Raw genomic sequence first — 60,948 nt, 5'->3', positions numbered from 1 at the left:
CGTGTGTATCTGTGTGTGTCTGTGTGTGTGCTTGACAGTGTAAATGTGGAGGTTGGAGGGCAACTTCGGAGAATCATTTCTCTCCATCCACTGTGGGGGTCTTGGGGATAAATTCAACTCCTAAGGTTTGTCACTTTACCAAGGATGCCAGCCAGACCTTGCCTCATTTATTTGTTTGTTTGTTTGTTCGTTCGTTTATTTATTTATTTATTGTGTGTGTGTGTGTGTTTTCTTTTTTTCCTCTGAGTAACATCTCTGGCCGTCCTGGAACTCACTCACTCTGTAGACTAGGCTGACCTTGAACTCACAGAGATCCGCCTGCCTCTGCCTCTAGAGTGTTGGGATTAAAGGCGTGCGCCACCATCGCCTGGGTGCCCTTCATATAGTATTCAAGGGAAAAGACACTTTGGGAATCTATGGATAAAACTGAGTGCGACTGTCAATTCTTCTTTGTGCATGCATAACTTTTCAGGGTAATGAAATGGGACAATTTTCTCAAAATGAGCGATCTCGTTAACAAGTCAAGGTTGAACCTGTCTGCGATTTAACGTTCCCACCTTCCTCTAAAGCAAGCAATGGTTGTCTCAGCTTGGGGTGGGGGCGTGGAAGAGGGAGGAAGTGTGTGGCTATCACACGTGCTTACCTTTCTTGCAGTTTCCGGAGTTTCTCGGGGTCTGTCTTTAGCTCTGTGGCCCCCTTTTCGTCCATGACATCAGAGACTCTAAAGGTGGCCTCATGATCATTTTGATTCGGAAAATCAGACACCGCAAAGAAAGTAAACGGTATGTTCTCTTGCAGGGACCCAGGCGTGTAGAAGTGGCCTTGTAAGTGTCTTCTTGCAGAAGAGCTGGGAGAATTCCCCAAGGTCACGCCGCTTTGAGGGTTTGATAGCTCTCCTGCCAATAGTGGAGACTCCTGAGCTTGGCTTGTTGAAGCCGTCTCCTCTGCTCCGCCGATGTCATCACTGTGGTTTTCAGCAGTGGCCAGTGGATTCCTATTTCTGATCGGTGAGAGTGGCCGGCGTACGTTGAACCTTAGGTTTTCCTCCATATCTGAACTGGGGACTAGAAGAGACGACATGGACAAGCTTGCTGGGATATCATTTATGAGAGCAGAATGCAGCAGTGACCCGTGAGTGTTGTAAGACGTACTCACGGATGGTCTGGGAACTGTGGGTCTCCCAGAGAGTAAGCAGTCGAATGAATTCCTAGAACCACTTAAGTAATTTTGCCAGTCTCTCTCATAATGGGGAACCGTAGGCCTATCTTCCATAGGACAGTCACTGGATCCATCTTCGGCGCTGTCTCGGATGACGTCATTAGATTTGGCGTCCCCTAAAGGAGTAGTCAGGGCGTCTTCCTGGTCTCCACTGGGGTTCTCTTCCTCCAACTCCCCACGTAGCCTGCTAGCTTGAAGCATCCTTTGCTCAGCAGAAGGCGGCTTTGCTGTTAGCTCCGTGGTTCTGCTTTTTCCTGGAGATCCAGGAATGGTCTCTCCCCATTTCGCAAAATTTCCCCTGAGATTTTCAGCGTTTTCCTCAACATTTCTATTTTGAGTGGCTGATGTCCCAAGAAATCGGCTTCTCTTATGGCTGGGCGGAGACCGCATCCGAACCAGCAGAAGCTCCTCTTCCATGCGGGTTTCTTCTTCCGTGTCATAGTTTTCTTGTTCATTGTTTAGTGATAAAGCCGAGTAGAAATCTTCATCGTGGAACCTGAATGGCACCCTTCTTGGTCCCCCCACGGTGGTGGGTAGGAGTGGAGGTCCCAAGGGCTCATTCGGCACTTGGGAACCATTCATGGGCTGGAAGGTCTGTGAGAGGACAGCGTGGGGCTCGTTCTGAGGTCGCACACTTGGGTCTCCTTTTCTCTGTCTCTCGAGGGACCTCCCAGCTGTTCTCACAAGCTCTGAGGACGAGGCTAAGTTTCTGCTCTCTCGAGATGGCCTCTTTAGCTTGGTCTCATTTGCATGCATCAGGTTGTCGTGTTGGACGATTGGATCTGTGTTGAGAAGAGACAAATTCTGTTAAAGGTATATAGAAGTATGTAGACTATGCCAAGCATGATCATCTACCAACGGCAACCACAACAGGAAAAGCCCTGGAAAAATCTGTGCAGAGCCAGGGCAGGAGGTACAGAAGCCTGGGAGGAAAACTTTGTGGTAGGTTTCTCTTTACTGTCCTGGGTTTTCCTTTCTGAGGCTCATACCTGCAGTACTTATACTGTGAGTTCATGTGGGTGTGGATTCACACTTGTGCGTTCACGTGTGTGTGGGTTCGCACCTGCGGCACTCACACCTGTGAGTTCATGTGTGTGTGTGAGTTCGCACCTGTGGCACTCATGCCTGTGAGTTCACGTGTGAGTTTGCACCTGCGGCACTCACACCTGTGAGTTCACGTGTGTGGGGGTTTACATCTGTGGCACGCAGAATGTGGTTCAGGAGAAGAGGTAACCATGAAGCCACAGATTGTGCAGGAGCTTCAGGAAGACTGGTCCAGCTCCAGCCAGCTCAGCCCAGGGGAGCTGACCTCTGTATTTAACAAAAAGGAAAACCAGCAGTGTGGGAGTGACTTACATAAATCCCACTGGTCCTTCCTCATCCAAATCAACCCCACAAATAATATTATGACATCCCCATTTCACACTTTTCAAACACTCTGGGAGACAGGGAAGAAGGCTCTCAAAGCTAGTGCCTGGGTATGCGATGACTGTGATCAAGTTCACTATTTAGTGTAAAAAAAAGTTATAAATCTCCCAAGAAATTAGTATCTCTTCTTTGCCATTAGCCTCTAGAACATCTGACTGCCAGAGAATCCCTACCTTCGGATTTCAGGGTGTGACAAGATGGAGAAAGAAGGGATTGGTGAAGGAAGGGTCCAGCAAGTCCGTTTCTATGGGTGAGATGCTGACTCACACTTAGCTCTGGCTGTGGAACACTTGCCTCATGAGCATGAGACCCGAGATGGATCACAAGAACTCAAGTAGAATTGCCAGGGGCGGTGGCACTCACTTGTAATCCCAGCATTGGGGGTGGGATGAATTTGCTGGGAGAGAGACAGGAGGGTCCCTGGGACTCACTGGTCAACCAGACTAGCCTAACTGGTGAGCTCCAGGCCCTTGAGAGACTCTGTGTCTCAAGGGAGTTGGGTCATGTTCCCAACAATGGCACCTAATGTTGTCCTCTGGCCTACACACACACACACACACACACACACACACACACACACACACACACACACAGACCCTCCTCCACATACCTCTGCATACAGGCAAACACACACCCATTAATCGCTTTGTTTAATACTTGTTATTATTTAATAAGTGCTTCTCACCAAGTGGGCTGACTAATCAAACCATGCAGCCAATCTGCTCAGGAGAGAGACAGATACTGCAAGCACACCATGTTCCAACAGAGGGTACTAAGGTTAGGGGGAGGTCACATGACTTGCCCAAGTGCCGTGATATAGGTAGTGAGCATTTGAACCAAGGCCCGCTAGGGCTGCATTCTTTACCACTATCCTGGCCAATACCCTAAAAACCTTCCCCAGGCTTTGCAATTTACACACACACACACACACACACACACACACGCACGCACGCACTCACGCACGCACGCACGCACACACACACACACACACACACACACACACACACACAAACCGAGGACCAATGGGATCTATTGGGATACTTGCATGTGGTTAAGGGTTTTCCACCCCATGTGGGTAAAACATTGAAAGTGCTTTTGAGATTCCACTTCTTCTTACGCCCTGCTGGCACAGCTAACCCTCTGTGTCCCTCTCTGCTCCTCGGCAGATCTGATGAAGCTCTACTGTCCTTATCGCTTACTTCGCTGTTGAGTGGCCAGAATGCCACGGGGTCCCAAAGGTTCTTGATAACAGCTCTGCTGGGGAAAATGCAAATCCGCTGAGCAGCCGGCTTGGCTGAGGCCAAGTCAATACTGCTTTAATTGAGGGGCCTCGCAGGGAGCCGCAGCTCGCCTCTCTAATGTCCTGATACTCTGTAAGCTTCTTTTATTGTTAGCTGCGTGGGACACTCAGCGACACAGTGCGAATCTTTACTCATCAGCCCTTCCAGAAATCAGTTAAACTGTCCTACTGGGTCCCTCGTGGGGTTTATAAACCCCAGCAAGAGATGTGTCAACAATTCAAGGATGCTCTAAGTATTTGGCTGTGTCTGAACAGAAGAAGAGCTTGGATACCCAATCTACTAGGCACTGGGCTGATCCTGTTTGGGGAACTAATGCTGTCTACAGTACAGCCAACTGAATTCTGGTGCAAGCATGTGTGCTTGTGTGTGCTTGTATGTGCGCACGCGTGCATGGAGGCTAGCGGACAGCTTTAGGTGTTGTCTATATTTTTTTTGTTTTTGTTTTTGTGGGTTTTTTTTTTTTGTTTTTTGTTTTTTGAGGCAGAGTCTCTCACTTGCCTTGGAGTTCACCAGGTAGGTTAAGTGGTCAGTGAGCTCCAGGGATCAGTGGATCCCGACTTCCCCAGCCCCGGGGTTAACAGTGTATGCCACCACACCTTCCCCCCACCCCATGTGTTCTTGGGATTGAACTCAGGTCATATAGTTGCATATAGTGGCAAACGCTTTCCAAATTACACCCCCACGTCCTGTTTCTTAAAGAAGAAAAGAAAAGCAAAGCCAAGGCGTGGGATCCGATTGGTCATTTCACATTTTGAATTTGAGAAGGACCTCCAAAATTAGCAAGCAGTGCTGTGCCCGAGCCTCCTCTCTCTCAATATGCCCATCTCTAAGATGGCGAGGATTTGCCCTGGAGCCAAGAGCCGACTGAGCTCAGTCTTGCGATGGGGGAGAAATCAGCTGGGCCGCTGGAAACTCACAGAAACCCTGAGATCATTTCACGGACGCTGCTGAGCTGTCATGGTGTGACACAGGTCCCTGGGACACAAGTCTCAGCCCAGACACTCCTCCTCGTCACAGTCTCCCTCATCTTTGAAATTCAACCAGAGCTGCACATAAGTGTGCGCATGTGTGTACGTGTGTGTGTGCATGTGTGTGCGTGTGTGTACATGCCTGTGTGTTTTCCCTAAAGGTGTCAGACTGTGCCATTCTATATTTATACTATTTTAACCCTTTTGTGTGTGTGTGTGTGTGTGTGTGTGTGCGTGCGCGTGTTCGTGTGTCTGAATGTGTATATATCAAAGAGGGAGTAGACTTCAGTAGCTGTGGGCCGAGAATACTCAATTGGTATGCCACGGATGTGCTATTCATAGCCCTGGCCTCAGCCTCCTAGCTGCTGGATGCTTCTCAGAGGTCCTGCCTTGGCTCCAGCTGTGAACTGAGTGCCTGCTGCCTCCAGGAGGTCCAGGTTCATTGAAGTGAGACTGGAGGGTGTGTTTGGCCTAGGACTCTGCCTTTGGTCTTAAACTTCCCTGTGGGCGGCACCAGTGCTGCCCTGAATTCTAACGATATGCCTTTTACTTTTTCCTTTCCCCTTTGGGTTATAAATGTGGTCCTTGCCTATTGGAGAAAACCCTGGAACTACAGAAGATCAAGTGGTCCAAGGCTCCCATAACTCAGGTGCTGGACTTTGGGGGATGGGCTGCAAACGCCCCAGGTTACTCACCCCCCCCCCACACACACACAGTCACCCTGCGGCTCAGGGTTTGGACATGGAGTAAAGTACTTGAGATGGAAACACGTGTGTTGTGGTTTACCGCAGGCCTCAAAACTCATTTTGTATTTCTCCTCCCATCCCCACCAGCTTCCTGAAGACGTGAACTTGTAACCCTTATCTGGAGGCACTGTAAAAATAGCAAAGGTGGCTCATTGTTGAAAATCAAGTGTATGTCCTACTTTCTTTCCTTAAACATCTTGTTGTTGCTAGTTTTCAAGAATACTATCATAATTACAGGGGAAGGGTACACTGCATGAATATGTCATAATGCCTTCAACTTTTCTTCTGCTGTGCGTATATGCATATGCTGGATGTGTGTGTGTGTGTTATATGTGGACATATATGTATTGTGGTAGTTTGAATGTATTTGGCCCCCATACTCTTATATGGAGTGGAACTATTAGGAGGTGTGGCTTTGTTGGCATGGGTATGAGCTTGTGGGAGGACATGTGTCACTGTGGGGTGGGCTTTGAGGCTTCATGTACTCAGGATACTGCCCAGTGTGTCAGATGATTTCCTGTTGCCTGCAAGACTCTCAGCTCCAGCACCACCTCTGTCTGCATGCTGTCATGTTCCCTGCCATGATGATAATTGTCTGAACCTCTGAAACTGTAAGCGAGCCCCCTCAATTAAATGCGTCTTTATAAGAATTGCCATGGTCATGGTGTCTCTTCACAGCAATAGTAAACCCTAAGACACACATATATTTGGACATATATGGATATATGTAAATCTGTGGTAATATATGCACATCTATCTATCTATCTATCTATCTATCTATCTATCTATCTATCTTTGTGTGTATGTGTGTGCGCACATGTGCACGAGCGTGCATGTGTGTGGAACCCAGAGGTCGATGTCCCGTATCTTCCTCAATTGGCTCTCAGCCTTATTTATTAAAAACAGGGTCTCTGGTGGTTAAATGAGAATGGCCTCCGTAGGCTCGCATATCTGAATGTTTGGTCCCCAGTTGCTGGACTGTTTAGGAAAGACTAGGAGGTGTGGCCTTGTCGGAGAGGTGTGTCCCTCCAGGCCCAGTCTCTCTTTTTCTGCCCTGTGCTGCTGGATAAGATGCAAGCTCTCAGCCCCTGTGCCAGCACCATGCCTACCTGCCTGCTGCCACGCTCCCCACCGTGATGGTCATGGACTCACCCTCCAAAACTGTAAGCAAGGCCCTGAGTAAATGCTTTTTTATTCACTGAGCCATCTCTCCAGTCCCTGAATGCTTTCTTTTATAAGTTTCCATGCTCATGGTGTCTCATCACAGAAAAGAACAGTAACTGGGATCTCATTGATTCAGCTAGACTAGGTGGCCAGGAACCTGATTTCTGCCATCCCCCACCCCCAGCACTGAGATCACAGATTGATGCCTCTACACCTAGATTTTTATGTGGGTTCTGAGGGATAGAACTCAGGTCTTCAAGTTTGCAAAAATGAGCACTTTACCATATTCTCACACGCACACACACACACACACACACACACACACACACACATTTTCTTTGCTTGTTTTGAGACTTTGTACCACAGATCAGATCACACTGTGGTGAACAATCTTGCTCACTAATTATGGACAACATGTCTATTATTATTATTATTATTATTATTATTATTATTATTATTATTATTATTATTAATGACATGAGAATAGAATTGCCAGGTTGGAAGGTATGAACCTTCCAGAGGCTTTTGACACTTGTTGCCAAATTCCTTTGCAGACAGTTTACTCCACACTGCCCTGCATCTCTGTCATAGCAGGGTAACAAGCCATCTGGTTCACCAGCATCTGTGCCCAGGAAGGCTTAGTATTGCTTACCTGCCAGTATCAACTATTATTCTAGGACCCTAGCCAGTCTGGTAGGCTGCATTTAACCCACAGGTGAACTTATTTATTGAGGCTGCACTTACATGTAGTTTATAGTGAACCCATGTGAAACTGTCTGCTATGCCCTTCCCCCTTTTCATTATGTGTTCACATGGGGATTTTTTTTTTAAAACTTGATTTCTCAGGGCTTCTTCTATGTAGCATCTTGATCACTCCTGTCCCAAACCTTGCCCCAAGATGGCTCAAGTTACTGGCTCAAACTCCAGTTTATGTAAGAATATGAGAAAAGGAACTAGGGAGGCACCATAACTGAGGATTGATAAGGAGCCTTGCTATAATAGAAAGCTGGAACAAATCCCCTGTGGACCCCACATAAAGGAAGACACACCCTGGGTATTGGCGGAGGTTTGTATAAACTCTATGCTTCATGCACAGAGAACCGTATGTTTCAAATCATATCTCAAGTTCGCTGACATTGACAATGGCCATGGGGAGAGGGCAGGTAGAGCTAGCGGTCACTTTCTGCCCTCTAGATGCCACATCCACCACCAACCCCCCCCCCCCCCGGTGTTCGACACTTGTCTGTTTTATTTCACATTGTCACTCTAACAATGCAGTAAAGTAGGCTTTGTCACCCTGATTTTAAGATGAGAGAGCGGGAGTTTGGAGGGGCTATGTGACCACCCAGGACCCCAGTGTTAGGAGGACGGGGGTGAGGTGGGGTGAGGGGGGAGTTAGAGTTTTAGACTGGCCGTCTGCTCTAGGGCATATGCCCCTCCCTCCTGGAGGCCCTGTCACTGGGTCCCTGGGGATGTGTCACCTTTCCAGGCTCATCTATACTCTGGCTGCTCCTAGTACCAAGTCATCCAAGCATCCCTAGGTTCTTCTGTAAGTGTTCATCACTATGTTTAAACGCATCTCATTTAAATAGGAAGGCTGCTGTATTTGGTCAATAACAAGGTGTAATGCTCATGATTTTTCTCATGGAAGGGGGCACTGCTGCAGGAGAGGATGGCAGGGTCAGTTGACTGCATGGTATGGGCCTTTGATGCCAGCTCAGGCCTGAAATTCGGAGAGGAAGGCTCCACTCAGCTACTGCTTTGAAATGAAGCCGACTTTCATTTTGAAGTTATTTCTTTCACATTAAAAGATCTGGCTGCGGTGGTTGCCCTGGATCATAAGCGGAAAGCTCCTCGAGGAAGGTGACCAGCCTGCCACCCACGGACATCAGTCTTCGCCTCCCAATGGATGCGTGGGCACGATAGCCAGGTAGGACCTCCCCAGAACTGCGGACTGGGTGTGCGCCTCCCCCCAGCCCTGAGTCCACTCAAAACCATGCTGTCTTTCTCATGGCGTAATGGGAAAAATAAATAAATAAAAGATCGACTCCTCCCACTCCTTTTCCTACCGGCATCTCTCGGAGAAAATAATTAGGTGCTATTTTATTAGACAGTAGTTTACTTTTTAAACCTTTCAAGGATTTCACTTAAAGGCAGCTCTCTAGCAGAGAGGGCTGAAAGTCACGGAAATCCACAGCAGCCACAGGCCTTACCTGCTCCCAGGAGTGCCGGCGCCTTTGCTGACAGGTGCGGCTTCTGTCTGCTCCTCTCCCCAGATGTTCTCGGGCTGTGCATTTCCGGGCTGACCGTCAGTCTCCCCAGGTTTGGCCTCCTCTTCCTGGACAAAATCTTTGGTGCCTGTGCCGCTGAAAGGTGCAAAAGCTGTTCAATAATTGTGTCTATGTTTTCAATAGGAAAACACTTTCTGTATAAAAATAGTCATCAAGGAAGACAGAAGGTGGTGTGTATGTGGGGGTGGGGGTGGGGAGTTAAAAGCAGTGCGAGCCAAGAGGCCAGAGAAGAGAGGGGCTTGAACTCTAGCTTGACCCCTTTGTACCCATGAAGGGTGGGCACATCTCTCCAAGCCTCAGTTTTCCTACCCACAAGATGGAGATGGTATGACTACTTCGCAAGGCTTCATAAGCACCTCGATTCCTGGGGGCGAGGGTGGGATAGGAGTGGGGGTGGGGCGGGGCAAGGGATCTTTCACCGTTAAAAACATATGTACGAGTACGTGCTTTTGTGGCACCCATGGAGGCCAGAAGAAGGTGTCAGATGCCCTGGAATGGGTGGTTGTGATGTGGCTGCTGGGAACCGAACTTGTGTCTTCTGGGAGATCATCAAGTGCCCTTAAAGCTGAGCCGTCTCTCTGGCCCCACTTGCCTTTTGCTGTAATTCCTCCCTCCGTATCCATAGGTGATGCTGCTGCTAAGTAGGCTCTTGGGGTACACAATGTGATTCTCCCCCAGTACTCATAGAGTATGAATCATAACATATTTTGTACCTGTGCACCTCTATCCATGGGTTGTCTATTAGCAGCAAACGGCCTGTAAGAAGGTCCCAAGGACCTGGAAACGTCTTTTTCCTTGCACATGGCCACCCACCGCCATGGAAGACACTAATCACCGTGCACCAAGTTCCCAGCGAGCCCTTTCTCATAATTCTCGTTTGGAACCAGGCTTCTAATTGGCATGGATAGTGTCGAGTTTCTTCGCATGTATCCGGCATCAGTGCCCGCGGATGTGGGGAGAGTTTCTTATTTTCCAAGCATCTCTACAAGTTCTTGGGTTCGCATGGCAGTTAAATCACATCGACGCTACACCCCAAGAGAACCATTCAGGCTCATCCCATCCCCCTTTGGAAGATTCAGACATTCCATGTAGTCAACACAGGGCTGAGGCTGGGACAAACCCCTGCCTAGTGTGCAAGAGCCCAGGCTTTCTTGGCACGTGAAGAAAACTGGCTTTACGTTCCTGAGTATAGTCTGTGGTTATGTGAATAGTTTCCACCCAGACTCAAGAAGACATGGAGTTCTCTCTGGCATCCTGTGAAACTCGGTTTAATCCAGCAAGCAAGCTCACTTGCTTCTTACCGGCCCCAGGAAAAGGTGGCAGTGGGTCCTGGGCTTTAGGACAGAGGGCCGTGCCCCTTGGGGAACTCACTGGAAGAAGAGCTGATGGTGGCACAGGTCAGCTTAGGGTAAATTGAGGCTGTGGCTGGAGCTAGAGCAGGGGAGTAGAAGCTCTCTAGAAATGAGTGTGTCCCTTGAAGAGCGTGGGGTGTGTTGAGACATGATTTTCCTGAGGGGGGCAGGGGAAGGTGGCAGGAGGGAGAATCTGTGCCTGTGGTAAAGTTTCTCTGCATCCAGAGTTGCGTTGGTCGAAGCCAGAGGATTCTGTCACCAGAGGCCTCGTCTCTCATCTCAGTCTTCAGAGACCACCTCCCAGCTCATACAGGCAGGAACTGTATTTTTTTAAACTGTATTTATTATTGTGTGTGAGTACATGTGTGCGTGTGAGAGAGAGGGGTGTATGTGTGCAGTGGGGATGTGGAGGTCAGAGGGCAGCTTCATGCAATCAGTCCTCTCCTTCTCCTTCTGCCTTTACGTGGGTTTTGGGCTCACACTGTCAGGTTCCAACGCAAGCGTTTTACCCACCGAGCCATCTCTCCAGACCGAGGAAGAGACAGAAATGAAAGAAGGGGAAGGCCTGGGGCTCACGCCAAGTCCAGTAAGTTAGGACTTGGTCCAATGCTCTTAGAGAGATTTCACTCTGATAGTCAGCAGGAGAGTCAGCCCTCTGCCACAAGCCAGGAGGTAGAATGTCACAGCCCTGACACCCACTCTGCCCCCGTCCACATGGATACAGGGAGAGAGTGTCCTCCCACAGGGCCTTTGCTCCCCAGGAAGCACCAACCTGATAATCCCAGGTCTGGTTCTATGTCCACAGGCGCTTCCGCTCCAGAGCCCTTAAATAAGTCATCTCTAATATTTAAATATTGCAGACTTCCTTAATTTTCTCTTCTCTCTCAATAGACTGTAAATTCCTTAAGGAAGCCAGTCTCTTAGCCAGCCTGCGTGCTTCACACTGCTGACCAAGACTAATGATAATTGCCTAGAAGGATTGGCAGGGCTTAAGATGACTCAGCCCAAAACTACGGGGAACTTTAAATTTAGAATTCATTTTAAAACTAAAGCACTCATGCGATCTAAAAGTCCTTCTTGGTGTTCGGAAATCTGCTTTCTTTATTCAAGGCTCCAGGTCGTGTATGTGGTTTCCCAAGCTATTACTATTTTTCCTCGAATTCCCAGTAAACTAAAGTAAAGAAGCTGAGCATCTGGGGCTGGAGAGATGGCTCAGTGGTTAAGGGTACTGATTGCTCTTGCAGAGGACCCAGGTCTGGCTTCCAGCACCTTCTCCACCCTGGCCTCCACCACAGAACCTCACAACCATGTCTAACTCCAGTTCCAGGGATCAACACCTGTAGAAGGAACGGCGGGGCTGTGTCCCGCCACCCGGCTAGCTTTATCCAAAATAATTATACAGAAACTGTATTCTTTTAAAACACTGCCTGGCCCATAGTTTCAGCCTCTTATTGGCTAATTTTCATATCTTGCTTTAACCCATATTTAGTAATCTGTGTAGCACCACGAGGTGTGGCTTACCAGGAGAGATCTTAACCTGCGTCCATCTCGGAGAGGAGAAGCATGGAGACTCACTATGGCGACTGCCTGAAGCGTCTCCCCAACTCTTTCCCAGAATTCTGTTCTGTCTACTCCGCCTACCTAATTTTCTGTTCTCTTAAAGGGCCAAGGCAGTTTTCTTTATTAATTAACCAATGAAAGTAACATAGACAGATAACTCTCCTCCATCAAACACCCTCTTCCAACCCTTGTGGGTACATGCACACAGATGATGTCAGGAACTCTGACACACGTGCACATGTGCATGCATGTACACACACATGCACACAGAACTGAGCATCTAGAGATTATTTTACTAGGCCTATTGGTGGAAAACCCACCACTGTTTGTAGAGTCAGAACCCACCCACCCCCTTTGGCAATTTGACCCTCAGGTTCTGCAGCTGTAAAATGGGATTCATCTTCTTTTGTTAGGTTACTGTAACAATTAGCAATACTATACATACATGGGCTGATCAGGTATCTGGTGCCTATTGGCTATTGAAAATGGCAGGTGCTTCATTCACAGAGCATATAGTACCACTAATAGTGGAAGACTGGGAGTCATTGCCGCAAGAACGCTGAAACTCTTGGCTACTGAGCTTTAGCGTGTGAATAATTTATTCAGCAGCTCATGTTCCTTGTTCTTGTTCCTCTTGTTGGTTCTTTCCCACAAGGCTTCTTTTAAAAAAAATAAAAATCCAAAAGGCAAACAGAAACTCCTTTTATTATAATTTGTTCAACAAATACCTCTGCGTCTCGGCTATAGGATAATTTGAGGGTTCACAAGGATGAGTAAGACATTCCAGTCACGAGCTTCGTGGCTATGATCTAATATGGCTGCACCCTAGACCTCTGCCTTGCAGTGCCCTTGAGATTCAGAAGAAAGCAAATTCATGGGAGATATTTTCTCTGCCACATGTACAGTCAGTCACAAAGGAGGTGACCTCAACGACACTGTTTATAGACATAGATGTAAGAGTTCCAGGTGCCATGTAGACCGGGTTCTTAAACCTTTCATCTGTTTGAACAGTCTTCTGGGGTCTTTCTATGATGGGACCTTAGCATGGCAGAGTCATATATTAATCATGAAGGACATCTAAGCCATAGCTCTCCTGGGAGACAGGCCCTTCACCTGGCGGCAAAGAGGAGAGTTTGTTTTCCAGGTAACTAAAAAGCTAGTCTGCCAGTGGATCTAGGAAACACATAGCTTGTTCTGGACAGCACACCGCCCATGCCTTCTTCCAGTATCTGAGCATCCAGAAGCCCAGAAACCAAGCAGCTGTTTTGATAAAAGGCATCTGCCTCCGTTCTTTTGATACAGCCATGGAACTGTCATTGGTAACAGTTCAAAATTAGATCAGGAAAGGTTAAAAAAAAAAAGCGGAAATCTCATAGTTATACAGGACGTTGACAACTGAGAACCAAGTCCACTCAGCTGTCAGTGTCGGGTTCATGCGCATTATAGCTGCCCCGTTCCTCATGTCACCCGCTATATATACAGACACAGTGCTTGACAGGCACATGGAATATGCAAACAGAGAGGAAAATATATCCCTGAGCCGCTCTCTCCCAACTACTACCTTGACTACTATCCCTGGTGCACGAGAGAGGCCAGGATTCCACCATGAGATGCCTCTCTGGAAGCTTCTTTTTCCCTTTGGGCCATGGGAAGAATTACAGCTTTGCTGCAAGAGCCAGCGTTGCCTGGGTTTAATAGGCAGCTTTCTATACAGCATAAATAATAGGTCGCGTCTATTTGCTTGTTTGAGTGTGTTAGAAGTGTATGTTGTCTCATATACCCAGAGGAGATCTTAATTAAAGCCTAATTATGCACCATAAATATGTTTTATTTTGGAAGTCAGGAGGTGGGAGTTTTCGATTTTAGGAAATGCAAAGCCTAATAAGTAGGCAGGAGAGGGAACTGCAAATACCAACTGCGCCCTCTAATCTGTCCCTCCTCGCCCACGTGGTCCTGGCTGGATCTCTCTGTCTCAGGGTGTGTGCTTTCAGAACCACCGGCCTGGTGTCACCCTTGTCACCGGCCAAGGCTATGGCCAGACCCAGAAGAGCCTGCCGGGTTTGTGATGGTGATGTCCCAAGTAGTGTACGACACAAGAGTTCAGAAATCAGAGGCATCTCCAGAGATGACGGGATTTTATTGGTCATTCGCTCCTTTATGGCTAGGAGACGCTCATCTCCGGGGGAAGGGGTGCCAGTCCTGTCTCCTCTTCCTGTTCCCTGACAGCTTCTGGTGTTGCTCTGGCCCTGCTCCTGTCCTCCTGCTTTCTGCTGTCCCCCTTTTCCCTGACTCTTCTGTGCTGTGTGCCTTGCCAGGGGTGACTTACCACATGAGGTAAATTTTACTGGGCCTTCTGGGGCCCGGTAGGCACAGCACAGGGGTCTCAGCTGGAGTCGGTTGGGAGACCGGGAAATAGCAGAGGGATGCCGGAGACCCAGGCAAGGGGCTCGGCGAGGCTGATGGCAGGCTGGTAAAGGTGGGGAAGACGGCAGGTGGGAGGGCAGGAGAAGGGCCCTGGGCCCCTTGGGAGACAGGCGGAACTAGCGGCAGGAGGAGGCAGCAGTAGCTGGCATTGGGCTGCAGGACGGGGGAGAAAGCAAATACGGAGCAGTAAGGGGAATATTCAACACAGAACAGGGGGTGCTCGCTGCTGTCACCTGCACAAAAGAGAAAGAGCAATCAGGAAGCAGCCTTCACGGGGAGAGGACATTTAAAAAAGTCTGTGAATGAATAAAAACTCCCCCAAAAAAGGTTCTTTGGAGGATGGGAGTGTTGTGTCTGGGTGCCGCAGGTGTGAGTGGACTTGGCTCCTGCCCAGGAGGCATCTTGCTCAGGTCTGAGTCAACAGCAGTGAGCTACTCAAAGTGGCATCACCTTCAAACTGTCTTCCAGGCAATAGCTTCATGCAGCCCTGGCAGATGCAGGGAAGTGCTTCCCAGGCCAGCGCCTCAGAACGTCCTGAGGTAGCCGCGTGGAAGCTTCGGCTGTGTTCTTATCGCCCACAGCCAGCCTAACGAGCTGTTCTGGCAGCCACAGATGGTGGTCTGCAGGGTCTCCCTTCCAGTAAGTTCTCTCCCTCCGGTTTTCCAGCTGCCCCCCTGGTAGGAGGCTGCAGATATGCCCTAACCTGGCCTTTCTACTGCGGAGGGTAAGCCGGGGAAAGGAGAAAGAAACAGAGAGATCCTGGTGGGCTCAAGGGGACGGAGAGGAACCCAGAGCATGGGGGGAAGGCAGGTGGGCCAGAGAGGCGTTCAAGGGAAATTAATGACTTGTTGATGAACCTTCCATTCTCACTGCCAACCTCCCCGGAGCAGAGTATGCATGCCTGATGGAGTCGGCAGGCATTCGGAGTGACTCCCTCACGCCTGCCACCAGCCAGCTAGGTCACCTTGAATCCATGGCTTAGAGTCTCTGAACCTGTTTCCTCATCTATAGTCTGAGGCAGATGGTTTCCGAGATCTGTAGCCTTGCTCCTCTCTAGACCAGGACTTAGAAACACAGTCGCAGCTTACCCAAACCCATGGGATCAGAAGCTGTAAGTTTTGGCATTTGGAAAGTAAGCCTGGGGGGGAGGATGCCTAAACCTTGGCCCTGAGACACCTTTGTGCACACTGCTCAGAACAGTACTGAACCTCACTCCCCAGATTCCAGTGCTGCTAGGGTTTGGATTGGAGCTCCTACAGGTTTAGAGTTTAGGATGGTGCTCCTGGGAGGCAGAGCCTTGTGGGAGGTCCTTTAGGTCATTGGGAATATGTTCTCAAAGGGAGACCATAGGACCTTGTCCCCTCCTCTTTTGCTTCCTGACCATGAGGCAGCCCTTTGTCCCCCAACAGCTACTCCTGCTGTGATACGTGACTTCACTGAAGGCCCCAAAGCAGGTCATATAATCTTGGGCTGGAACCTCTAAAACTAAGAGACAAATGAATTTTACAAACTTAAAAAAAAATCTATTTAGTGTGAGTCGGGGGGGGGAGAATGCGTGTGTGTGTGTGTGTGTGTGTGTGTGTGTGTGTGTGTGTGTGTGTGATTGAACTCAGGTCATCAGGCTTGGTGACAAGTGCTCTTACCCCACTGAGCCATCTCACAAGTAAATATTTTCAAAGTCAGCTGCCTCACAATGATGGGAAGCTAAGAGTTGGGACCTGGGAGAAGCATCTCCCCAGTGACCTAGAGCCCGACAGTGCTGTGAAATGCCGCAGCTAAGATCAGTTCCGATTCTAAACTGAACGGTGAAAACTGCAGCCATCTGACAGAAAACATTACCTACGGGGGGTGGGGGGCTCAATCCAGAGGACACTCAAGAGTGTCCTGCTAGACAGGATCCATGTACACACTGCCTATCCTAAAGGTCTGATGGAGCAGTTTGTAATTCTCTCGGTTTTCTCTACGTGTGGTTATTTTCTAGTCTTCTTTAGCTGTCCTCTGTCACTGCTGTTATTGCAAATTTCAATACCACTTGCTCCCCGAAGGTCCTTGGGGTCCTTCTGGCAGTGGACAGCGCTCTCATTACACGCAGACATCCAGAGGCTTCCTGGCCTTTCCACTGGCCTGTCCAATGTTTCCCTGAGGGGTAGCTAGCACCCAGGGACTTAACCCCCCTCTCTTTGCTAAAGTAGGCAATACTGCAACTCCATCTTACGGATGAGGATACTGAGTTCAGGGAGGTTGTCAGCTTAACATTTGTAAGGCTCCAAAGCAGAGCTGGCATTTTGAGCCATGACGTCATATAATCACCAATAATGGGCTGAAAATTATGATGCTCTCTATAAAGCCAGGAGGATTCATTTATATTGTTTTTGTTTTTTCTGGCTGGGATAGACAGCTTGGAAAGTCATCGGGCGTCAGCTGGACTTGCTGAGAAACCCATTAACCGTGGCCTTTCTGAGAAAATCTTCAAGTGCGTTTACTTGCAAGGCAAATGATGAAGATTTAGGATTTGCCCTGAGACTCGTCCTCCACACTGCTCTTTGAATAAACATTTCCTAATCCAAAAGCAACCACAGCTATTTCGGACTTTTATCTTTTAAAACCTGAATTCACTGCTTTCGCTGAGTTTTACAAGAACGGGCCTTTGAGATAAGCCGTGATAAGGCCACCGGGGTCTTGCTCCTCCTACCAATCTGAGCCTGGTAATAACTACACATCGAACTTAATAATAAGTGAGGAGCATTTCCGAACACTTGGCTTTGTTGTAAAGGGCAGGATTTTGGAAGCAGGCTCCCAGGACTGTATCCAGATCCATTTTCCTGGAACCTAACTGGAGGCGGCTCTGCTTGAGCGCCAGGTGAAAGCGGCAGGAGAGGGCTGGGAGGCTGCCTAAGGCCTGGCTCTGGGGTAGAGAGCCGCAGGACTCCAGGCGCCGTGACCCTCATCACAGTGACCTCTGGATGCCTTTCTGTGTCCTGGGAAGGAGACTCAACTCCTTTCCCAGCCAGGAGCAAACAGGTCTTGGAAACCCCAGTGTCCGCATGGAGCCTGCACCCTGTGCTTCCCACTGGGGTCTGCTGATTGCTCCGGGTCTCATGGAATTCCAAACCGCTATGCAACCCTGCCAGGTTTATTTCCCATTCTACGCCAGAGTTCACCTTGAAGATCTTTTGAATCCATTGTATGTCAGACCTGGCTGTGTCTTGACATGCTGCCTAAACTTTTCATGTCTTCTGAGAGATAGTCGCTATCTCTGGCTGGGGAAGCAATGTCTGATTAGCTGGCTTTTCCTATTGGTGTTCAGAATGCAGTACAGGTGTACATGAGAGATTAACGTTTTTCTTTCAGACTTACCTATTTTTATGTGTATGCGTGTTTTGCCTGCATGTACATATGTGCACCGTGCTCATGCCTGCTGCCTAGAGAGGCCAGCAGGCGGCCCTGGCGCTCTGGGACTGGAGAGTTATGGATGGTTGTGAGCACAGCATAGGCACTGGCTTTGGAACTCAGGTCTTCTGCAAGAGTAACATGTGCTTTAACCACCGAGCCCCCTCTACAGTCCCCTGTGAGTGTCTGAGCACACATCTCCAATTTTTGTGAAGAAAATAAGTGTGTATCACTGAGTCTACATTTTTATCCAGCAGACAGATCCTGTTGTCATCTCTGTCCCTCCATTTCACAGGTGACAAAACTGAGGAACAGAGCAATTCCAAAAAGACACAAATGGGGCCCTGGTGAGAGTCCAAGCGTTGGGTCTGCAAAGCACTGTCCCATAAGCTGCAGTTGCCACCATCCTGAGAGGGCTGAAGAGGAACACTGGGGTCAGCTTGTCCACAAACAGCTGTGGAGCACAGAGCTCAACCCTGCACCCTCCCCAGGACAGACAGACTGTGCGGAGCAGTGGGAGCATCTTCCCAGAGAGGGCCTAGGTTCTCGATCGCCGTGCCCGGGTTTCCAGGCGCAGATGACACCCAGCGAGACTCTGTGATACAGGCTGTCTGCCCACAGAGTTAGGGTAAAGCAAGTCCCGCTCTCAAGCATGTTTTTCACCTGGGAAAGGCTGGTGTAACACGACATTGAAGGAAGGCTAACCTGGGAGGCAGATGTCCCAAAGGGGGTTCACCCTGTCCCCAGCTTCTGTGTTGCTTAAGTCTCATGTGGAAGTTAGTTTCAGTGACATAATGTCAATTTTGGTTCACCCCCGAATCTTGAGAAATATGAAGCAAGACACTGGATGCTGCTTGCGAATTAGATCAGAGTCCAGATAATTCAGGTACCAAATCCTCTTTTCTGTCATAGCAAGTATTTATCTGAATTAAACTGTGTTCTGTGACCATCCTCAGCTCCCAAGCTTTCCTCAGCCAACTCAGTTTAAATCTGAAGGCTTTCACTTTGCTAATCAGGCTAATTCAGCCTCCTGAGTTCTGAGGTTACAGATGTGTTTGCTGCAGCCGGTCTTAGCTTCTTTCTCCACTGCTGTTCCTCCCTTCTAACCTGGGGCCTCGGGTATGGTAGGCAAGCACTGTGCCGCTGGGGCTATACTCAGCTTGCTGTGCCCTCTCAGCCTCTACAGCACTGATATCAACCTCCAGGACCACTGTGCTGACTGGGCAGCCGGCCCCATCCAGCTCCTAGCTCTATGGGTCTTGAGTGCTACCTGGAACATAACAGGATGATAGAGATAGTGGCTGGAAAACGTGTTTTGCTACAAATCCCATCTCCCGTGTGCTGAAAAAGCCACCCTTCTGCCAACATGGATCTCTTGCCTAAACCTTGGTGCTCTTCAACGTGATAATTCTTCAAGTTTGATGTTTTATAGAATGGAAAGTGAATTCATTCCCTGTTTGTCATTGTTTCGAGTTCCTCACGGAGCTTGCTCAGTCTGAAAAACATCTGTATTGCTAGTCAGACAAACTGAGCCGCGGAGTGGACCTCAGAGGTTCATTTTGAGGACTCTTCTCCATGGCAGACAGGACATCAGCTACCAGGTTTCAGTGAGAAGGCTAAATATCACATCGAAAGGACGGAGTTGCGTGATTTGTGCTTAGCCTTAGCGCAGAGTGATCAAAACCCAGCCTCAACTCAACACAGTGCTTGCTGGGTGACCTCATCTATTCTATACTGGCCTTAACGTAGTTGGATTACAAGCCTAATCCCTACTAGAAGTCTTTCAAACACTCCCCCACCCCCTGCCACCATGATGAAAGGAGGAGCAGAAGCTGGCGCTTTGCCCGAGAGGACAACAGTTTAGAAGTCAATTTGGTCTTGACTTCATTAAAACAAGAAAATGTGGGTGGTTCATCTGAGTGAAAGGTGCCGTTTTCTGAAAATGCATTCCGATTTAAGCAGACAGTGGCTGCATGACAGCGGCTATTTAGGGTTAGGGAGAAACTGCGATTGGGGTTTCAACAAATCACATGGTGCTTGCTGTTTACGAATTCTTCAGCAGTCAGTCTGGCTCCTTTCCCAGGAGGCAGACCTTCCCGCCTAGCTACCCCAATGTATGTGTGGTTCCCAGAGGACACGGGTTTGTGCCACAGATGTGGGCTTTGATGGGACGGGCCGAGCCTGAGGCATTCTAAACTTTCCATCAATGTTAGCTTCTTGCTGGATACTATGAATCTCTCCTGCTCAAGAAGAAGCCTGTCTTAGCTTCAAAGGCAGCCTGAGAGTGAGTTATTTACCAAATCACACAAAAGGGGGATTTATCAAGTTCTCCCTGAGAGGACTTCCCGGGACTGGAGGACTTTATTACTCTCGCTCTCAGCTGTAAATTATGTCACTCAGATGCTTTTGAAAGCTCCTCTTGGCCGAGTCATAAAACTTGATACCTGGGGCCAAACGCCTTTATCTACCCCTCCTCAGAACTGTGACCAAGATGAAAAGGAGGCATTTGTTAGGAGTGGCACAGGAAGTGGAGAATTGGGCCTGAAGATATGGAGGCATATTATACTGTGAGATTCATTTTGTCGTTTGCACAGGGCCATTGGCCTTCCAGACCTAAACTGGCCACTTGGCAAGCCCTAGGGTCAGTCAATTAATTCCACCTGCCCGCAGTGAACATTAAGGCTGGGATGCTGGATGTGGATTTCAATAAGGAAGCCACTCACCTGGGGAGGGTTTGCTGGGGCTCGCTTTCTCTGGCTTCTTTGGAGTCATGGTACTTTTGTGTTTCTGCTTGACTGAAATTTGGTCGATGGCTGGAAGTCTGGGCTCGCACTTAGCCGTAGGTAGTTTGGTAGATGATCTGGGTTCACTTAGACAATCCTCCTCACTGGAACTCTGTGGAAAATGGAAGATGTGTGAGTCTCAGAGGCTGGGGCGTCACCTTCGCTAAGCACAGAGGCAGGAGAGGCAGGAGAGGCAGTGGGGCCTCCAGCAGCAAGCAGCTCAGAGCCTCTTGTTGGGTTTTATCACTCAGCGCCATCTGTGGTCAGGGAAGTTTCGATGGGCAGGGAGGACCAGCTTTGACAAAACAGCAACATATTGAAGAGACTGCACTTCTGAGTCTGCTGTGGGGCATCTATGACAGAATACGTTTCTGACCCTTAAGTAATTTGATGACCATTAAATAGCTCATGCTTAAAGCCATAGAGAAAGGAGGCACTTTTAAAGTGTTTGCTCTTTGAGATTTGAACTGTTTGGAGGACGGGTGAAGGAAAATGTCCCTTATGCTAATTCATGTGCTTGACAATGAAAAGGAAATTTAGATTATGTAGTTCATACTGATTGAGTCAGATCTCAGTTTCAATATTCTAAATTATTGCACAAGAGGGATGAATCTCCTAAGAAGTTCCTTCCTCTCTGTCTTCTAAAAAAGCAGACAGTATAAATCCACATGAGGACAAGTCACAATTCCTACAGTGTCAAAGCATCTCAACCCAGGCGTACAGATGCGATAAAAATTATCCAAGCATTCAACAGTTTTACACTTTGCCACACTTTTCCCTATCAAAGAAATGATGCAAACAATATAAATGCTAGTCAAGACCCTGCCTCCAAGTGTGATTTAAGTACAGCCTTGTGGCTTCAGGTCCTGGCTCTGGCATGTTTTGCGAGGCCATTCCTTTTGCCACAAGCAAAATCCTAAGGGCTTTTCCCACCTTTGGGTCTCGGGAGGGTCTCCTGCATGGCACATTAGCCCAGCATGAGAAACCTCTCTGAAAATGTGGTCTTTTACAGGGAGGCAATGCCAAATTAACACCCCTGGCACCTCCCCAACTGTCGCAATTGGTATTGATCTTGCTCCTCGGTCTTGCTGACAGTTGTGGCATTTTCATTTTAGTGGCTCCTGACTCAGGAAAATACGCTGAATAGCTCTGAATTATTGGGTGCAACGTAAGACAAATGGAACTCTTAAAAAAATAAAAGATCTCCACTTGACAGTCTTCCGGGCAGAAGTCTATATATCCACAGGTGGACAAACCATTATTTTCCATGAGGACAAATCTTATTTTTAAATTTAGGTTTTGGCTACAGCTTTCAAACAAATAATTATTGTCGCTCCATCCGTTTTCAGAAAACAGACCACCCTCAGATAAAGGGACAGCCAGAGGAGGAGACAATGGATCTGCTCTTCTCCTCTCCACTCTCAGTTCTGGGACTTAATAGAAATCTTTGAAAAGGATTCTTGAAATGTCAAAGATGAATCATGAGGTCATTTCTGAGCATGAGATGAGCTCTCTATTCTCAGCAAAGTGGGTGTTTGGCAAACTTGAATTCTGATGTTGGAGGCTGTGGTTATGATTGGGTGATGGAAGCCGGAGTCATGGGTTTAGATTCCCACAAGAGTAGCAGGGAGCCAGGGACAGATTTTTCTTCCCCAGACAGCCTGTGAGCTGAGTAGTCCCCTCACAGGGGGCCTTATACTTTAGCCCACACATCTCCAGCCTGCAGCAAAGCACCCACTGCTCCAGCTAAGACACCCTCAGCCAGGCTGCACTGCCTTGCTTGCCCCAGGCACAGGGACTGGGAGGACATGGTAAAGGCTCTTTATGGGGTGGCTGTTCCGCTTGTTTAACCACCGTTCTTTAGAAGCACTGACCAAGTTTGACCAATTAACCTGTCAAAGAGGACTGAGCCCCTGGGAGCGGAGTGCATCCTTCTCTGGCTTCTGGTCATCTTTACTACCAGGTGGACATCGTTCTCAGCAGTCCAGAAACCAGCGCCTTGGGAGGGGGGGGTGTTGTTTGAAAACAGAAGGGTCCAATAGCAGGCCTGCGGTACTCCTGGGCATGACGACAGGCCTTTCCCTCGCGTCTCAATGAGCAATCTCAAACCTGTCACTTCAGCATTTAAATATTTATTTTTTAATCTTTTTGGTCTTTGCTATGTTCCCTCAGACCCTTAACTACTCTCACCTGGCTCCTGTCATGAAAATCCAATTGCCGTCAGGAGGGCAAGGATCATCCTTCCAGAGAGAGTGTGAGAGTCTATAGGAACTCATTCTGGCACTAATGTATGGCATTTAAAACGCCCAACATGAGGCTTGTGGGCGGCGGGTCTGGTTCTGACGGTTAGTAACCACCGACACGGGGCAGGTCTATTGTAGCTTGTTGGTTATTATTATTCTCTCATTCTTCAGACGTCCTCCTCTGTGACCACCACCTACACTCGGTGTTTCCTCATGACCCATGGGATGAGACGCAATGCATACACCACTTACGATGACACTGCATTCCCGTCCCTGCGTCCTGTGTCAGCTCTTATGCTTTGTCATTCACTTTCTGCCACTTTCAAAATTAGCGACTGGACCTTTGTTACCCAGTGAAACCGAAGCCAAACATCCCAGTGCAAGCAATCCTATTGGACGGATGCCTCTCAATCTGGGACGTGTGAACAGAGGGCGGGGGTCGTCTTCTGCGGTACTCTGGTGTCGTCTACAGACCATAGAATATATGATTGTCATGCTAGCCAGCCGAGAGTCATGCAGCCTTAAGAAAATATGGCCTAAGTTTTTTTCCAGATAGCAAAGCTCTAATGGCAAATATTTAGCAATGTCTGGAGATTCATCAAATCAACCCTAACGATTTTTTTTTTAATGTCAAGTGGAGTTCAGAACTGTCTTTTCCTGTTATAATCTTGAAATTTACAGTTTCCATTTCTTCTCCATATGCTCCGAAGTTGAAATGTCACATGACAGTGGAAGCAGCTGTATTCTTTGGGAAGCAGAAAACCAGCTCTGTCTTTCAAAGCCAAAGTCCCAACAGTGAAGAGGCGAAACAACAAGCAAGCAAGCAACAAACAAACAAACAAACAAACAAACAAACGCAGCCTCTATGAGCGCAATCTAATATAAGAAACTTGATATGGGTCCTAATGAAGCTGTGTTAACTCAAACTGATTGACAAGACTATTTTTTTATGAAGTATTATTAATTGTGGATTTCAGGTTTTCCAAAGACTCCCCAATTTGTTCTTCTGGCATCATGCATAATAAAGTAGACTGTAGAAGATCACACCAGTACACGCTAAACTCCAGAGCAGTGGTTCTAAACCCGTGAGTCGTGAGCCCTTGGGGTCACACATTAGCTATCCTGCACATCGGATATTTACATTATGATTCACAACAGCAGTAAAATTACAGCTATGATGTCACAATGAAAATAATTTTAGGGTTGGGGTCACCACAACATGAGGAACTATGAGGAACTATATTAAAGGGTCACAGCGTTAGGAAGGTTGAGAACCACTGGTCCAGAGAAAGGCTCTCAAGGGGACTTGGTTAATTAGGGAAGGTTAGCGCCAGGCAATGGGGAACAACTTAGTAACATAACAGTTTGTTTGGTTTTAAATCTTTCCCTCCCTTCTCTTTCCCCCTCCCTCCTTTCCTCCCTCCCTTCCCCATGCTGGGAATTGAACCCAGGGCCTCTGTGTACTGGTCAGGAAGCTCTACCACTGAGCCACACCCCTAGTCTTAACTTGACAATGTTTTGAAGGCTTCAAGTCAGAGCTCCTGGAGAGTGGAGACACTGGACAGGCGAAGAACGGGAAGTCATCTCCCACAGAACGTAAGAGGGACTAAAATCCCGGACCTCGCGTTACTGGATGTGAACAGCTGACAACAGAGGAGCCCAGAAGACACGCAGACTCAAGCAGCCAGGGACCGAAAAGCCTTATTTTCCAACTCTTGCCTGATGGTTCCTTTCCAAGACCCAGGAACTCGGTTTTCACTTGTCCACCCCCTCCTCCCTCCCTGGAGTGTGGGGCTGAAGGCTGATGGGTGCTCACCGAGCCAGATTTTGCCATGTGTTGAGCTAAGTGGCTCTTCTAACACAGCAGAGATGGGGCAGGAGGGAAGAGGCAGAGGACTGACAGGCTGGTGCCAGAGAGAGAGTGACTGGGGCTCTATTATGTTGGGAATAAATTTAGTCTCAGGAGATTATAAAAAGCCGCGGTCAAGGCAATGAACCTTGACAGTCAACAGGGACAACACACACGGAGGTTGGCGAGGAAACTCTGTGCACAAATGAGTGTCTTCAGAGTGCTTGTCCCCAAGGTCTACATCAAATTGTGCCTCGTGCATAAAAGCCATGCCTGGGAACGGAGGGTCGCTTTGGATAAGCAGGGATGCGATGTAAACAGATGCATACAAGTCAGTACAAAGCGTGTTCTAGCCGGAAGCTCTTACCATTCAAGGCAGGCTAACCTTTCTCTTGTGCAGAGCGAAGGAGCCTACGACCAGCAAGTCTTTACCATGCATTCAGGACATTTTGAGGCCATCAAGTGAAGTCTTTAGAAAATTGAACAACAGTAAGGAATGCGGACTGATGGTCTTTTGGAGATTTCTTCGGGAATGGGTATCACATACCCAACTCACACTGCCCCTTCAATTCATTCGTCCCTCACTTAAAGACATGGCTGCCAGCGGTGCCAAGATGAGATCAGCGCGAGGAGACACTGATCTGCGAGTCAGCTCCGAGGTGCTTTCGGGAGTCGGCAGGGGCTGTTGTATGCATGGCCATCACGGCCTCTGTCCCTAGCCCTGGCTCTGAGGACAGGGCTTTCCTGCCTGCAGCCTGCCCTCAGATGGTCACACCTCCAGGCTGGGAGGATCCCGTCCAAGGCTCTGGTCCAAGCGAGAGCAACAATGTCCTTAGTGAGTCAGGTCTTCATGACATTTGACCACTATTGGTCGGAAGTTGGATAGGGAGGTGAGTTTCAAGATTTGCTTTGAGATGATTATCCATTCCACTGTGGAACAGACTCAGGGGAAAGTCCAGAGGGAGAGCTACTGAAATTGTCAACTGACTATATTTTTGACACATGCTATACATACATAATTATTTTTCTTTCTTCCTTTCTTCTCTCTTTCCTTTATCTTTTGTTTCTTCTTTCTTCCTTCTTTTTTCCTTTCCTTTGTCCTCTCTCCTCTCTCTCTCTCCCTCTCTCTCTCTCTCTCTCTCTCTCTCTCTCTCCATCCTTGTTTCTTTCTTTAACTCCTTTCCATCCTTGTTTCTTTATTTGAGACAGGATTTTACTGTGTAGTCCTGACTGTCTTGATATTGACTGTGCAGAGCAGTCTGGCTTTGAACTTACAGAGATCTGCCTGACTCTCCCTCCTAAGTTCTGACATTAAAGGCCTGTGTTATCACATCCAGCCAGATTTCTTTAAAAATTTTTATTTTTGTGTGTGTTTGTGTATATGTGTGTGTGAGAGATGTGTGTGCAAGATGCATATGTATGGGCCCACATGCAACAGTGTTCATAGAGAGGTCAGAGGACAACTTTGTGGGATTGGTTTTCCCCTCCACCTTTCTGTGGGCTCTGAGAATCAAACTCAGGTCACCAGGTATGTGTGATAAATGCCCTTGCCAACTGAGCCAGCTCTCGACCCCTAGCTAGTTCTTAGAGCAGAGGTTTGGGAGTCACTGCAATAGAATGTGGTCCTGCAGGCCATTTCCAAGTAGAGAACAATGCTGAAATTTATTCTGTGTGTGCGCAATATAAATATTAGCTTTTCTAAAATTTGTTTTTGAGACAGGGTCTCACTATATGGCTCTGGTTGTTCTGGAACTCACTCTGTAGACCAGGCTGCCCTCAAACTCAGAGATCCACCTGCCTCTGCATCCTGAGTGCTGGGATTAAAGGTGTGCGCCACCACCTCTGCCTTAACAGCTGTTATCTCTGTGTCAAGTTGCTGAGTTTCTCTCTTCTATTCTTCCCATCACCACCTCCACTGTTGTGAGGTGGCTGGCGGTGTGCGTGCCACAGTATGGACATGGAAGCCAGAGAGAACCTTGTGCTGCTGCTTCGTTCCTTCCACGGTCGGTTCCAGGAACAGAACTCAGATTTTCCAGGCATTCACGCAAGTGCTTTTGCCCACTAAGCCATCTCCTTAGCATTCAATGTTCTGTTTCTGAATAGTTTCAAATTGGCCAGACTTCAAGGCGCTTTACCCACGGACACTTCAGAGTGCACTTCCTGTTAAAAGGCATTTCCACTAAGCCACAACACTACTTCTCTAACCTAAAAGAAAAAAATAATACTAATAGTTCCATAATATTAATCAGATATAAAGAGCATATTCAAACCTACATGTGCCCACGCTGTTTTTTCAGCTACTTGTTGGGACTGATGGGCTTGCATGGCGAGTTGTGTCCCTTTAGTTTCTTGGACCTTTTTTTGCTTTTTTACACTCTGGACTATTTTGAAGAGACAGAGTCTCACACGGTATTTTCTGGGTGCTTCCTCATAAGCAAATCCAATTCCATCTTTGGAGTATAAATATTTATGGGGATGTGATGTCCATCTCTGTAACGCCAGACCAGCGCTCACATGGCTACGGCGTCCTCATACAGTCAGCCATGCTTGATGCCCAGCAAGCGCTGGACCACCAGAGCTCGCCAAGGGAAAGGCCCATGTTTCTGCCTTAGTAATTTGTGGTCGACTGTGGAATGATTCTTTGACACTTGTTGAATAGCTGAGCCTGTTCCTGAACTACATCTCTTCCACGATTTTGGCCCCTTTTGATGTATTTGCCTAAATTTATACTTACGTTAAGGTTGTACAATGACTTCATAATTTTACATTTCTTCCCCAATTTTAATTACCTTTCCTTTTTTTTTAAAAAAAAAAGTATTTTCTGGGGGCTGTGGAATGGATCAGATGACTAAGAGCTTGCTATGCAAATATGAGGACTTAAATTCAAATTCAAAATGAATTGAAATCCCAGCAACCACATAAAAAGCTATGTGTAATAGTATACTGTGCATCCCAAGAGCTGGGGCTGGGTGCAAAGAGAATCAGCTCCCCAGAATTTGCAGGCTAAGAAGCCTAGGCCATCAGTGAATCCAGGAACAGTGAGAGACTGTGACTGTAAACATGACTCTAAACATAATGGCGGGTAACCGATGAAGATGCTGGGCACTGATTTTTGGCTTCCAGACACAGTCACCCCTGAGCCACCAACAGACACATGGCCCCTACACACCCCCACTCCAGACACACCCACATACCCACACATCCAGACACACCCACAGACAAGGCACTCTCTGGGGGCTGAGGAGACAGCTTTGTCAATAAAGTGTGTGTTATGCCGGGCAGTGGTGGCACACGCCTTTAATTCCAGCACTTGGGAGACCGAGGCAGGCGAATCTCTGTGAGTTCAAGGCCAGCCTGGTCTACAAGAGCTAGTTCTAGGACTGGCTCCATAGCTACTAAGAAACCCTGTGTTGAATACCAAATAAAAAAAAAGAAAAAAAAGTGTGTGTTAAACAAGCATGAGGACCTGAGTTCAGATCTCCTGTACCTATTAAAAAGCAAGGCAGGGCCCATGCTGGGGAGCTGGAGATAGGGGATCCCTGGGGTGTGCTGGCCATCCATACTAGTCAATCTTTGAACTCCAGGTGCAGCAAAAGACTCAAAAGATAGTGTGGAGAAACAAGGAAGACAGTTGCTGTGACCTCTGGGCTCCACATCCATGAGCATACATGTGCATGTGCACACATAGCCTTCCTTTCCTCGTGTCTATTTGCTTACTTACAATGTGATCTTTATGTCACAATCAATTCTCTCGAAATTCTGATACTTAAATTTGTATCTAAAATGGAAAGTGAGTCCAGCAGATGACTCTTTGGGTAAGGGCACCAAGCCTGATGACCCGAGTTCATTCCCTGACACCCACATGGTGGAAGCAGAGAACCAAAGTGTCCTCTGACCTCCTCATGGGTACTTTGGCACACCTCCAACCACAAAATAAAACAATAAAATTGAAAATGGTGAAAATCCACTGAAGCTGTGTTTTAGTCTTTGACTAAAACATATAAAACTAAGCATATTCTATTGCTTTCTAGTACAATAAAACATTCCAGTCCGTCTTGGACCTTGAAGGAAAAAAGAAAGAAAAGGAAGGACCTGGCTGCTCTGAGGTACGGCCGAGGAGGAGGTTTACTGTAGATATGGGAAATAGAGAAAGGGACAGAGACAGACATCTAGGAAAGTCCAGAGTCAACCTGTCCAGACTGAGCTTGATGTGGGATTCTCCTCTGTATGCTGTGACTACCACTGGTTAATAAAGGAACTGCTTTGGGCCTATAGCAGAGCTGTAGGGGAACAGAGCTAGGCGGGGAAAACTAAACAGAATGCTTGGAGAAAGGAGGCGGAGTCAGAGAGAAGCCATGGAGCCCCACCAGAGTCAGACCTGCCGAAACTTTGTGGGTAAGCCATTGCCACGTGGCAATACACAGATTCATAGAAATGGGTTAAATTAAGATGTAAGAGTTAGCCAATAAGAAGCTAGAGCTAATAGGCCAAGCAGTGATTTAATTAATACAGTATCTGTGTGGTTATTTTGGAGCTAAGCAGCCAGGAACCAACAAGCGGCCTCCTTCTTATTACACTGAGCTGTGCCACGTGAGGAGAGGGGGAAGATGAGCAAGAGAGGAGTCGCTGGTGCAGAAGGGAAGCCAAGGCCAAGAGACTGGTGTAGTCAAAATGGCTGCATTATACAGGCTCCACAGAAGCTGGGGGAATGGAAAGCCCAGAGAGTTCAGGGGCTGGAGAGGTATGTCAGTTCCTGGAGGACTCTCTGACAGGTAGGGGCTAAGGGATTCTGGGAGAACCGGATGGCCAGAGTTCACTTTGATATGTTAGTTGGCATCTCTGGTAGTTGTCATGGGTTTGAGACAGAACAGACCTTACCTGCCTTTGCTGTTTCTCAAGAAATATTAATTCTGTTGCCTGAGATTGCTATTTAAGTTTTTGGTGTTTTTGAGACAGGGTTTCATGTGATCCTGGCTGCCACAACTCCTAATCTTGCCTCCACCTCCCAAGTGCTGTAATCACAGGCCTCCCCTGCGGCACCTGGCTTGAGACAGCTATTAGAAAGTGACAGATGCTCTCATACTTGGGAGGCTGAGGCAGAGGATCAAAGGTTTAAAACTAGCCTTGGCAATGTAACGAGACTGTGTCAAAAGAGGCAAAGAATGAAATAAAAGAGAAGAGAAGAGAGGAGAGGAGAGGAGAAGGGAAGAGAGGAGAGGAGAGGAGAGGAGAGGAGAGGAGAGGAGAAGAGAAGAGAAGAGAAGAGAAGAGAAGAGAAGAGAAGAGAAGAAAAAGGTGGGGATGAAGGAGGACCACATGTAACCCATTGCTGCAGAAGGGACATTGCTTACACGCCTTTTCTTTAGAATAAAAATCATGAGTTCATGGCAATAGCAACACAATCGGTTTTCTTTTATACTTTTACCTTGCCTATTTAAAATATTTGCTCTTTAATTATATTACTATTTTGATTCATTTGTTTCACCCTGCAATAAACATGAAATATTTCCCAGATTATGATTCAAATCTGACTCTTAAGAATAAATCTGTGAGATACAACTTTATGGATCCTCCTAGGTTCTTTGTCTGCAGGATCTATTGCTCCATGGATGAACGTCATAATTCTTGCGTTGGCCGCCTTGAGTGCCTCCAGCTTTCCCTGAGAGAAATGGTGTGTGATGAACATGTGAGTTTCTCAGTTCAGTCCTTAAGCTCCTGAAAGTGGGAATTTATCTCTCTAGATTAAAAGCAGCACAACGATTTAACATTCTTTTTGTTCCTGAATCATCCTGGAGAGACATGGCAGCAGTTTATATTTAAAGATGTCTAAGAAAACTGAACTTTCTGTGTAACTTTTATAACCATGATCTTTAAAAATAACAAAATGTTTTCATTTTGGGTCAGTTTTTAATTTTAATCTGCAACTTTTATGTGATTTTACCACTTTACTCACAGGCTCATTTATCTAATTTATTACAAATATATACTTGTCCCATTTCCTTTTTAGTTTTTACTTTACATTTCATTTGTTTATTTTGTGTGTCTGTGACTTGGGGTGGGGCACGTCAGAGGAACCTTGCTGGACTGGTTTCTGTCCTTTCACCCTGTGAATGTTAGGGACCAAACTTCCACAAGGGCCTCTGGCCACTGAACCATCTCAGTGAGCAGGTCGACGGTCCACCTAATTCAAAACAGAATCCAAAATGACCAAAAAGATGGAATTCAGAGAAAACAGCTGTTTATTGGTTGTGATAGCACACACTCGTAATCCAAGTATTAAGAGGGCTGAGGCAGGAGGATTGAGAGTTACATAGTAAGACCCTCGCTCAAAAACTTCAAAGACAAAACAACTCCAAAAACAGATTTCAAAGATGAAACATGTTGCAAGAGGATGGTTTGTTTGTTCTGGCTGCCCAGAACCAAAATAACCACACAGAAACTATATTATTTAAATCACTGCTTGGCCCATTAGCTCTAACTTCTTATTTGCTAACTCTTACATCTTAATTTAACCCATTTCTATTAATCTGTGTATCGCCACGAGGCTGAGGCTTTCTGGGAAAAGTTCCGGTGTCTATCTCCAGCGGGGCTACATGGCTTCTCTCTGACTCCGCCCTTCTTTCTCCCAGCATTCACTTTATATCCCCCCTCCCATACAGAGGGAAATCCCACCTCAGGAAAAAGCTATGATCTCTCTGAAGGACAACAGAGCCAGTCACCTCCCGGGGCAAGGGCTGTCTTGAAAGGAGCCCAAGGGAATGTCACTGGGTGGCAGAAGACTCACTGGGGGGTCTGGGTGACACAGATCTATGAATCAGTCAGGGCTCACCAACTAAAAACAAAACAAAACAACAACAACAACAAAAAACCCGAGTAAATACAAAACCCAAGCAACCAGTTCTAGAGACGTATTCAAGTGTTTAGGCGTGCTAACAGGAGCATGCCGACCTGCCGGAGACCAGCCAACGGATGGGTGGCGTAGGCCAGTGGCTCTCAACCCTCCTGCTGCTCTGACCCTTTCATACCGTTCCTCGTGCTGTGGGGACCCCCAATCACAAAATTATTTTGTTTCTATCTCATAACTGTAATTTTGCTACTGTTATGAATATTAAAAATGTAAACATCTGTGTTTTCTGATGGTCCTAGGCAACCCCTGTGCAAGGTCATTCGATCCCCAAAGGGGTCTCCACAGGCTGAGATTGCTAGAGTAGGTAGGTGTCTTACTCCCGTCCTGCTGCTGCAGTAAGACACCGTGACAAAGGCAGCGTAAGGGAGAAAGGGCGTATTTTGGCAAGCTAGAGGGTGTCAGATCCCATGAAACTGATTTTATAGATGGCAGGGGTGGTGGTACATGCCTTTAATCCCAGCACTCAGGAGGTAGAGGCAGGTGGATCTCTGTGAGTTCAAGGCCAGCCTGGTCTACAGAGCAAGTCCAGGACAGCCAGGACTACACAGAGAAATTCTGTCTTGAAAAACAAAACAATACAAAAAAAATCCTAACAACAAAAGAAGTAGATTGCATGATCAAACCCTTATTAAGGGCTTAGGGTGGCGATTCTCAACCTGTGGGTGGTGGCCTCTTTGGGGATTGCATATCAGATATTTACATCATGATTCATAACAGTAGCAAAATCACAGTTATGAAGCAGCAACGAAAATACTTTTATGGTTGAGGTCACCACAGCATGAGGAACTGTATTAAAGGGTCACAGCGTTAGCAAGGTTGAGACCTGCTGCCTTAGGGGAATGATTCAGGGGTGTTCACCTTGCAAACATAAGGAACCTGAGCTCCATCCCCAGGAACCATGTAGCCAGGGGAAGAGCTTCGGTTGAGGGACTGGTGGACCATGTGGCAAGATGAGAGAAATCGCAAAGGATGAGGGCACGAGGCCAGCGTGGGCCAGGGCCAGAGCAGCAAGCAGCTCCAGGTTCCACAGGGCTGTGTTAGCTTCAGGAGCAAGTTTGGTCCCCATTTTAAAAGCCACAGAAGCGGCTCCAGCAGGCATATAGATTGTTTTGCTTGCCAACAACACTCTACCCTATGAAGGTATGGAAAACGGGATTTGGGCGCAGGTGCAAGGGGAGGAGAATGGGTTAGGGGACCACTGAGATAATTTTGTCATGGAGGCAGATGGATCAAAACATTATCGGGTCCAGGGTGTGATGGCACACACCTGCAATTCCAGTACTCAGGAGGATGAGGTAGCAGGATAAGGAGCTGAGGAGAGTTTGGGCTACAGGAACCAAACCACCTCCATCAACAACAAAATCACACCAGGGCAGTAAGATGTGTGGGACTGATGTGAGCTGGACATGGGGCAGGGGAGGTGGAGACACTGACAAATTTTGATGATATGGCACTGAGGGAAGAATACAGGGCCAAGCTGGGGGTGTTAGCCTGGGGCCTGTGATTAGCATGAGGTGTTAACCAAGTCCAGGGAGTGAGAAAACAGTAGACTATTAAATCTGGGGATCAAGAGTGGGATTAGAGCTAGACGCTTAGATTTGGGAGTCACCGGCAGTTCACCCCTCAACTTTGGCCGTTAAAATGTTCCTGAGACAGCCTTAAGCAGTACAGAGGGAACAAGCCTTGGCGCGGCCTAAACTTGGATAGGGACAGGTGACGTCTTTACTATAAAAGCCCACTCATCTCCACCTGAAACACAAGCTGTGTTGAGCGAGGTCTGCAGGCACCAGCCACAGTAGGATTAGCAGGACCCTCGGCTTTTCTCGCCGCTAAACTCACAGCTACTTTCACTTCTCCGTGAGCTCGCTGCAGATGTCTTAAAATACCCTGCATGCCCATGGCTGGCTATTTAACTTGTCAATAAGGAAGCTCATACATCACTGAATCACAACTTTCTAAAAATATTTTGATGACTGTTTCGATAAAAGTGGTTTCCTTTGAAAGCCTGGGTCTTGTTTTATGCATGTGAAAGCAATTCTAAGAGAGGGGATCTACAGAGTTCACCCTGTGGCCCAAGAGGATTACAGCACAAATACAAGCTAAGAACAAGGCCCTTCTCCCCCAACCCCAGGTAGAGAGTGAGATTAGAACCACGCCTCCGGGAATCCCAGGATTCAGGAAGAGAATGGCGGAGGATGAGAAAGAGCAAGGCCTCCAGAGATGGGGAGAAGCCAAGGGAAGGTGGCTTTGTAGATGCCTGGGAGGAAGTGTGGCAGTGCGGCCAGCACCCCACAAAGCTGCCGCTGGAAAGGTAGACAGGGATCTGGTCCACGGAGAGATGTGGAAGTCTCTCAGCATTTCTGGGGAACAGTGTGTGTGCAGAGCAGATTGGAGTGGGCTGAGGAGTGAGGAGGAGGTGGGGAAACGGAGTCAGGCAGTGTAAATAATTCTCTTGGGAACTTGGGGTGTGAAGAAGAGGAACTGAGGGGAGGGGAGCACAGGGTAGGAGAGGCAGGTCTCTTTTTAGATCATGATTAAACGCTGACGGGAAAGCCCTCTTGCAGAGCTGGCTGATGCAAGCAGGGAAGGGGCGTACTGAGGGTGCCGGGAAGGGAGGGGGCACCTAAGCCCAGGTGGAAATAAGGCCTGAGGTAGAGAGGGTGGGCTGAAAACTGGGCAGGGGCAAGGTGGGTTAAAGGTAAAAGAGGTGAACAGGAAACTGGAGGTTGCTGGCTGTGAGCCCATGCAAAGCGGGGCGACATTTCCTTTAGCAGTAATTAGCGACCTGGATGTGGCTTACAGACCATGAATGGACAGGATTACATGGCAGGTGTGAGAAAGACAAAAAGACTTCCAAAGAATCTTACAACTTACTTACAAAGAATCTGGGCTGCTGAGGGAGGGAGCATCAGTTGGGGGAGAGGTGGCCTGTATCTGAGCAGGCCCCCCCCCCCCAAGAGGTTGAGGAAATGCTGCACCAGAACGACCAAGGGCAGAACTGGGAGAGGCCCACAGAGCAGCAATCGTTTATGACTTGATGAATGTAATCCTTTGGGGTGACAAGAAGATGCAGGACGTGCCCTTGGGATGTGGTGTGTGTGTGTGTGTGTGTGTGTGTGTGTGTGTGTGTAGTGAAAAGGAGGAGGGCACTGGAGATGCATTAGGCACTGGGAAGCCAGGGTGTGGTTGGGTTATCTAAGTGGACGCTGAAGTCATTAGATAATGTGTTTGGCCATCAGGAGGGGGAAGCAGCCTGCCAGAGCCACACTGAATAAAGGGGTGTGAAAAGGAGGAGACCTACAGCAATGGTAAGGGGAGAAGAAGGTGGAGCCAAGTTCTGGGAGCAGCAGCAGGGAGAGAACCCCCCCCTTCTTGGTCCTGAGAGGGTGGTGTTGAAGGGATACAGACAGCGCCCCCTGTAGGCGTTGTGAAGCTTCGCCTTGATTTTTGTTTCATTCGTTCAATCCTTTAAGGGCCCATTTCGTAGCTTTGGTTGACCTTGAACTCACGATCCTCGCCTCCTCTGCTGAGCACCTGGATTGCAGGTGTGGACTACCACAGCCAACTCCCCTTGATTTTGTTTTCCAGACCGATGCTATCTTGAAATGCAGGATTTTGTACAAGGTCTCAGCTTCACCACCCTGTGGGCGACTTGAGGAACAGGCTTTATTCATGGCTCTGCGATCCTAGAACCTAACACATGGTACTGTACAGAAGGGATTTATAATGTCTGCATTTGTGTTTATTATTTTAAAATTTAAATTTGTTTTATTTTTAATTGATAAATAATTGCATTTTATTTTTTTAATGAATGAAGCATTATGAAAACAAAATGAAAGGCTATTTTAGTTTGAAGTGCTGTGTTATAAAATCTATTTAATGCAGGCACCATCTGAATACTAGTCTCTGGCAACTAAAAAAATTTAAGATTTTGATATCTTAATTTTAATTGGTTTCTAACAAGTTTTTGTTGTTGTTGCTTTAGGAATTAATTGGAATCATTTTTAAAAGCAGGTTATTTTACTAAAATGGAGTACAGTGAGATACACAGTATTACAAATGGGGAAAGAAGGACATTTTATTATAATCTCCTCTGCAGTTCCTGAGCTGCTATGTCCAATTAACACAGAGAAACTATTTGGGTCAGAGGCCACCCGTTTCGGGCACCACCAATTTCCCTGAGCAGGGATGACTATGAGTGTCGTTGTTAAGCTGGCCTCCTGGAAGGACAAGGCTGACTTGCTTATCTTCTGAGAGAGGCAGGGCAGCTTTGTGAGAGCATCCCAATTTATCCTGACAGTCGCCCCATTTTAATGTCATGCCCTATTTTTAAATCACCTGGTGGAACTCCAGCGGAACACACAAGTGGGGGATGAACGGTGCCCTGCCGGCTTTCCTGGCCCAGCAGCTATTGCTGATTCAATTCCACGCGGCTGCTGCAAGGGACCTTCGGCCCTCAGGTTTGCATGCAGAGTGGGACAAGTCTCTAATCTAAGCACCGAAGGACCATCCAGTTCAGCCTGGTGGGTTTCTGGAAAGGACCAGATAACCGCAGCCATAAGAGGTAGCCTTGGCTGCAAAACCCAGGTAAACCCTGAGGAGTCACTTGGGGGCTGTTCTGAGGTTTCTCCATCCTCTAAGGTCGACAGCCTGCTGTTCTTGTGTTTGGTGGCTGGCCTACCTGTGGCAAAGGGAACGTACCCAGTGTTGTGATAAAGCTACCTGGTCCTTTGCAAGTGGTATGCCAGGAGAAGAATGGCAGACTGGTAGCTTCACCCTTCTGTGACTAATGTCACACCAGTTCACAAGGCACCCTGCTGTCCAATATGAACGGAGGGTCCATATTCTAGCCCTCACAGCTGTATGGTCATTTCTAACACACCAGCCATCAAATGAGCCCTATGTTTCAACTGAATGCGTGATGGCCCCTAGAGATGCGTTGACAACAGTTTTCCCTTTCTCTGTCTAGCCTGAGCTTCTCAACCTTCCTGATGCTGTGACCCTTTAATAAAGTTCCTCATGTTATGGTGACCCCCAATCATAAAATTATTTTCGTTGTTACCTCATAACTGTAATTTTGCTACTGTTGTGAATTGTAACAAATATTTGTGTTTTCTGATGGTCTTCAAAAGATCATCTGACACCACCCACCCCCCAAGGAGTCTCAGTTGCATGGTGAGCCCGAACCCAGAAGGTACTCTGAGAATTCACAAGAGTAAGCCATCCCTGGACCTCCAGGAGAACCTATAGAATTTTCCCCAGACTAGTTACCTCAGAGAGCTGATGCAGAGATATCTCTATGGTTTCTCAAGCCAATAAACTCTTCCTAGAAGATCCCAAAGACAGTGGGGAAAGACAGAGGGATTTTAAATAAATGATTGTCAAGCTGGAGAGATGGCTCAAAGGTTAAGAGGTCCTGAGTTCAATTCCCAGCAACCACATGGTGGCTTACAACCTTCTGTAACAAGATCTGGTCAGGCAGAACACTGTATACACGATAGATAGATAGATAGATAGATAGATAGATAGATAGATAGATAGATAGATAGATAGATAGATAGATGATAGGTAGATAGATAGATAGATAGATAGATAGACAGACAGACAGATGATAGATACAGATCTAGCTTTATAAAAAATAAAAATAAATAATCATTATCCAGTTTGCTTCCATAGTGGTTACTCTTCATAGTGATTGATTGGGAAGGGTTAGGTAAAGCCAAGATGGCCAAGGAATCCATTACTACAATAATCCAGACAGAAAGAAAGTGTCCAGCAAGGGAAAATTCGTGGGCAGATTCTAGGGAAGAGACAAGACTTTGGTGTCTGTTGTGAAGTGTGGAGAGGAGGGACTAGACGAGGAGGAGGAGTGTACCACAACTTCCAGGATTCTCGGAAAAAAAAAAAAAACACACAGGAAGAGGAACTAGCTTGAGGGGAGATGATGCATTCAGCCACATGAACCAGGGGTGGGGGGCTCAAGGGCACTCTGGTGAACAAATCCACAGCCAAGATGGTAAACATGCTCAGAGGAAAATCCCCACACATCTATGCTTGTCAGACTGCGGGGTGCACACTAGGTCTCCATGGCACACCCTTTGGGGGAGGCGGAGGTCAGCTCAGAAGCTGTGTGCGGAGCCACTGGTTGCCCAGGTACATTTCCGGGGTGCGGGATCTGTGAGTTAAAAGGGCAGCTGAGACAAACACCATACCAGGTGTTAGGGATGACTCAGCCTCCTAGGGTGGGGCCCTTGGGCAGTTAAAAGCCCCATGCGTGTATGTGCGTGCGTGTGTGTGTGTGTGTGTGTGTATGTGTGTGTGTGTCTGTGTGTGTGTGTGTATGTGTGTGTGTGTCTGTGTGTGTGTGTGTGTGTATGTGTGTGTGTCTGTGTGTGTGTGTGTGTGTATGTGTGTATGTGTCTGTGTGTGTGTGTGTGTGTGTGTGTGTGTGTGAGAGACCTGCCTCATCGGCACTCCAGCCTGCTTCCTGGCCCTCAAGGAACCCCACCATGGACAAGCAGAACTCAGAGAAAATTAAAAGTAAAAGTCAGGAAACACAGACGTCACATCCCAAGCTGTGGCTGCTCTCACGACTCCGCTCAGGGTGTCAGTAGGCTGATGTTAACAGATTAATGAGAGAACAGCCACCCAGGAACCCTCTGAAAGAGGAGACGGGAGTTTCACAGGAAGGGTAGGATGAATAAACAAGCAGGTGAGGGGAGGAGATATGCCATGTACCAGGGACGGACGGACGGATGGACACACACACACACACACACACACATGGCACTACACATACCACACACCCCTACACCCCTTTCACTCACATACTGCAAAAATCCCTGCCAGCCTTCCCTGGACTATCCCTTTCATAGTGTGGATTATGCAGGCCCAGGCCCAGCTTCTGGGAGACAGAGCTTCCATGGAGTCTTGTTTCGTTCTAGATTTGAACATCTGGAATAGCTGTTTCTGTCCAACTCTGTCACGATGGAAATACTATTTATCTCCGTGATCCACTGCGCCTGCCATTTGCTGAGTGGTTGTTGAGCACGTGCAAGTAAATTTGAAATTTATTTTTTTTAATTACACACTTTTTTTTTTTTTTTATTTAGAGGCTGCAAGGATGGCTCGGCGGTCTTCTTAACCACTGAGCAATCTCTTTCAGAGGACCCGGGTTTGGTTCCCAGCACCCACGTGGCACATGGCAGCTCACAGCCATTTGTAATTCTAGATCCAGGGGATCTGGTGTTGTCCTCTGGGTTCCTTTGACATCAGGTACACATGTAGTGGACATGCATACATGGAGGGTCTCATACATATAAAATTAAAGGTAAATTTTATTTATTATTGTGTGTGCATGATGTCCCCAAACTGTGGAAGCTGGAGGACAATTGTGGATTCTCTTCTCTCCTTTCACCCTAATGCATGTAAGATGACAGGGCTTGAAATCAGGTTGCCAGGTTTGTACAGGAAGTGCCTTTGCCCACTGAGCTATCTCTCTGACTCTACTTTTTTTTTTCAGTCAGTGTCTCCTATAGCCTAGGCTGGCCTTGAACTCACTAAGTAGTTGAGAATGACCTTGAACTCTTGATCCTCCCCTTAGTGCTGAGATTACACGTGTGTACCACGACCACTGCTGGTGTGCTCAGCATAGTTTTGGATCTTTGCTACCCTCATTCAGGGATGGGACACTGGTGTGTGTGTGTGTGTGTGTGTGTGTGTGTGTGTGTGTGTGTGTGTGTATGTGCGTGCGCGCGCGCATGCTCTCACAAACACACCAAAGGCCCACATTAGGTATCATGTTCAATTGGTTTTCCCTATTATTTATCTAGCCCTGACTGGGCTGGAACCATCTATATAGACCAGGCTGGCATGGAAATCACAGAGATCCACCTGCCTGTTTCCTAAGTGCAGGGATAGAAGGTGTGCGCCATCATGCCAAGGGCCCATCCACCCTATGTATGGAGACAGGGTCTCTCAGTCACTCATTGGCTAGACTGGCTGGCTGGGGAGCGATGGCGAGCCACCCTCCCCCACAGACCTGTGCCATCATGCCTGGCTTTTACTTGGGTACTTGAGGTCCGAGCACTGATCTGAATGCTTGCCCAGCTGGCACCGAGCCAGCCTCAATACAGGCCTTTTTTTGTTTGGTTTGGTTTAAGACACTGCAGGTTACTTGAGGAGGCTTTGTTTTTGAAACTCCTGAGTCTGTGTGAATTCTCATGGACAGAACGATTACAGTGTTTATGTTGGGTAACAGCCTTCTTTCCGAGGCTCACTTTGCTTGCTGGGAGGTTTGGGTGACCTCACTGAAGCAAACATCACAGCGAGCAGGCCCGGGCCACGACCAGCTGCTTCTTGGTATCAGGTAAACTGCCGACACCGTTTCCCAGTATAATTTTGGGTCTTTGTGACCTGAAATCTAAATATTTAGTTGCTCGGCTGCCGAGATGAAGGACGACAACCCCATTACTATCAGCAAAGCGAAGGATGCTCTTCAAAAGCTGAGCTGAATCCTATCTTTCTTCCTTATCTTTTCATTTATTTTTATGCATGTGTGTATGTGTGCATGCATGTGCGTGTGTGTATACCATAAACGTACAGGCACCCACAGACCCGGGAGTTAGAATTACAGGTGGTTGTGAGCTACCTAATGCAGGTGCTGGGATCAGAACCCTGATCCTCTGGAACAACACTTAACCACGGAGCCCTCTCTCCATCTTCCTTCTTAGTGTAGGATACACAGAGACTGCTTGTCTTCAGTCCTTGAGGTTAATACCTTTGGAACAATGACCCTTTCAGCAAGGATCCAGGATCCAGAAGATGAGGAATGTTCATGTTGAATCTTTTCATATAGCTTGCCGCCTCCCCCTGCTCTGTCCCCTCCCCTCATCCTAGGCTAATCAATTATTTCATCTTTTATGGGAAAATCATGTCATGTCTAAACTGTTAAGTTTAGAGAGGATAAAATATCTTGGTGTCTGTGGCAGTTTTAATGTAATTGGCCCCATAAACTCATAGGGAATGACACTATTGGGAGAAATGGCCTTGTTGAAGTACGTGTGGCTTTGGTAGAGGAAGTGTGCCATTGTGAGGGTGGGCTTTGAGGTTTCCTCTCCTCAAGGTGTCACCCAGTGTCTCGGGTCACTTCCTGTTGCCTACACAAGGTGCAGAACTCTCAGCCACCTCTCCAGCACCATATCTGCCTGCGCACCGCCATGTCCCACCATGAGGATAAATGGCCTAAACCTCTGAACTGTAAGCCACCCCATTAAATGTTTTCCTTTATGAGAGTTGCTGTGGTGGTGGTGTCTCTTCACAGCAATAGAAACCCTAAAACAGTGCCCCATGAGTCCCAGTGGTGGTGACGGGCTAGGGGAGATAAATGCAGCTGTCTTCTTCCATAGACACTGCTTTATAACTATTCAGATTTTTTTTTTTTTTTTTTGCTTTTTCAAGACAGGGTTTCTCTGCAGCTTTTAGAGCCTGTCCTGGGGCTAGCTCTTGTAGACCAGGCTGGTCTCGAACTCACAGAGATCTGCCCGCCTCTGCCTCCCGAGTGCTGGGATTAAAGGCATGCGCCACCACCGCCCGGCAACTATTCAGATTTTTTGTTGTTGTTTTGTGTTTTGTTTTTAAAGACAGGGTTTCTCTGTGTGAAAACAGCCCTAGCTGCCCTGGAACTAGCTCTGCAGACCAGGCTGGTCTCAAACTCACAGAGATCCACCTGCCTCTGCCTCTAGAGTGCTGAGATTAAAAACATGTGCCACCACCACCTGGCTAATTATTCAACTTCTGATTGAATATGTAGAGCTACCGTCTATATCCCTGGCAAATTCTAATAGGATGAAGGTTTACCATGCTGTTCTCCTACCCTCTAGAATGGTTTATGATAAGTGGCTACATTAGGTTAGCTTTTAGAAATGTGGCCAAGAAGCCACAGAACCTGTTTCTTCACTGATACCTGTTGGGGCATTGCTTGTGGTAGAATTGGCTAAGAAGGCCGTTTATAGACATGATTTAATGTTAGCACATCACTTAAGTTCCCGCATCCTCACGATGATCTTGCAAAATAAGCATAACATAGTAAGCGTCCCCTTGGAGAATTGAAACACTGTCTAAACTCACAGGGCGACAAGGGTCAGAGTGGTCTTCGGTTATGTTTTCTATGATGGCAAGTCACAGACTGAGATGTACCATACTAAAGAACATCCCAGTAATGGGCTTGACAGAGGGTGCTTCATTCTGGGCTTGAACACAACCTTTGCAGCCCTAGGAAAGCCTCTGGCTACAGAGAGAGAGTGCCGAGGAGCAGTAGCTGGGTTAACCGTTTGTTGGGAGGAGATCTGCCCACCCCGAGGCAGGTGTCTGGAAATGATAGCTTTGACACTGGAGCTAATACTTGATGGTTTGTTCCAAGCTCATCAGAATTGTGACAATTGGAGTCGGGGTTAAGAAATGAACAAGTGATGAAAATTGCAACACAAGTGTCAAAATTTGGTCGTGGCGTGCTTCAAAGAATGACAGAACGCTGGGGAAATTTCCATGAATTCAGCAATTGAGTTTCACACTAGCCACCCAATCAGAGGACAGACCTGCCTTCACAAATCAGATGCAAAATGTTACCCAGAGTATTAGGGCCCAGCAATTTCTGGGAAGGAAATGATGGGGTACACCTCCCCCCACCCTGGGAGGGGTTGTCTGGTTTACAGTATCACTCTGGTCTATCTTTTTCCAGCCCTTTTCTGATTGACCAAGGATGTTTTTGCCTGGTGTGACATTTAATACACTCTGGAAATTGGATCAGTCTGACCTGGTTCTCCTTTGGGAGATGCCAACTTTCTTCTTTTTTCTTAGAGTCTCTGGGAGAATAGGTCCAGCACCCCCTGGTATTGTGCACCCTTAGAAGGAGGTTTATTTGATAAGTCACGCATTCCCTCAGGGATCGGAGATACTGTGGGGCAGGCCAAGGCATCAACAACCTGACTGCTGTAGAAATCTGGGGAAAGCTCAAACTTGGGAGAGGACTATCCAAACTAACGCATAATCCTGAGGCTTAAAATTTTTCTTGCATCTGTTTTGGGTCTCCTTAAGGGACCTTGGGTGTTTTTTTTTCCTTCCTTCCTTCCTTCCTTCTTTCCTTCCTTCCTCCTTCCTTCCTTCTCTCCCCCCCTCCCCCCCCCCCCCCCTCCCTCCCTCCCTCCCTCCCTCCCTCTCTTTTCTTTGTCCCAAGCTCAAGCATGGGGCCCAGCAGGGCAGACATGCAACCACACATGCTGTGCATTCAGTATTACCATGTCTCATCATCTTCCTCTGCTTTTGTGTCCATAGCCAAACACCCCAGCATCCCCAGGGCCTCAAATGATGAGGGTAAAGCAGAAGTACAAACATTGTGGAAAATTAAGATTCCGTCTCTTTTGTCGATGGCAAAGTGGGACCTTGGAGATACTATACAAGTAAGTCTCAAGCCTTCAGGATAGCATTTGAAGTTAAGTTGATTTGCAAGGTTTGTTCCATAGCACGGTGGCACAATGTAGCATGAAAGTCCCTGTTCTTGCCATCATCTTCCTTCTGCTCCTCTTCCTCCTCCTTTTTCTTGACACAGGTCTAACCATATACCCTTGGCTGGCCTGGAACTTGCTCTGTAGACCAAGCAGGCTTCCAAGTCAGAGACTCACTTGTTTTAAAGGCATGTGCCACGACTCCTGACCTCCGGAAGATTTTGTCTTCTGATAGAAATGGTCAATCTTATGCAAGGGCCATTATTACTTTGTGTTGGGTACAAGCAAATACAAAATTGAGTTAGAAAATCAGGTCTAAGTAATCTATGATCACAGAAGTTGTTTCACCTAGTCATTTGTGAATGGACAGCCGTGTCCTTGTTTGGAAGGAAAAGTGATAGGAATGTGACAGCAGCTTGTCCTGCAGTGCGGGCAGAGAGGAGCCACAGGCAAGTCCAGAGTGTTCTCGAGGGGTGTGTGCCCCCCTGCTGCAAAAGCGTGGCTGTGACCTGGTGTGTTAGCCTCTACCTGAAAACAGCCGGACCAGGTGTCCGTTTGTTGTCCTGGGATCCAGGAATCGCTACATGCTGCTGTCTGACTTAAAACTGTATCACATTTTTTTTTGTTAGCTGTCCTTGATTTTTTTTTTATTCTGAGCATAAAAATGACAGCATTTATTTTAGTGCTAAAAATAAGCTGTTCTAGCCAAACCAGGTTTAATTTTTGGATTGACCTCATTCCCTTGGTGTCAGCGGCAGCAGGCCTTACATGTAGCCCTTGACCAGCAGGAAGAGACCCAGCATTCTGCCAACGTGGTGAGGTGCTTCCCTTTCACCTTCAGCCTCTAGGTGGGATAGTTTATCGTGCGCTTTTATATCCCTTAATAGGGAGTATACATCTCTCCCAGAGAAGCAGCTACATTCATAAACATCAATCACTGATGTTTTTAAGGTGTCCTTTGAACATTAAATAACCACTGTGTGAACATCGTAGATTAAAGAAGAAATCAAGAGCTTGATTGATATTAGGTATCTAAGATCTGTCTCAGAGATCCATGCTACTGATAGGGAAGAGACAGTCCCTCCTCTGGAGTCTGTTTCAGGCATAAAATATTAAATAGGAATTCATAAGGGGCATTTTACTCACCTTAAATCAATTCGCCTTGCTAACAGCCAGGGCTGGATGCAGTCTGTGGTCGTTAGCTCTTACACGGAATAAGCGAAATTCTTAGACAGGGACGACCTCAAGCATCAAACATGGAGGAAGAGCTTAGCAGTCCAGAGCTCTGCTCTGGGGTCAGCACGCCTGGGATGGAAAACCCACTCTACTGCAAATGCTTGTGAAATTATAGCTAAGGTTCCTCAGGGTTACTTGAAGCAAGTTGCCAGCTGTAATGTGGCCAAGGTGTGTGTGTGTGTGTGTGTGTGTGTGTGTGTGTGTGTGTGTGTGTGTGTGTGTGTATGTGTGTGTGTGTATGTGTGTGTGTGTGCGCGCACGCATGCGCGTGCATGCATGCATGCACATACATGTGCATGTGTGTACATTCTTGGGCTCATAGAGAATACTGGTTAGTGTTTTGTCAACTTGATATACAAGCCAGAGTCATCTGGCAAGAGGGAACTTTAATTGAGAAAACGCCTCCATCGACTGGTCTGTAGGTAAGTCTGGGGGAGGGGAAGCATTTCTTAATTAATGACGGATGTGTGAGTGCCCAGACCGCTGTGGGTGGTGCCAGCCCAGGTAGGTGGCCCTGGGTGGTATAAAAAGAAGGAGAAAGCAAACTGAGCTATGCCGAGAACGAGGCGGCAGCAGCGTCCTTCCATGTCTCTGCTTTAGTTACTGCCCTGACTTCGCTTCAGGATGGACTGGAAGATGAAATAAACCCTTTCCTTCCCAAGCTGCCTTTGCTCATGGTGTCTTCACATCAACAGAAAGTGAACTGGGGTGGGGTTGGGGTGCTGTTAGCTCAAGCTGGCCTCAAACTCCTGATCCTCTTGCTTCTTAAATTCTGGGATTATGGGCATATGCCACCATGCCCTATTTATATTTTGTTGGTTTGTTTTTTTGAGACAGGGTTTCTCTGTGAAACAGTCCTGACTGTCCTGGAACTCACTTTGTAGACCAGGCTGGCTTCAAACAGAGATCCGCCTGCCTCTGCCTCCTGAGTGCTGGGATTAAAGGTGTGCGCCACCACCACCTGGCCTGTTTGTATATCTTAATATGTACATATCAAGCCAAGTATGGTGGCATATTCCTACAACCCTAGCATTTATGAGGTAAAGGCAGGATGATTGGGAGTTCAAGGCCAGCCTTGAGGCTAGCCTGAGACACATCAGACCCTGTCTCGAAAACCAAACAATAGATAGATAATAGGCACATATGTAACTATGAGAATGAAATGAGTTAATACACATAAAGAGCTGAATGCAGTGTTTGCAGTGGTACAAACACTCAAATAACGGCTCTCGTGAACATCATCATATATCATATTGTTATAATACTATATTGTGTTTAACTATTTGTTATCAAGTTACACAAAAATATTTAAACAATTGCCAGCTACTGTATCTGTTGTTATCACTGTATTTAACTCTATTCTTGCCTTTAAATTAAAGCCAGAGACAAGGGTGCCGAGGATTAGATCAGAAGTCTCCAGCTCCAGCATCAATGCGTGTCTTACAGGTCCTTCACCACCAGGGGACAAGAGTGAAGCCCAACAAGCAAGGCCATGGCTGGGAATGACGGGTGGTGTTCAGGACAGGAACACCTGGCTCAAGTCTCTCTTGTCTTGCCCTTTAGGATTCGTAACAGACTTCCATTTATCCATTTTGTTCATGTGTGTGTGCATGCATGTGGTGGCCAGCTGTCCAGACAACAAGGTGTTGGGACCTTGGTCATCACAACCCAGGTTTTCTCTTTTTCTTTCTTTTTTTCTTTTGAGACGGGGTCTCCCACTGGCTTGGGGTTTTCTCAGTTCTGGCAGGCTATCTGGTCAGTGAGCTCCAGGAATCTTCATCTCCCCCGCTCTGGGATCCCAAGTGCACTCCGCCATACTTGACTCCCCGCCCTTAAATGCAGGTCCTGGAAATTGACCTCAGGTTCTCATGTTTGTGGAACAAGCACTTTAGCAGCTGAGAGCACCAACACATTCCTTTTAGAGTTGGCTTTTTCCTAACACATCCATGCATGTGTGCACATGTATATATACACACACACGTACGCACACACACACACACACACACACACACACACGAGAGAGGCAAAAGACTTGAATTCTCCATACCTGCTTGGACGATGACCCGCTTGAAAACCGGGATCTGTCACTCGTGTCTTTCCCCCATGGCTGATCTTGTTTCTTCTCATTTGGGTCTTTTTTGTATTCTTGTCGTTTCAAACAAGCCTAGAGAACACACAAGAGAGATGAGAAAATGGTTGCATTCTCTTGGGTCTGTGACTAGTTTTGGCAAATTCAGGCTTAATATCAACTGGAGAGGCACAAGGAAAATGATATTCGTCTCCAGCTGTTCATGCAATAGCTGTCACCGGGTTCAGAGACCAGGTGTCGCTCTCTTCTCCCTTCTCCCAAAACGCTAGGATCAAAGCCATCAAGCGCAGCTTTAATAAATACAAACACCGAGCACACCATGGAACACTTTGGGAAGAGCAGTGATTTCCTTCTTTTAAACCACGCCATGTCTGTGTGCCCATATCCGTGTGAGGGCTGAGTGTGAGAGCACACGTATGTATGTGCAGGTGCCCGAGGAAGTCAGAGGACACCATCAGGTCCCCTGGAGCCGGAGCCACAGGCATTAGTGAGCCACCCTATGTGGTTGGGGAAGTTGAATCCGGTGCTCATGGCTGAGCAGCAAGTGTTTGTGACTGCCGAGCCATCTCTCCAGCACCTAGAAGAGTTGCCTTTTTAGGAAGGCTGTACCCAAAATGCCCTACCAGCTTCTTCCAGTCTTATTCCCCTCCGTGGCACCCCTCTTTACCACCTGTTGGGTTGACCAACTCCTGGGTCATGCTACATGTCTGCCACATGCTATTCCCTCTGCTTGGAATAGCCTCCCTACGTCCCCAGCAGCTCAGGCTGCTGATCACGAAGATCCAGCCAGGGTGACTCCTCCTCTTTCCCTGTCTACCTGCTCTTTTCGGGGCTGAATTAATTGCTAATGAAGCAGCAGACTGTCGCCTGCCTCCATCTGCAGCGTCAACAGTTGTCCATAGTCATCTTTGGTGCACAAACATGAAATGGAAGATTCCAGGAATAAATAATGCATAAGTTTTGAATCTTGCACCATTCTGAATACTGTGATAAAATCTCACTTCGTCCCACTCTCTCCTGCCCCGGACATGAATTATCTCTTTGTCCGGCATATATACACTCTGCAAGCTGCACGTCGATTACTCACTTTGTAGCCGTCCATTTATCAGCCCTGCTGTGGCATTATCAAAACACTGTTGCTGAAACAATCCTCATGTTATTCACTGCGGGCCCCCAAGGGCAAGAGGCGTGATGCTGGCAGCTGTGTGACTGTGCATCATCAGAAATGTTCTTTTTACAATTAGGCAGCATTGCTAATCCTTTACTGAGTCTAATGGGAGGGGCAAGGGTTTATTCTGCTTACAATTCCAGGTTCCAGTCCATTAGAAAGGGAAAATCCCAGGATGAACTCAAGCAGTTAGATCATAGCCAGTCAAGAGCAGGGAGAATTAGGGCATGCATGCCTGCCTGCCTGCCTGCTTGCTGCCTGCTTCTGCTTAGCTAGCTTTCCTCTCTCACACAGGGCCCAGCCCATGCACCGATATCATCCAGACTTAATGAGGCCCTTCCTTCCTCAGTAAATAACCAGGACAATCTCATAGCCATGCCCACCAGCTGATGTAGGTGCTTCCTCGGTTGAGGTTCCTTCTCAGGTGGTTTTAGGTTGTGACAAGTTGACATTTGAAACTACTGGGAGGTGCGGTCTTGGAGGGCATCCCCTGTGAATAAAGAGGGGACTGCTGTGTATGCGTGAACACGACGCTAATGCACGTGGTTTGAACTGTCTGTTTTTCCGATTCCACTGTAATTGGGTTTGTTTTACAGCTCATTTTCCCAGTTGGCCAGTGAGAACTCGAAGAGTAAAAACCACTTCTCACCTTTTTCATTTTCTAGCATTGAATTGCATTGTTTTCCTTCTCAGTTTTAAAGTTGGCACACAAAGGAATGGATTCCATCATGACATGTTCATGTGGAGCACCGTGCATTGATCATATCTCCCTGGTCACTCTTCTTTTTGTCTTTCCCTTCACACACACATACACACACACACACACACACACACACATACACATACACACACATACACATACACACATACACACACACATACACATACACACACACACAATTTTAAATAGTTTAGTAAAATATACAAATATTTTTATTTTTTTTTGAGAACTTCATACTTAGTACTGTATAAATATCTGCTTCTTCCTCACTCCAAGTCCCCCCACCCCTTCTCAAATTAATGAACGAGGGGCGGGAAGGAGAGAGGGAGGAAGTACATTTAGCACTATTTGTGTTCAGGACAGACCAGTTGGGATTGGATAGAGTGGGTTCTCCCTCCCTCAGCAGCTGCTGACTGTAACTCTTCATCTAGGGGTAAAGTCTCGTGATGCTTCCCCCCATCCATGTTACCATGCCAACTGGTATGGTCACTGCGCAGGTCTTGTATGTGTGCGCTTTAATTTAAATCCTGCAGATGAGAGGAAACGCGCTGTATCTGAGTCTGGCTTGAATCATATTTTTGCTTCAGAAAATATCAGTCCCTAAATGCAATGTAATAAAAATACAATAACTAGTCCCCCATCACCATTTTCTCTAGCAAAATTAAAATAAAATCTAGTGCCAAACTCTTTCCCCCTGCACTAGTACTGAAGCAACCTAAGGACACCAGGGATTTCAACTGACATTTTAAATACCCCCCCACACTCCACAACAGCAAAAGCACTTGGAACATTTCCATACTCAGACCCTCACTGGCCTGTGACCTACCAGGGTCAAATCATTCAGAAGTCTGGTGTAAAGACAACACTGTTGTTTACTAAAGTAGACTTGCCACTTCTCCACTTCCTGGCTGGGTTGAGCAGAGAAAGATTTCCTTCGTGTTCCCCCTCCACTTCCATTAGCGAAAGCATTTCATTTTTTAATGTGGCAGGATTCAGAATTTCCTGGATCCTGGGGGGGAAGCCTGGGAGGTTAGGCTCCAAGGTTAAGAATAGAAATGACCTGACTGCAGGGATGTGTGTGTGTGTGTGGGGGGGGGAACAGGTGCTGCTGAGAACCACCTGGGAAGAGTTAGTTGCCCTGCAGGTGAAGAGCCCCCCACCCCACCCCAGCTCCCAGCTGGTCTCCTGCAGCCGGTGGACTTCTGGACTCCTGGACTCCTGGAGACAGGTGAGGTCTCACCCCACCAGGCTTGGAGAGTAAGAACACTCCAGAAAAAGTGTTCTCGTTTTCCCTGCTGTCCCCTGGGCCATCTTTTCTTTTGAACAACTCTGTCACAATAAATCACTGAAAAGGACACTGGGAAGTGCTGCCAGGACCCGCATGTTACATAATGTAAGCAAGAAAACCCAAAGAGGGGACTGGAGAGATGGCTCAGGGCCTAAGTGTGCTTGCTGCCCTTGCGGGGCTCCGGAAGAGTTCCCAGCACCTGTGCTGGGTGGCTCAGTGCCGCTATAACTACAGCTCCTGGGGATCCTGTGACCTCTTCTGACCTCTGAAAGCACGTGCGCACGCGCACACGCACACACAGACACACACACAGATACACACACACATACACACATAGAGAGCGCACGCGCCAAAGAATAATAAACAGTACTTAATCAAAAAAGATCAACAACAACAACAAAAACAAGCCAGGAATCTTGAATAAATATGAGCTGCTTTAAAAAAACATTAAAGCCGGGCGGTGGTGGCGCACGCCTTTAATCCCAGCACTCGGGAGGCAGAGGCAGGCGGATCTCTGTGAGTTCGAGGCCAGCCTGGTCTACAAGAGCTAGTTCCAGGACAGGCTCTAAAGCTGCAGAGAAACCCTGTCTCGAAAAACCAAAAAAAAAAAAAAGAAATAAGAAATAAAAAAACATTAAATACATATTTTTAAAGATTTATTTATTTATCATGTATACAGTGTTCTGCCTGCATGTATATTTGCACACCAGAAGAGGGTACCAGATCTCATTACAGATGGTTGTGAGCCACAGTGTGGTTGCCGGGAATTGAACTCAGGACCTCTAGAAGAGTAACCAGTGCTCTTAATCTCTGAGGCATCTCTCCAGCCCCCCCAAACATTAAAATATGTATTTTAAAATATGTGAATGTATGTAGAGGAGGTACCATGACACACATGTGGAGGGCACAGGACAACTTGGACAAGTCAGTTCTCTCCTTCCGCTGTGTGGGTCAGAGGGTTCAAACTCAGACTGCCAATCCTGAGAGCAAGAGACTTTACCAGCTGAGTCCACCATGCCCCGAGCTGTTTGTCTGGGTGCACTCTTCCCACAGCGACTTCCATCAGACCACCTGCTGTGTGGGGACGGAGGCAAGGAAGTCTGTCTCCTAAAGCTACTAGTGCAAGTGGTGCCCTCCTCTAGCCGGTATTCAGGTTATTGCTGCTGGTCAGAAAGCAGAAGAGCCAGCAGAGCAAACACAGGCCAGACCAAGGCAGATTTTGAACAGAATTCTCGTAGGCTGGGTGTTTTTATTTATTTGAAATTCTCTTCAAGAATACATATGACTATGACTTAAATGTTTCTTTTCTTTTTCTTTCTCCCTCCTTTCTTTCTCTCTCTCCCCCCTCTCCCCCCTCTCTCCCCTCTCTCCTCTCTCTCTCTCTCTCTCTCTCTCTCTCTCTCTGTTTTGTTTTTTGAGACAGAGTTTCTCTGTGTAATAGCTCTGGCTGTCCTGGAACTCATTTTGTAGCCCAGGCTGGTCTCAAACTCATGAAGATCCAACTGCCTCTGCCTCCTGAGTGCTGAGATTAAAGGCGTGTGCCAGCACCGCCCAGCTTTAAATATTTCTTTATCAAAAGGTGAGGACGGATAGGTTTGTTTTTTGCAATGTTGAAAACATTATTTTTCTCTGGCTCCTTTCTCTCTCCGATTAGTGAGAGGAAGATAAGCCATGGCAGGGCAGATACTTAATGATTTTCAGCCTGAGATGGCCGAGCAATCTTCTGTGGAAATCAAACACCAATCCTCTAAGACTCACAGCTTTGCTGTGAAGGAACACAGAAACACAACTACCAGGAGTCCAGTCCTAGAGGAGACAAAAACCTGGCATCCCCACTCCAGGATGCATTTTCTTTCTATTGGTGAATATGAATATTTGTTAGTCTGATCCTCGACGGTGCTGGTTCTGTGGTGGGGATCCAAAGTGACCAGCTGGCTGGAGAAGGTGGAACCTGGTTGGGGAGGAGAAATCCACTTACAATTGACTGTCCTTCTGGGCTTCTCAATTAGTCCCCTTGTGCCCTGCCTGTCAGGATTAACTGGTCTGTGGTCAGCCCGTCAGAGGGCACCATCAGGTGACTTCTGTGTCTTCTTTCTCTTCTCCTTTGGTGGCCCAGGGCTCTGTTCCCCCACCACATGCAGTCAGGCTGCTTCTGTGTAGAAACTTCCACTGTGGGAGCAAATCACAGAATCTGCCCGTGGGGGGTGGCGTGGGTTTTGTGACTCACTGTAACTCAATCCTGGTAAACAAACCCAGCCCCAGCTCTGCCACTTTCAAGCAGAGACCTAGGAAAGGCTGACTCCATTGATTGCCTCTTCCCTCAGCTGTGGGAGAGATAAGTTCCGGTGTCAACGGGGTTGCTAGGAGAGCAAGGGATTCTCTCAGGGTCTTCTTAGCTGTGACTGGCCTGCAGTGAGGGCTCAATGCCCCCTTCACCTCACCGCCATCACCACCAGCGAGCCCTTGTTTTTCCATCCCACTTACTGGTTTACTTATTTCCAAACTCAGCCTTTGCCGAAGCGAGCATGTGACTGTGATCTTGGTCACGAATGAAAGAGTCCTCCTGTGTGGGTCTGAGGCTCACTCATCTCCTGACGCAGAAGTCTTGTCTCTCAACCCACAGAACTCAGCCAGTCAGCTGATGACAGCCTTCTGCGCTCTGGCATTCTGGGGTACACTGTACACCACTCTGTCTTTAACATTACAGCTGTCCGAGCCCATAGTTAGGCTCAGAGATTCTCTATTATCTGTCATCATCCGGGCTCCTTATGACCTAAGAAGCCATTTTTCATATGAGCAGTTTCCAGTTCTGCTATAAAAACAACTATCATAAAAATAGCCCAAATTAAAAAAAAAAAACAACAAAAACCAAAAACAAATGCAACAAGTTTTTCTCTGTACCACCAGCTCCCAAATAATGACACAGAGACTTATTAATTATGAAAGCTTGGCCTTAGCTTAGGCTTGTCACACTAGGTCTTACAACTTAAATGAACCCATTTATATTAATCTACGATCCATCACCTGGCATTGCCTCTCTTCCATCTTGCACCTCTTGGCTCCTCTTTGTCTCCTGGCATTTCCTGCACATCTAGATTCCGCCTCCCCTTCGTTTCTCTGGAAATCCCACCTATACCTCTGCCTAGCCATTCAGTTTCTTATCCCAGCAATCCCAGCAATGCATCTTCACACCGTGCAGAGACAGCCCGCAACACACAAATATGGCCATGACTAGTCTAGCTTTTTTTTGTTTGTTTTTGGTTTTGACACAAGGTCTCACGGAGCCCAGGCTGGCTTTGATCTTGACAACTTCTGCCTCTCTTGCCTGAGTGCTGATGTTACAGGTGCTGCTAAGACACCTAATGTTATGTGGTGTTGAGGACTGTACCCAGGGCTTCATGCAGCCTAGCTGTGCTGGTTAATTTTTTTTTTTCTTTTCAGTTTGACACAAACAAGAGTCATCTGTCAAGAGGGAACCTCAAGTTAAGGAATTGCTTTCATCAGATTGACTTCTGGGCGGGTCTATGGGGCCATTTTCTTGATTAATGGTTGCTGTGGGAGGATTCTGCCCATCGTTGGTATTGCGACTCCCGGGCAGGTGATCCTGAAGGGTATAAAAAAGACTAAGCAAGCCATGGAAAGTGATCCCGTAAGCAGCATTCTCCTGTGGCTTCTGCTTCGGTTCCTGTGATGAGCTATTAAAGCTATGCATGGAAACAAACCCATTCCTCCCCTAGGTGCTTCTGGCCATGGTGTTTAGCAGAGCAGTAGAAAGCAAACTAGAAGACTAGGCAACCATTCTACAGACTGAACTGTATCCCTGTCTTTACACCTCAATTAACAATGGCACCTGTATGGTTGCGGTCGGCACCAGGAGGGAGGAACTGGCACTGCCTACACCTCTGCTGTTGTTCTTACTTGGGTCTAACGTGCCTATCTCAGAGTTGGGAGTTTTCGTGATCACTGATGACATTATTAAAGTTCACTTTAAAAGATTGGCACGATAGTTCCCTCATTGCCTGAGAAGTCTAGAGAAGCACGTGCCTCAGAACTGGGCCTCGGTACTGACTTGTAATCTCGGCTACCTGAGGGGCTGAGGCAGGAGGATGGTTGTCTCAAGGCCTTTCGGGGCTACTGAGTGAGTTCAAGCGTAGCCAGGGTAACTTAGTAAGGCAGTGGAGATATAGGAGGAGGCTGGGGATACAGCTGTGTGTACGCCTGTCCTGGGCAAGGGCCCAGGTTCAATCTCCGGCACTGCACAATAAATTAATAAATAAGTAAGACTCCTCCCAGGCTCCCGTGGGAAGAGGAGCTGAATGACAGCTGAGAATCCTCTATCTGAAATGCTTTGGGACCAGATGTGTTTTGAATTTGGGTTTTTTCAGATATTAAGGTATTTGCATAAATCTCACAAGGAGATCTCTGGTAGATGAGTCTCAAGTCTAAACAAAATCCATGGGTCTTAAGCCCATACTTTGAGGGTATTTTATGTAATGTTTGAAATAATTTTGTGCATGAAACATTTCCCTGATGTGGCAGTATATTGGTGCTCAGGGACCTTCACAACCTTGAGTATTTGAGATTTGGGATTTTGGATTAGAGCCGTGCAACCTGCATCTCTCCCTCCTGCCCACTGCCACCTGGTATAAAAGCCACCAGCATGGCCTTCAACACATTTATAGCGCCATGCATGTTTCGTTGTTTGATCTGCACTTGAAAGAATTGAGATGAGCAAGTGACACAAAATGAAACCAATTTGAACACATTTGAGAGATTGTGGAAAATTGTTCCGAAATGCCAAGTGTAATCTTCCCTTCTAGCCTTCCAGTGGGCATTAATGGCTAAGGCTAAATTCTGCCTCCGGTTACATAAATACATGTGGGGAGGGAAATAAGAGGTGAGGGAGGGTGGGAGGGAGGGGAATACGGAGAGGGACAGAGAGGAGAAATATGAACACCCTGGAAGGAACAGAGCCAAGGTCTAAGATAGAATATAATTATATACTAGTTCCCTGATTCTGAAATAGCATGTAATATGCCAAATAGATGTTTACTTCCTCTTTTTTCTTAAAAGAGCCCCACCCAGGCACTGAAAAGAGCAGAAGCAAACAATGCAGGGTGGGTTTAGCCTTCTCTTAGAGCTAACCCACAGACCTGTAAAGGCTGCATTTGCTGCATACCAACCTTTAGAGTATTTTAGGACAGAGCAGGAATAACCCAACTCTAGAAAAAAAAAATTAGGAGGTTCCTAAGGGCTTCAATTTGAGCCAGTTCATTAAAGGCAAGCAGAGCATGGGAAGGAATGTGTGGTAAGTGTATGTGATTTGGGAGTTGCGTGTAGTGATTACGTCTTACACCATTCCAATACCCTGCAATGGGAAATCCCAGGTGTCCCGAGCAGATGGCTGCAGGGAGAGAGAGCGCTTGGATTCCCACAGGGTGCAATGGGCCAGACCCACTGCAGGCACATCCAATCTTCTGACAGCATAACATGCTGTCACTGCAAAGTCCACATGCAACAACCATGCCGTCAAGCCACAAAACAATCTCATAATATTTGAATAAGCATATGGATTTGTATTGGCTTGCATCTATAGCTAAACTCAGCCACATGGGACGGGTTGGACACAACACATTAAGGTATTGGTACCTACCCAGCACAACAACTCCCCTCAGTAAATGATCTCAGCACACTTTGGCTGTATGGCACCAAAGTAATCACCAGTCACTCAAGCCAAGGAATTGATTCTTTTCTAAGACATAGTCTTTTGATCAGCCCAGGGAAGCCTTGAACTCATGGTCCTCCTTCCTCTGCTTCTCAAGTGCTGCAATGACTGAGGTATACCTCCATGCCCAGCTGCAAGTGATTTTTTAAGCCACAACTTTAAAGTCTTTCTGGAATAAGGCAAAGGACAGGTGAAATAATATCATTTAAAAAAACATTGCAGGGGGGCTGGTGAGATGGCTCAGTGGTTAAGAGCACTGACTGCTCCTCCAGAGGACCCGGGTTCAATTCCCAGCACCCACATGGCAGCTTGCAGCTGTCTGTAGCTCCAATTCAAGAGAATCTGACATCATTATACCAATGCGCATGAAATAAAGTTAAATAAAGTTTAAAAAAAAAACATTGCAGGGCTGGGCGTGGCAGCATACACCTTTAGCCCAGAACTCAGTAGACAGAGGTAGGTGGATCTCTATGAGTTTGGGGCTAGCCTACTCTACATAATTAGTTCCAGGCTACATCATGAGACTTTGTCTAAAAGGCAAAGTTATTGCTGTTCCTTTGGAGTTGCTACCCTGGGTCAATGTTTCCCTGTTTACAGCGATCTGTATCTTAAAGGCAACCAACCATATGTTATTTCGTGCAGCCCCATTGATGAGCGGTTTCGAAAATGGCCAGTACTGATGCAGTTGGTTCTAGGAATAGTCACATGCTAGCTGGGCTGTGTCTGACAAGTTGGTGGTTAGCGTAGATAGCACTGGCTTTCGGGCACTACAGTGTGTGGTTCAGCATGGGCCAGGAGGCTCGCGACTGTAAGAGGCTAGGGAGAGGAAGCGACGCAAATGATAATTGTGTGTAGTCTCCAGCCAGAGGGAAGCGTCCTAAAGCTGCAAACCCACTACAGATCATCGACAGCACACGTAAAACAGGTTGAATTTCATGCTATGTAAACTGTCACCCAGCAATTTCTTAAAAACAAAACCCGAACCCAGATACTATGTGAGCCCAGAGCCTCCCTTTAGTGCTGCATTAAAATGGTTATCTTTACTATTTCTGTAGAGAGAAGGCGGTAAAATCAAGGTGGGGCGGGGTGGGGGCTGGGGTGAAGTAGCAGTTCCTGCTAAGGTTGGTCTTGCTTAGGTCCCTGGGTCTGGAGCCTGACTTTGCGGGAAAGCTACTAAGGTCTTTAAGTATTCCCGCAGCACAGGCTAGGATATGACAGAAGGCAGGGAGGTGACGAAGTCAGCCATGACAAGAAGGAAGCCAGCTAAACATTAAAGGATGTCGTGGTAGTCTCAGGTGGAAGTTATGGTATTTGGAACCATGGTGGTGGTCATAGGATAAAGGGTGGCATAGGCTTATGTGCCCTTAGGCGAGCTTGGCAGAGTCTGCCAGCCAAAACTTTGTGGGGGAGAGATTAAGGAGTCAGGGCAGGGTTTGATGGGAGGAGGGGTGGTGAGGGATGGACATGTTGGATTAGTGAGGCCTGTGTGACATCCAGACAAAAGCAAAGCAGACGCACCCACGGCTCTGGCATTCTGCGAGGCTCTGGGGACAAGCCAGTTGTATGAAGTAGGGGTTAGGAACAAGTGATGAGGGCCTTGTGTATCAGAAGTGGAAGGGGGCTGAGGCTGGAACTCTGGGACTCAGCTATGAAGGGTGGAAAGAAGAGGAGGGAGTAGGGAAGAAAAATGGAGATAAACATGAGGGAGACAGTATGTCAGGAGACCGCGACATGAGAGAGAAGCAGCCTCGGGAAACAAAGACTCAGAAGGTGTCACTGAACTGGGTCACCAACCTCAGCAGTGGTTAAGAAGAAGTGTGCATTTACAAACAAACACACAGCCGACAAGGAAGTGGAGACAGACGTGAAACAGGCTGGAGCAGTCTGAGACAGACAGGAGGAAGCCGGGTGCTGCCAGAGCAGCGAGGCTTTGTGCCTGGCTTCTTAGGAAGAACTTCAGCTTAGCTGTAGACTGGAGCCGCTAAGGGCAGAAGATCGGGCTGAGGGTGCAGCTCAGTTGGTGGAGGGCTTGTTTCTCATGCAGGGGGCCTTGGATCTTGTCTCCAACACGATACATAGATAAGCCAATAAAAAAATATAAAAGATACATACACAAGTAAATAAAATAGAGAAAAAGAGAGTGAGAAGAGAAGGTATCAAAACACAGACAGCGGAGTCCCATGATGGCAGAGGCTGGAATGGGCCAAGGCCTCCGCTAGTCACTAGCAGGACAGTGGACACTTTGCCCTCTGAAAGACTGGAGGTCTGAAAGGTTGTGAGGCCTAAGGTGGCCGGGAAGGAGGTTGAGAAGGTTCCCCTGCTCGGGTTTTTTGTTTGAAAGGAAATTGGAAATGTCGAGTCAGATGTAAAAACTGGAAAGTTTTCAGTCAAGATTATAACCGGAAGGGCTGATGGACAGGAAATGCCGTGACGGAAGTCACTCTTGTCCGCCCATCGCCTGTTCTGCTTCAGCTCCTGGGCTGGACCACTTTTTGCCACCTCCATGCCTATGAACTTGATCCAATTCACCATATCGTCTTTCCTAAACGCCAATAATACTTCCAAAATATTTTGCTTTTTTTTCTCTTGCCTTTTCCAGCCCTTTCCCCTCACAGAAGCCAAAGTGATTTTAAAAAGAAAGAAAGAAAGAAAGAAAGAAAGAAAGAAAGAAAGAAAGAAAGAAAGAAAACCAGGTCATGTCTCTTTCCTCCAAAACTATCCAGTGAGTCTCACTATGTTGAGATTCACAGGTATGACTAGTCCTGCTTTCTCCTGTAAGAGCCAGCCTTATCCGGTTCTACAGAACTCTTCCACCTCCTCAGGTTAGACACTTTGCTTTGGCTCTCAAGGAGTGTGATACCCTGCCCCTTATTATGCTGGGATTTTTGTTTGTTTTGTTCTGGGTTTTTTGTTGTCTTTTTCCTATATTGATCAGCAGCTGTCTTCGTCAGTTTTCCTTGAGGTAAGCCAGCTTAAAGACCCGGAGGGTTTGTTTTGGCTCCCTGCCTTGCAAGTCTGATCATGGCAGACTCTGCTCTGATGAAACGGCACTCTTGCTAGAGGACATGAGGCAGCAGCATCCACTCAGCTCACAGAGGCCCAACAAGTGAAAGGGAGGAAGGGGCTGGGTTTCCATAGTTCCCGCAGCCGGCACACCTCCAAACACCTAAGACCCTTCGCCAGGTCCTGCCCCTTAAAGGTTCTACCCTCTCCACAGTGCCGAGTAGGGAGCCCAGCCTCTAGTACATGGGCTTATGAGGGAACATTCTAGAGCCACACTGGAGCAGTAACCGAAATAACTTTATACTGTGTGCACATTTTCTATTTCCTAAGCCTAGAGTAAGAAGGCCAGAAGAGCGGGGCCCTTGTTCAGCACAAAGTAGGCATGGAGTGGATTAAATATCGGTTGAATGACCAAACCAAACCCAATAAAACACAACTGGCAATGCTGAAAGCTTAAGTGATCTTAGACAGTAAAACTGCACCAGCTCCAGGACACATGCTTGTGTCATTTCCTTCACCAGGGACCACTGATATCAAGACAATCGCCTGCCTTCCGCACTCACTGGAGAAACAGCATTAGACAAGTTCTTCCACATGCCAGCCAGGTGGAGGAGAGGAGGCATCGTTGTGAAAAGCAGACGATTCCCTGAGTAACCCATCCCCAATTGCTGCAAATCTCCCCCTTTGCAGTCCTCCTGGGTGCAGACTGTGGGAAGAAACTGCCGATCCTTTCCAACCCCAGAGCAGAGTGTCACCGTCCAGGTGAAGCCGGGCTACTGAGCTGGGTCTGGTTTCCTTGGTGACCCACAAGGCTCAGTTCTATCTGAAATTGCTAAGAGAAGAACCTGATAGCTGAGCTGTGTTTTCCTTAGGGAGGGACTGTTTTCCAAGCTCCATGGAGGCTGAGGATGTGTCTCCTTGATTGGTGAGGGCGGCTTCTCACGGGGGGGGGGGGGGGGGGGGGGGGAGGGGAGGGGAGAGGAGGTGAGGACAGATCCTAAAGGCTCTACGAATCCCACAACCCACAACCGAGTCCAGCAAGTCTGTCCCATGCCAGCCCCAGGTAATTGCATCATGACCCCTCAGGCACCCATCACTTTTGTTTTTGCAGGCAAACACTGTAGCCACGGAGACCAGAAGTTTGCTTGTTGTAGAGTGGCTAACCACCTTTCTTCTGGTGCCCATGACAACAGAAGGGCATGCTATAGGGCAACTCAGTTAACCCCTTAAGGTCTTTTTGCTTCTCAGCTCAAGGGTTGTAGGCCAAACACTGCATTAGATATGTGTGTGGAGACATGAGTGTGTGCATGGTACATGTGTGCACAGGTGCACACATCCAACACACATGTGGGCCAGTGGAAGATGTTGGATTCTTTATCCTTACTCCTTTGACACAGGGTCTCTCAATCTGGTGCTGGGCTGGTGGCCAGCAGACCCCAGTGATCCCGTCTCTGCCTGGCAGGGCACTGAGTTATAGACACACATGGCCATGCTTAGCCTTTTGTGTGGCTGCAGGAGTTTTGAACTTAGGTCCTTGTGTTTATTCAGCAACATTTCACTGCCTGAGCCACTTCCCAGCCCCAACATTTGGGTTTTTTCAAAGCCCCCTAACATTGCAGCATGGAGGACGGAGTGGTGTAAAACACAAAGTCAGGACCACACTGGGACATTTCTGTCATTTCTGCAACAGTATTGTAAAATTAGCACCAACCATTTTTTTTAACTTTTTTTTCTTTTTCTTTTTTTTAAGTTTATTTATGTATACGAGTATGCTATCTGCATGTACACCTTTATGCCAGAAAAGGACATCAGGGCCTACTATAGATGGTTGTGAGCCACCATGTGGCTGCTGGGAATTGAACTCAGGACCTCTGGAAGAACAGCTGAGCCATCTCTCCAGCCCCCAGCACCAACCATTTTACAAGTCAGAAAGACGAGTGACTTTTCGCGGTCAGTCAGTGAGTGGCAGGTTTGGGGTGGGCTTACACCGACGTAGCCTGAAAATTCTATTCCCCAAAAGACAATCCTTACTTTCTGCAATTACCTGATATTCAGAGTCCACCTTGTGCTGCATGTCCCGCAGATACTGAACATCACTGACGAACTTCTGCCTGTCTCTTGCTTCATGCAACATGGTTCTTAGTTCCCGATCTAGGTAAGACAGAGAAGGAAACATACCGTGACAGATGTTTCTGTGGGCCACCATATTTGGGTTTATTTGAGTAGAATTACATGTCTTCCTTTATTAATCTATTCCCCCACTGTTTGAAAGGTACAGACGTTCCTTTTTTTATATTCATGTCAAAGTTCTTATAGCCTTTTCTGTTCCAACCATAAATAATGAAGATGCATTCATCAGCTGGCTTCAGAGATCCCATCCTGGTTACTCACAGGGAGTTAAGTTGACAGACACCTGACTGGGTAGCAGTTCTACCACATGGCCAAGGAGTAAACAAGAACCCAGACAGATACGTGGTGACCAAACTTATCAGTCCTGGGCTGCTTAAAATTCATGGATGTGAAGATTGTCTTTAATCCAAGCCAGACATTGCCAGCTGCTCGGTTCCAGCAGCCAGGCAGGCAGGCACAGTCT

General features: G+C 47.4%; 1 protein-coding gene across 1 annotated transcript; it reads right to left on the bottom strand.

Moving 5' to 3' along the window:
* Positions 1–14,350: 14,350 nt before the first annotated feature.
* Marchf10 (membrane associated ring-CH-type finger 10) lies at positions 14,351–60,489 on the bottom strand. Its single transcript, XM_038328686.1, has 4 exons — positions 60,400–60,489; positions 46,409–46,525; positions 20,566–20,737; positions 14,351–14,685 (listed from the first exon to the last, which is right to left on the bottom strand). The coding sequence occupies exons 1-4, from the start codon at positions 60,487–60,489 to the stop codon at positions 14,351–14,353; spliced, it is 714 nt and encodes a 237-aa protein (XP_038184614.1).
* Positions 60,490–60,948: the final 459 nt, after the last annotated feature.

Source organism: Arvicola amphibius, chromosome 4 (assembly GCF_903992535.2).
Source record: "Arvicola amphibius chromosome 4, mArvAmp1.2, whole genome shotgun sequence".
Taxonomy (NCBI): Eukaryota; Metazoa; Chordata; class Mammalia; order Rodentia; family Cricetidae; genus Arvicola; species Arvicola amphibius.
The sequence above is the reverse complement of the archived record's forward strand: the minus strand, read 5'-3'. Positions and strand labels throughout refer to the sequence as shown.

Excerpts from the sequence above, each read along its gene's own strand:
- Marchf10 (XM_038328686.1), bottom strand. The coding sequence starts at position 60,489 with ATGTTGCATGAAGCAAGAGACAGGCAGAAGTTCGTCAGTGATGTTCAG. Across the intron at positions 46,526-60,399 it reads AGGTGGACTCTGAATATCAG|GCTTGTTTGAAACGACAAGA; the intron begins GTAATTGCAGAA and ends TGTGTTCTCTAG. Across the intron at positions 14,686-20,565 it reads CCCCAGCAAACCCTCCCCAG|GTGACAGCAGCGAGCACCCC; the intron begins GTGAGTGGCTTC and ends TCTTTTGTGCAG.